Source organism: Macrosteles quadrilineatus, unplaced genomic scaffold (genome assembly GCF_028750875.1).
Source record: "Macrosteles quadrilineatus isolate MER2022 unplaced genomic scaffold, UCM_ALF_1.0 Scaffold_2__2_contigs__length_208266976, whole genome shotgun sequence".
Taxonomy (NCBI): Eukaryota; Metazoa; Arthropoda; class Insecta; order Hemiptera; family Cicadellidae; genus Macrosteles; species Macrosteles quadrilineatus.
The window spans coordinates 165942632-165993296 of NW_026542595.1; the positions used below are offsets into that span (position 1 = coordinate 165942632).

The 50665-nt window shown below is 34.3% G+C and overlaps 4 protein-coding genes across 5 annotated transcripts; 3 read left to right on the forward strand and 1 right to left on the reverse strand.

Moving 5' to 3' along the window:
• The first annotated feature begins 1170 nt into the window (after positions 1-1170).
• Positions 1171-8185, forward strand: LOC128986366 (syntaxin-5-like). The gene is made up of 7 exons (XM_054406712.1): positions 1171-1271; positions 2811-2990; positions 3274-3492; positions 4617-4873; positions 5607-5819; positions 6860-6981; positions 7857-8185. Exons 2-7 carry the CDS (start codon positions 2837-2839, stop codon positions 8014-8016), a joined length of 1125 nt encoding a protein of 374 aa, XP_054262687.1. The 5' UTR covers positions 1171-1271; positions 2811-2836; the 3' UTR covers positions 8017-8185.
• A 127-nt stretch (positions 8186-8312) lies between these two features.
• LOC128985115 (trichohyalin-like) lies at positions 8313-24775 on the reverse strand. Its single transcript, XM_054404497.1, has 19 exons — positions 24689-24775; positions 23964-24023; positions 22950-23022; positions 22244-22337; positions 20587-21152; positions 19383-19530; positions 18985-19088; positions 18556-18735; positions 17794-18074; positions 17148-17273; positions 16491-16597; positions 15963-16211; positions 13142-13245; positions 12655-12866; positions 11296-11433; positions 10003-10179; positions 9277-9414; positions 8867-8980; positions 8313-8545 (listed from the first exon to the last, which is right to left on the reverse strand). The coding sequence occupies exons 1-19, from the start codon at positions 24773-24775 to the stop codon at positions 8441-8443; spliced, it is 3063 nt and encodes a 1020-aa protein (XP_054260472.1). The 3' UTR covers positions 8313-8440.
• Positions 24776-25992: 1217 nt separating this feature from the next.
• Positions 25993-30920, forward strand: LOC128986833 (NADH dehydrogenase [ubiquinone] iron-sulfur protein 4, mitochondrial-like). Its single transcript, XM_054407388.1, has 4 exons — positions 25993-26135; positions 27294-27435; positions 28884-29059; positions 30532-30920. Exons 1-4 carry the CDS (start codon positions 26074-26076, stop codon positions 30707-30709), a joined length of 558 nt encoding a protein of 185 aa, XP_054263363.1. The 5' UTR covers positions 25993-26073; the 3' UTR covers positions 30710-30920.
• Positions 30921-31663: 743 nt separating this feature from the next.
• Positions 31664-49804, forward strand: LOC128986774 (post-GPI attachment to proteins factor 2-like). Of its 2 annotated transcripts, none has more exons than XM_054407294.1 (6): positions 31664-31888; positions 39141-39361; positions 39936-40182; positions 41575-41790; positions 42370-42547; positions 43542-49804. In XM_054407294.1, the coding sequence occupies exons 1-5, from the start codon at positions 31801-31803 to the stop codon at positions 42495-42497; spliced, it is 900 nt and encodes a 299-aa protein (XP_054263269.1). In that variant the 5' UTR covers positions 31664-31800; the 3' UTR covers positions 42498-42547; positions 43542-49804. The 2 variants fall into 2 exon arrangements, with proteins under 2 accessions (XP_054263269.1, XP_054263270.1); XM_054407295.1 differs by lacking the exon at positions 31664-31888 and adding an exon at positions 34020-34240.
• Positions 49805-50665: the final 861 nt, after the last annotated feature.

A 50665-nucleotide genomic window follows, 5' to 3' on the forward strand; every position in this document is an offset into this window, starting at 1 on the left:
CAAAATTACTCATTCGGTTGTTTGTGCCAACAGATACGGAAGTCTACCCAAAAATCGTATTATTACAATCTCTCAACAGTTTCCTCCATTGCACTTTCATTGTAACTTATGTAGCCTGCATTCATGTAAGTTAAATAGCATTGCCTATGGTGAAAGACTCAACGGCCATTTTAAATGTTTAGATCTTTGCTATGGAGTGTAAAAGAATGCTAAGGAGCAAGAATTTCACAGGCTTGGCCGGGAGGTTAACCATGATAGACATAGGCCTAATGTCTTATAAATGTAAAAATTGAGCAGGCATAGGCATACACTAAAAAAAACTTTAAAGGGGCAAAATTACAAAAGGATAACAGTAAATTTTTATAAAGTTTAGTAAACATGCTATTTATTCACAGAAATGGATTTTAATCTATGCAGTAAAAATGTATAACACTACCCAAAAGATTAATATTTTACAAAAGACTACACAATAGGATAACAAAACGTAAATATCACAACATCTACATGTCCAGCGATCATAAATAAATATCATAAGAAAAAGAACTTCTTTTTACATGGACTCTTTACATGGAAACAAAATGAATAATTAATTGCAATGAAGAATGAAATAGACAAAATCAAAATACTACACTTTTGATGTTGAAAACAAACAGCTAAACCGAAACAAACACAGCCGACAGCCAGAACGAACGATACGTCACGTCATAAAATCAAGCAGACTAAAATTGTTTCTTCTTCTTCAGTGGCTACTGGCCAGTTTTTTTTCGTTTGCAATAAGTGATCAGTCAGGCTGTAGACGCTTGTGAAATACAGTGCTTTTGTGAATAAAAAATTCTTTGACTTCGGCTTTGAACAGGCTACCTCACTTTTGACACAATTAGATACATAATTTATAAAATAGCCTATGTATAATCAGTTAAACATACAAAATTATCTTAAATCTTTTAAGATTTTTTCTCTACCCTTTTAGTTAATCACAAGTTTAGCAGTGTTATGCTCAACATAATCAAAGACCCCACGAACCAAAGCTAGCAAAAAAGTAATATTACGTATACTAACCGACATATTTTTATATATATACTTGACTCCTGATATTAATTTGTAACCCTGTTTACTGTTGGCTAACCTGAGTATAAATTATAACAGGTGACTGCAGACTGTTCTGTCATTGGTCAATTGTTTTGACTGAACAGGATTTCCAGCTAAAGCTAAAGTTGAGATTACGTGGAGTTTCTTTTTGAGTTTTATGTTGTTATGTGGTGAAAAGCTGAGTAAGTTTTAATTAATTTAGGTTTCTATAATAATAATAATAGAGTAATTAGTGTAATACGTACCTTTTCATTTATGAATGTTATATTGATCCTTATCAGCCACAATGTTTCATTTGTTGATTTAGTTAGTCTAGGTAGAACATCAGGCCACTCAGACCTTCCAAGGCTGAATCATAGGAATTTATCAATTATTATATTCCTCTCTTACCACGGATAATAGTATGGGTTCTAATTACTTTTGAAGTATAGGTTCTAAATTACTTTTTTACAATATCCGCCCTAACTCCCAGTAGGCTAACCTTTCTATACAAAACATCCTGAGGGTAGACTTCGTATCTGTTGGCATACAAGCAACTGAATGAAAATATCGATCGATATATTGATTATTCGATATATCATTTGGTCAGTTAGGTAAGGTTAACCTAACCTAACTAAACAAACGATATATCGAATGAAACAATAGAATAATTTATATTTTCATTCGGTTGTTTGTGCCAACAGATAGGCCTACTTACGGAAGTCTACACTCAGGATGTTTTGATGGCGCCCCCTTCAGACATCTGGCATAGTATATTTTGACATAGGACCAAAAATGAGGTTTTTACGGCTCGAGATCGTTTTTTTTTAAGTTCAAGGCGAAGTTCTAGAGCTGCAAAACCCTTTCGGGCCAAGATACGAACGCCATTTTTCATCACACTATACAAAATGGAGAGTCCTAAGCTGACATTTTCACGCAATAAATGCACATTAACAGATAACAAAACTTCAACTTTAAGGTTACCGTTAGGTGAAGAAATATTTAGAGGAACCAGTAAAAATACTAATAAATAGTTAAAATAGGCTTTACCTTCGTCAGTGCAGCTCAAATGTTGGTGTAACTATGTTACGACCGATTCGGCATTACAATGCCATTGTCAGACTACAAGTTCTCGGCTGAAGTAGCGCCGTTGAAGTTAAAACCCATAACAGACACAAACAATATGAATACATTTAAACAATTTACAAAAACGATCAGGCCTGTCGTACTCTTTATGAGTCGGGGTTTTGCTGGGAGCGGGAACATGTCAACCGTTGCAGTTAGTACGACAGGCCGGATCGTTTTTGAAAATTGTTTAAATGTAGGCCTATTCATATTGTTTGTGTGTGTTAGGTTTATGTGCTTTAACTTCAACGACGCTGCTTCAGCCGAGATTTTGTAGTCTAACGATGGCATTGTAATGCCGAAACGGCCGTAACATAGTTACACCAACATTTGAGCTGCATTGACGAAGTTAAAGCCTATTTTAGTTATTATAGGTACAGCTCAGGGGCCAAAATATGGATTTTAATAAATAGTTGCTAGGCAGAGGTGACATTAAAATGCATAGGCTATGGATATTGCTTGTGAAGCTATTTTATATACACAAGAGGTTGTCCAGTGGTTGTAAACTCGCACAAAAATTATAGGTACACACTTCTCTATTTTCACCCCAAGCTGTAAATAAAACATGTCATTGGAATTTCTTCCTTTGTTTTGATTTCAGTCATTTTTTTTTGTAGGTCGTAGCTGATGTGTAGATGTTCCAATGACTGCTCGCAGACGCCGTGTTGGCTCCGAGTCAGAGCAGGTGCCTTTGGTAGTGTCTACAACTAGTGAATGGACTAATCCTCCGCACCTGTCCTATGATGGCCCAGAGCATACGGACCGCCAAAATAGATTAGGATCCAGTAAACCTTCAGGTAAACTTAGTGTTTAGTTTGAATTTCCTATCATAGCAGTTATCAGCCCTAGGCCTAAGTTACAATTTTTTTAAACACAGAAACTCTACATAGTCTTTTGAGGAAGAGGGCCTTCACTATTAAAATTTGCCCTTTGCAAATAAAAGAAGGCCTAATGTGAATGAGGAGGTAAGTAAGGTAATGAATAATAATTTAAGGTAGGCCTACCAGTCAGGTTTTCAAATTTTTTAAACTTTAACTTACCTATTAAACCTTGGTTCACTTTTGTACTTAATTGTTTCAGACAAGACAGAATTCCTAAAGATGACTTCACGAGATAGAACGCTAGAGTTCAGCAATGCTATTCGCTCGCTAGCCAGCCGACAGGTTGTGCGGGCTGTGGCGGCTCGTGACCCACGGCGAGCGAAACACATCCAGAGCTATGGGGAGTTCATGGTCATCGCCCGTACCATTGGCAAAAACATCACAAGCACCTACACCAAACTGGAGAAACTAACACTGTGTGAGTTTATTGAACTTTTTGTTGAATATAGGCTAGTTAGTTGTGTCTTCTCATGATATACACTTTCTTATTCCGAACGGTTGTAAAAACAGTTCAAGAACTGAAATGGTGGCGATTATTTGTGCTTACAAACAATACTGTCACCAAAATTACCAGGCCTAAACTTATCACAGTTAACTTAACTTACGAAGTATTGGGACAAATTTCAACTGTCTTTCCATACATTTAGGCCTTTTTAATTTGAAAATGAGTGTTAATTAGCCTAATGGGTAAATAAATGGACAGCAGGTTGTCTTTAGGCTTCCAAATAATGAAGGATATTATTGTGCAAATGTTATTGGGTGATATGCTTACTGAGTTTCTTGAGACTAAGTGGTTTGATTTACTCTACAAAAGACACTTACCAGTCAAGCACCTTTGGAATATTGACTATGCTGGGTGCCATAATACTAAGCGCCGTTTAATATATATCATTAAAATAATTAGTATGAGTTAGAATCATAACAGAATCAATAGTTCTGTTTAAAAAGGCACTTTAATGTCCTATTCAGTGGAAATTAGTTGGAAAAAATACCTAAAAAATTCTGGATCAACTTATCAGATACCTACCGCAATTTTACAGAGTTTTGCTGAATTTGTACAATTTTTGTTGTTGACGAATTTTACCTTTGTATTCAGCCAGTTGTGAATTAAACAAGACTATTGACAAAGGCCTGTCGGTATCTAGCTTAAAACTATCATTCGATAACTCCTAAACATAAAACGTAGGTAGCCTATTGTTTTCTAAATTTCTTTGACCTAATTAAAATGGGTAGCCTACAAAACCATACCAAAAATACAGATAGCTGCTGTTTTTATGATTCAAACTGTCTAAGTTGATCTATGCAAATTTTACAGCATTATATTGATCATAATTAGCATATAAGGTTACGCCACTGAATAGGCCTATTGAACTCGTTAAAGTGGTAACTGATATAATTTCCAACCATACCATCTTTTCAACATAATTAAGGACGCGTTCCGCCCCGCCAAGTCCCCCAGCGGTACATAAATATTAGATAACCAAACTAACATAGCAATAATATTTAACACATAAAAAGTTTTATCTTTTCACTCGCACCTAGTGGCCAAGCGGAAGTCGCTGTTTAACGATAGACCGGCTGAGATACAAGAGCTGACGTACATCGTCAAGGAAGATCTGAACAGTTTGAACCAACAGATAGCTCGGCTACAAGAGGTGTCTAAAGCTCAGAGACAGTCGGTGACCACGGGCACGCGACAGCATCTACTGTCCCACTCATCCAGTGTGGTGTTGGCGCTGCAGTCAAAGCTGGCCAACATGTCCAATGAGTTCAAACAGGTTCTGGAGGTGCGGACAGAGGTGAGAACTAAATAATATCATTGACTATTATGTATATTATGTATAGACTAGACACCCCGTTATTGAGTTGATGCCGGATTCGGACTGAAAATTTACGTATTGTAGTTTAAAAGAGCCAACAACATGCAGTAAATTACTGGTACTGACTTATGTTCAAAAACGCCAACTTTTTTACCAAACTAAATAAAAGGATATCGTAGCAGGTTTAAATTTATTTGCCAGTAGGCCTATGTCTATAAAATGTGTTAATATAATTGCTTTGTATGTGAATGTTAGACCTTCCTTTAGACCATTGAAACAAAATTTAACTACTTGAACTTCTAAACAGCCTTTAGGAACTTCCTTTCCACAGTTTGGATGAACTTTTTGAAGAGTGCAATAGGCCTAGAGTATTTTTTAATGTTTTAAGGTTTATCTAATCGATTGCAATTTGTACATTATTTAAAATACTTTTAAAAGCTTAGGTTAGTCTTTCTTTTGAGCCATACTCTTTGCCCTTATGAAATTATTTACCTGCCTGCTAAAAATACATTTGTTATAGGCCTAGTTAACAACTAAGTGCCCTGCCAAGTAATTATCTTGAACCGTTTAATGTCATCCATCCTGCTTTAGGCCTAGTTATAGTTTCGAGGAAAATCAGCTCATGATAATGGGTTTTAAAAGTCTTTTGTAACACATGTTAGCCTGTTAACAGTTTGATGACATCAACTGAGTAGCCTGTTTGCTGTTGTAGAACCTAAAGCAGGCCAAGTCACGGAGGGAACAGTTCTCCCAGGGTGGAGTGTCTGCGTCGCTGCCGCCCTCGGCCATGAGCGGCCCACACCACGGCTCTGTGCTGCTGGCCGACGAACAGCAACAGCAGACCAGCATAGACATGGGCGGCCATGACGGCACTGTGGCCACCAGAAGTGTGCTACAGACACAGGCGTTCATGTATGACGAGACGGTCAGTATCATGCAATGCCTAATTTATTCTAATTTTGTTTAACTACAGCTGCTCATCAGCTTGTTTATCATGCTGCCCATCACCTAACTGGCCTTTGACTACTGTCCAGTGAGGTTATCTAAAGTTTTACGGTATGAGTCACTTTGTCAAGTCAGAGGTGTGATAAATTAATAGCCAGACTCCAGAAACCTCTGGCTTATAAAACGCTACCAATCCAGCGCTACCACCGTGCTCGGTAATTTCCAAAAGATGATGAATATATTTAATTATTAATGACCAATAGGATAAACTTCTCAGTTTAGACAGGGTACTCGGCCAGTTAAGAAAGGGCAATTGTTGGGACAGTTTGGCGAGTAAACCCTATAATTCCTTTCTGAACACGTAAAAGAGGGACCTAATTTTTTTTTATTATTTGCTCATTACAAAACATTAAGATCATATAGGCCTATATTCCTAGTTATTAAATCAAACAATTGTGTTTATCCCAAATTAATTTCTCCCACCCAACTTACTGTAAGTAACTTATTAGTCCAACTGCATACTTTTCCAATATAGGTAACTTAGTACATTTTTATTTTATCGGATTTAAATATTATGTTCATCTTGTAAATTTTTTTCATAATAATTTTTATTACAACAATTTTAAGTCCATACAAGTAAATTTGCTTTGTCACACATTAAATGGAAATCTAGGTAGTAGGTTTATAGTTGTAATATTTTAGTGTAATACCATTAGACAAATATAATAAATATAGACTGTCAAAGAAAGGTTCCGGCGCCCACCGCTAGGTTTGCCGAGTAGTTACGGCGCACACTGCTGCAGGCGAGGAGCGCAGGAGCCGTATGCAACCAGCAGACGCTGCAGCGGTGTGCGCCGTAACTCCACGGCAAACCTAGCGGTGGGCGCCAGAACTTATACTAACCGCAGCACAGCTGACGGTCTATATTTATTCTATTTATCTATGGTAATACCAACAAGTCGCATTGTAACATATTTCTGTTCGCAGACTAACATAAACTTCAAAAAATGTCTTTTTTAGGATCAGTATTTATCAAACAGAGCTGAGACCATGCAGAACATAGAATCTACTATTGTAGAACTCGGTGGCATTTTTCAACAGCTGGCTCACATGGTAAAGGAACAGGAGGAGATGGTTGAACGGTGAGACTTTTTTAAACGATCCTAATAAACTTGTCATAAAGGTAACACAACTAATAGATTTTGAATAATGCTAACCATCCCCTTTAAGGAGCTAGATTTTATTTGATGTAATTTAACATTTTGAAATGGGTCAACTGGTAACTCAATAACGTGGTCTTAGGGTCTAAACAAGTAACATTACGTAATATGATTTGTACAGAGAAGTAAGGTACAAAGGAAACTCGCTTTTTGAATGAGTTTGTTGTGCCGGACATACTTGTGACGAGCAAAGAGCCTGAGTGGCAAATACTGTGCGGAAATTCCTATGGTACAGGGGTTTTCCTCCTCCAGCATTGTAGTGCATGAGGTTCAGGGGTGCAGTGTTGGACTTTGACCTAGACACCAGCTACTATTGCTAGACACCACTTTAGTACGTACCATTGAGTGTTTGGCCTTGTCGCAGATAGACGACAGAACACTAAAACTCCACTAAAAGTGCACTCAGTGTTAGTGCTCCATCGGATCACTAAGTGCTATTATTGGAGTAGTAATGCTCTTAAGATTGTCATCTACAATGCTCTGAAATGTCAACAGACCATGTTGGTGATGTGACACAGTTTTTACCATGAAGATCACAATAGCGTCATGACTATTTCTAACCTTTTTGGAATTAGTTTTATCACATTGAGTTTGTTAACAATATTTTATAGATTAAAAATCCCAAGTAGTTTTTTATACACGATTGTTTCCATACCTAGGAGAAACAATAATTTGTTTTGCTTCTAAAAATCCAGTTATTAAAAATTATGTGGTTGGATTAGGTAATCCTTTTATTTTATCAATATCGTATTATTTCTTGCCGATAACTATAACTTATGTTTGTAATTTGTTTGCAGGATCGATGCCAATGTAGCAGATGCGGAATTGAATGTAGAAGCAGCTCACAGTGAAATCCTCAAATATTTCCAATCCGTAACCAACAATAGGTGGCTCATGATTAAAGTTTTTGCAGTCCTAATATTCTTCTTTGTATTTTTCGTGGTATTTTTGGCATAGCCCTTGCCTTGGCCTATCAAGGACATTCCGGTTTCGGCTAAACTAAACGGTGTACAATTTCCAAGTGTAATATAGACCAATATAAAATGTTTTATAATATTTGTTGATATTTATATACAGTTATTAAGAATTATTTTGAGTATCATAAATACATTGTAAGTAAATTTTATTTAATTGCTTTATTTTCCTTTTCACTGTAAATAATTTTGATAAACTATATTAGTTTTGTGGAATACGGAAAGTCGGTGAGATGTATTGTGTAGTTGTTTACTGAAATAAGTAATACAAAGTTAAGATAAAATAAAACTTTATGTATAAAACTTTTACAGCTACAACACAACATCTAGGATTATGAAGAACATATATTATTTTTTCATCGCTCATATTCAGATCACTTTTATTGACTAGATTGGGTTAGATGCTGCTACGGGATGGTTGTTTCTTTCTCCGAAGTTTGTGTGTTGGATCTAACCTCGAATTCTCTTTCTGCTCTTAACCGCATTATCAGCATTTTTGGATCAATCACATTCTGTAAACAAATGCAAAAACTTTACTCATTATATTATTCTAAACCAAACACTAAAGGATTAATTTAATTTGGGAAGGTAATGGTGGATAGATATGTATACGACTGTGTAAACTTTTAAGCTATTAAAACAGTCAGTCTAAACAATCAACTGAAGAATGCAATGTTGAGTCTTCAAAGCTGTTTAAATATGTGCAACTGTTTCAACACACAAAGCATGATAATGATACCCAATGGTACTGTAATTATGTCAATACCCTTAGGCAAAATGTGTCAATGATTGCCAATGCAACACATTACCACAAATAGTTTGATCAAACCTACCTTTATAGGCTGAAGTGTAGTAGCTTCCTCGTTTGACAATGAAGGCAGAATATGTTCTAACTGCTCTCTTTTCCGACTAAGTCTGATTTCTTCTTGAGCAATATCAAGTTTGATCTGAAATTTACATATTTTATTAAGATTCATGAACTTTAAAGTGATTGATTCTTATAACTAAAATTGAACAATGGAAACAACTGTTGATTCCATTGTTCCTATCAACATTGTTAACAACATTGTGTGTTAAAATTTTAACATTTAAACAAGGGTAAATATTTGAAAACCTAAATTTAGATCAAATATCGTTCCTCCCCCATACCAAACACATGTTTTCGTCTGTGTGTTTATTGAGATAAAGGTAGTACACAATCAAATCCCTTTTTTAATTTCCAATCAAATATTCGATTACCAACCTTCATCAAATTCTTCTCTTTCTCTCTTAATTCTGTCTTCCTTCTTTCTACTTCTTGAAGCTTTTCTTCAGCCCTTTTCTCCAGTAGTTTTGCTTCCTCCAATGCTTGTTGGCCTTGTTGTTGATTTGCTTCTGACAACTGAATAATGGATTTACTCTCAGTATAATCTCTCAAGGTGTACAAATCAACTCTACACACACAACTAAATTGCATTCCTACCCTCAAAAATGACATGTGCAAGAAATCTAAAATAGATAAGGCGTTAGTATCAGAGTCAAAGGTATCGGCTAAGTGTAGCCTTCATAAACAGCCCCTGGTCCCGTGACCTTGAAGACCTCAAGAATAAGTAGATTTCCAGTTGTTTTATGGAGTTTTGTTGGTTGATATTGATTTTTCCCCTCCCTCCCTTATTATGCAATAACACCAATCCACCCTCACTTCTGACCTCAACAATGAATATTAAAATACTTCCCCTTCACTCATTTTAGATACTTCCTTCTCGAATACAATCTTTCCATTTATATTAGTTCGATCGCGTAACCATAGTGTTAACTGAAGATAGTCCTAACACTATTTACGCGAGTTACGTACACTACTTTACTACTTTTTATAAACTAATAATCACTCAAAACTTCTAAGAAAGGTTATGTTTTCGTTTATAACCCCAATTCAAATTGGTAAACAGCGTATTAGCTGAAGTTCAATACAATTTAGAGGTATAAATACCTGCGTCAGACGATCCAAATGCTCTGCTCGAGCTGTCAAATCTTCCTCCATTTCCTTCACTCTCCAGCGCTCGGTGTCAAGAAGGCGTTCCTTTTCCCTCAACTTCCTTCTCTCCTCTACAACTTGTAGCTCAGCATCTCTTGCAGCTTCAAGAGCCCCATGGACTTCTGCCTTAGACTACAAAAGAGAAAATCAATTCATATATGAACACTTTTCAGCTTTAAATGTAATGAGCAAGAGAAGTGAGGAAAAGAAATTGGTCTAACCAATCAAATCATTTCAGCTGCGTGTTAAATTTTATGATTATCTTCTAAAAGAACTAGGAGTTTCTTTATATGAGAATTAGTGACGCAGAATTGTTAAGATAAGAAACCACCATTACAATACCACCAGTACAATTTCATTGATTGTTAACCCTTTGAGTGCCAACGTCCGGGGAACCGGACGTTTTTAAAACGAGCCAAAAGTGCCAACGTCCGGCTGACCGGACGTTTCGTAATGATCGAACAGTTGTCATAACAACCGAATGGATACTCGGATTCTTTTAATCCATATATTAACATTGAGTCGAAAGTTACTAGATGCGATACATCGATTTTCGTTGATCGAAATATTGAAAATTCGATAATTTTTACAAAATTTTAACCTAAAAATCGCCAGATCGCGCTCGGCATTTTTAGCGCGACCTTCGGGAAAAATCATCGGCATTTTTTGAGCGTTACTTTTATTTCTCGCCTGGCACTCTAAGGGTTAATTTCCGATTTTCACGCACAACTTGTCGTACTCGCTCAATGTTTATGTCATTGACTGCTGTTGAAGGACGTCCACTACGAGGGTCATCGTCAATGCTTTTACGGCCTTCACGAAACCGATTGTGCCACTAAGTTGCCAATAAAGGGTTTAGTTAAGTTGTGCCATAAAGTTGACTTTTCTTCTTTGCCTCTTCTCCATGACCTTGAATTAACAAATCAAGAGTCTCACTATGTGGTGTTTTAAGTAAAACATAGAACTCAATGTACGTACGCGAATGGTGAAATGCCATTTTATATTGAAGGTACACGACCGACAGTAACCGACAATGTAGACTTGAAGGTACACGAAAAGTGCTTACCAATGCTAGACTACGGCTCGTCAGCTATACTCCCACTACCGAAATGCCCTCCCTAGGAGTAGTAAAAACTACTGCAAGGTGAATTTCCCCCTGGCGATTGTGCTATATGTCTACAGATCTTTTTGACCGTTGTATGTATTTTCCTGATCATCTTATCCTACTTTACATATCTTATATCTCACTTGTAAAACATCGAATGTCGCAGAACCACTGACTCCCTGCAGTTTTGCTAAAGCATCCAGTTTGGCTTTTTCCTCCATGAGTTTTAACTTTTCAGAAGCAAGAGAAGATTGTTCGGCAAGTATTCTTTCTTGCATATCCTGCAACGATCATTCTAAAGTAGTAACACAAATATGCTAGACAATAAATATTAATTCATTTAGGATAATAAAAGGACACATGGCAGATAGCAGAAAAGAGGCATTCTAATTGGGCTCCATCTTGAGCAAAACACCAGAAACTAGGTTATTCAAATTTCTGGTTAATTGAAGTAACAACTAACTAGCGATTCATTAATGATTTTTTTCATTAGAACCAAATAATATTCAGTGAAAATATGCTAAAGAAATTCAGACAAACATACAACTGAGAATATGGTGCGCTAAAGTAAACCACTTAAAATAAAATTTATTAGAAAACTAATCAAAAAGAACCTTATAATTTTAACTTGAAAGAAGATTGTTGAAACTAAACAAGATGTATCTTTAGTCTGGTGGCAATGGAATGTTCAATGGAATTGATAGCCACTGTTTGGTTCACCAATGTCCATTTGCTGTCATAAAACGAGTAGGCATTGATCAAACGGTGGGGCACACGAGAGGGACTAAGGCTAAGCGAACATATCTTGTAGTGTCAGCGTTCGCCGCTAGAACCGCTATGTTGAAACTTTTTAATTATAAAATATTTTTTTAAATTATAAAATTAATTTTTAAAATTAAACTGTCATAACATAACCTAACCAACCAGACTTGCTAATGATATAAAAACTATATAAGATAAAAATCTTATTAATGATTACTTATAATTTTTAATTATAAAATTAATTTTAAAATTTAGTATTATAAAATTAAACTCTCATAACCTAACCTAACCAACCAAACTTGCTGATACTATAAAAAAGATATAAGATAAAAATCGAATAAAGGTTCAATATTTAAAAAAAGTTCTGTTCATAAATAAAATTATAGATGCATCAAATTCTAACAAAAGATGTACAGTTAAGAAGTATTCACATTCTAAGCAAAAATCGTTGACAAAAAGTTAATGTCCCCGGCTGGTTTCGAACCCAAGACCTCCTGAACACCAATCCGAAACGCTACCAACTATGCCACAAACGCCGCTGAAATCACATCGTCTCGTTACGGTAATCGTGTTGCCCCAAGAGAAGACATTAGCCACTAGAGATATGACGTCACTACACCTTTAGCCTTAGTCCCTCCCGTGTGTCCATTCCATTGACCAAAGACCAGCCCCAATCTGTAAATATTTAGAGGTAAGGGAAACTAATATAATGCTTTCTATAAAAGTAAAATAAATCATACCTCCAGCTGTTTTCTTAGTTCATAGTTTTGTTGTTCTGTATGGGTCTTCTCTTTATCAAACTGTTGTTGTTGATATTTCAGTTGGTTCTTTTCGCGTTTTAACTGTCTTGATAGTTCTTCATATTTCAATCTATCTTGTTCTTCTTTTTCATCCAGTTCCTCTGATTTCTTTTCAAGTGCTGACTTTTTTGCCTCCAATTTTTCTTGTAAAGCTAAGGTGAGTTAAAAAAAATTTAGCAAAAACATTATTATGGCGAATTTGAACACTTACAATTGGATTTTTTAATCAAACGTTTAAAGCTTACAATTAAATGAAAAAATTACCATCTTCAATAAATAAAAATAAAAAATGTAAATATGCACAAGCTGGTCTTTCACTTTCGAAATGAACATATTTATAGAATTTGAACCCATAATCACAGATCCTGAATGTGATTTGCTTAAACTCTTTGCTCTCAACTCCTGTCCAGTTGTTAAAAATGTTTACCTTTCAGCATATTTTCTTTTCTCAGTATTTCTTCTTCCTTTTCAGTAAGTTGTGTGGGATCCAATGGTTTCCAAACCTGAAAAGCGGTTTGTTTTTGTTCTTCTCTGTAAAATATTCACAAAATAGTGTAAAGAACTGATAATTCAAATGTCACCTTCATATAGGTACATTATATACTAATATATGGGGTTAAAATAAATGTGCTACTTTATGCAGACGATATTATTCTCCTTTCCCCAACGAGCACTGGGCTGCAGCATATGATTAAAAAATTAGAAAACTATTGTGACACTTGGAATCTAACTGTCAATCTAAATAAATCTAAGATAATGGTGTTCAGAAAGGGTGGAAGACTAAAGGCAGGTGATAAGTGAAGGTATAAAGGAAACATTATCGAGGTGGTAAATCAGTATAAGTATTTAGGGGTTACATTTACAAGCAACCTATCATGGAACAGCCATTTTAAGAAAAAAGCCAGAGTAGGAAAATTTGTTATCAATTCTGTATGGAATTCTTTATTTAAAAACAATAAAGTGCCAATGATTTCCAAAATATCGTGTTTCGAGGCTGTTGTGCGATCGACAATCTGTTATGGAGCACAGACCTGGGGTTTCATAGAAAGTGAAATAATAGAATCAGTACAAACTTTTTTTCTAAAAAGAATATTTGCACTGCCTTATAATACGCGAAAATATGTATTGTACCTTGAAACATACTTCGATAAACTTTATTTTTACACTATAAATTTAAATATTAACTATATTTTGAGATGTTTAACTTTGCCACCCAAAAGATTGCCAAACTTTTTAGCAAAACAAATAATCGAGAAAAAAAAACATCTTGGTGTAGAGAATTAGAGTATTTGGGACAAAAATGCAATATTGAGTTTAGTTTCCAAGATCTCGATCCAGAGGGGTTGGGCCTCCAGCTGAGGACGGTGGCGGAAGTGTTGCGTGGCAGGTGGAGGGAGGAGTGTGTTGGCCGAGCGCGGACCTCTGTCCACCACAGGCAATTACTGACGCTCGACCTTGAACTTGGCGATAGGAGCTCAATAATGCTCAACAATACGCATATCGCTTCTTGGGCTATTAAAGCTAGAGCAGAACTGATAAATCTAAACTACAAGCCGTGGTCTGAACAAAATTATCTTTGCACTCTCTGTAATCTTCAACAAAATGAAACTGCATATCATTTTATTGCAATTTGCCCTATTTTAAAACATATCAGACGTCTTTGGCTTGGAAAAAATACTTTAAACGAAACAGAATATGAGTGTTTTTTAAATGGGTGGAATTGGCGAGCTTTAGCCCAGTATTTAAGTAAGGCATGGAAATATAGGTGGGACATAATTAATGAGTTCAATTTATAGCTAAAATTTCTTTCTTTATTTATTTCTCTTCAACTATAATTAAAAATCATGAGACTCGCTTGGAACCACATTTTTAAACGAATTAATGTTGCTTTTATTTTATGTTTTTTACGAGCTGTATTACATAAATTTAAAAATAATTATAAATGTACTTTTTTATATAAGTATACCTAGTTAAATAGTTACTTACATGTTACAGTTTTAAAATATGTTATTTTACAGCAAGGTGCCAACCAAACAGACGGTTTAAATAAACCATTGTTTTGTGTGTTTTGTTTTTTATTGTAAAAGATGTAAATAAGTTGTGAAGAATAAAGCACTTTTTTCTTTCTTTTCTTTCTTTCTTCTTTCTTTCTTAATTAACTTACCATCACAATAATTTCAATCTAAATAAATTGATTAACTTGAAAAGGAATAGTTACAAAATATATTTTTTCATCTTCCATTACCTTTATGTTTCAAACTTAAGCTATATTTGGCATATAAGTCAAGGATCTGTCAGAAAATGGTATTCCTTTGGTGTATTTTTTTTTACTTTGAAGGCAGCCGCACACTAGACCAACCACGACCACGTCAAAACGCCCGACCCACAGAGAACATAATAAAATGTTGTTTTGTGTTCGCTGGACCCGACCACAACAAGCTGCAGTTTCAAGTTGGATGTTGACGAAGTAGCTGATGTAGGTAGCCTATGTTAAGTGGAAGACAAAACTATACTGGGTGCATCCAATGTTAACTGTACTCCCAAGCTCCCTTCTTCATTCCTCTTTTGGTATAATCTTCTGACGATAGATTCCATAAACAGGGCATTTCTTTAATAGCCATAATAAAACCCTCAGTGTCAAAATCTAACTGTGACATTATAAGAGAAGTTATTTCACACATCACTTTAAAAAACAAGTGATCACCGTTTGCTTGATCTAGGATTACCTACTGGTTGGAGTAAAGTCGAGGCAGTGCGCGTCGCGCCGTAACAATTTGTTCTAATTTTGGGGGGTCGGGCCTGACCTAATTCTTCGGAGTTTGGTCATCCGGCCAGTGGGCTGTCCCATTTACACCTATTGTAAAACTGGCCGTATCTGACAGGTCGAAGTAGTGGTCTGGCTAGTGCACGCCGGCCCTCATGTTTGGCATCACCTTGTGTTGAAAGTCTTAAAAAAGATAAAATGCTTTACTGATTGAATTAGTGGCAGATACAAGGGGGGTTAGAGGGAGGTGTCCTATTGGATATTAGTTGTAGAATAGTTTACTTTGCTTTACACTGATAAACCTTATCTTGCAAAATATTTGTGGATAGCTTTTATGTTGTGTTTTCATTACCTTATTGTTATTATTTATATTATTATAGTAGACACATACAAAGCACCCTATAATTGTTTGGTAGCTAGCAAACTAAACACACAAAACACTAAAAGCATCTCTGTTAACCTTCATTAACTTATACACTATTACCTAACAGCTGGAGCTACCAATTGACTGATAGCCATCATCTGTTCCAATGTAACCCTATGGAATTCCATCAGCTGTTTAGTATCTTCTGTCTTCTCCTCTCTCAGTCTCTGAATCCTCTGATCATGATGAGCCTGTAATTCTACCTGACTCTCCTTCAGTCTTACGATTCTCTCTTTGTAGTCTTCGCACATTTGGTTTGTCAAGTCCTTTTGGATCGCAAGTTTCTCTTCCCACGACTCGATTTCTCGCCTTTAAACATTCACAATTTAAAATTATACTATGTTGTTGTGTGCAATATAACTCCAATCTAGAAACAGAAATATCACCAAAGATATAATTTTTTTGGTTTAATTGATATGGAGCTGTAACAAACGTAGCTATAACAAATCGTGTGCCCAAAATTATTTTGATTTTAATGTGTCTTTGTAAGAAAAAACTTCCCACCCTTGTAATATGTTATTAAAATGTTTAACTAATAATAATATAAAAATAATAAAATGTTTACACTGCATCATGGGAAAAGCATACCTGTGTTGTACCTGTAGAGATTCATACTCCATTTTGTAATGTTTTTCCATTAACTCCATTCGGAGTCTTAATTCTTCATTTTCAAAATTAGCCTTGTGAATTTCTCTCTAGAAACAAAATGTAGTGATAGTCATTGGTGTTTTAATTAATGTGCTTGACTGCAATCACTCAATTGCATTATTTAGGTTTAATCTGCTTGATTTTGATTTCAGTTTTGATGAATTATTTGTTGTCCCAGTGTGTGTTTAGCCTTATAGCACTTTTTTATCTTTTATTCACTGACTAAACTTAGAGGAAACCCCTTAGGTAAGCCCCTGCAAGATGGCTTGGAATTTGTTAGCTGGAATTTTGCACATCAACCAGAAATACGGCAGAGCTAGCAAAAATAGAAACAAACAGTCATAAATTCCCTGAGGAAAATATTTTGCCCAACAATCTCTTAGCTTTAACATGTTAACATATTTTTACGCACTAGCAACTGACTAAAGAATTCCTCAATTATTAAATCTGTCAATATAGATTAGCAAATTATGGTAGATATATAAAACAAATTTGTTGTCTCAAAATGAACGATAATTAAAATTAAATTATGAACAACCTTTCAGTTAGGTTCAGTCAGTTATATCTTTTAAAACTATGGTTGTAACCTTATTTTACCTCTAAATCTTTCACAACTGTCTCTTTCTTCTGACTGTTTTCTTCAGAATCCAAATCTCTTGTAGGAATAGTTTGTTGGAGGATATCAATTTGAGGTGATGTTGCTGTTACATTTTCAGCAAGAACCTGCCAAATAATTCATCATAAAGATTTAACACTGAATCTACTAGTCCTCAGCAAATTGCTTCACTCAAAAGTAGGAATTAAATTTTATTTTAGGTGGTACCTCAGTATCCAATAGTCAATGGTGGTACTTTCAGGAATTAAGATGAGTAAAGGATAAGTTTAATGAATAAATTAGAAAGAATTATTATTATTATCTGATGATCTTGAAGATGACATATAGTAATTTTTAAAAGACCAGAGATTTAGAGTAACCTAGATCCAGTTTATCTATTTTTTCAAGCAGGTTAACCATTTCTATGCATGCTTCTCTTCTTACTACCCTGACAAACAAAAACTGTAGAATTTATGGGTTGCGATAGCATTAAGTGTTCTAAACAAAGTTGTTTTATTGTATTTATTTTATTTTTTTGCAAACAAGTAGATACATCCCTAACTGAACTCGCAACAAACCAACAAAATATAAGGTTGAACTTGATGGACTGATTATGAGCTTATTATTGTGATATATGATCGAGTTCACCTGTAGAAGTTGCTGAATTCTCAGTTGTTGCGCTGAAAGTTGTTTCTCTAGCTGTGACTGTCTGTCTGTCTGCCTCGCTACCAGCTGACTCAACTGTCTCTCCTGGTTGTCCAGCAGACTGCGTTGTCTAGCACACACAGCTGTCAGATTACCCTGTGTCGTCTGCAGCTGCAGAGCGGTCAACAGCTGTGCTTCAGTTCGCTGCAGTGCCAAGGTAGTTTGGTGAGATTGTTCTGAACTGGTGGCAAGTGCTTCTTTAAAGGAATCCACCACCTGATCAGCTGTTGTAAAACAAATACACAATTTCCTAATGTCATAAACAAGAATATCATGTTCTAGGCTTGTTCATTGAAAAATTTGACCTAAAGCCTTTTGATTATTTATTATTTATAGAACTAGACATTCCATTCCCGCGTTAAAGTTTTGACCAGGTTTTACATCAAAATTGGTGTAGTTGAGCCACCAACAGATTGCGCTGACGGATATGCAGGTTTTTTTAAACAAGACAAACTGATGGTTCATAGGTAATCTACCTGGGACATCTTCTTAAGTATCTAAAAGGTCAATGCTTCAACATAATTACAGCTTAAATAAATCAATAAAATAACGCATGTTTCAACCCAATTTTTGTGGATCCTGTACCGGTGTAGAAACTACCTCTCCTGAAAAAAATTGTAAAATCTTTGTGGTAAATGCCCTTGAAATTGAACTACTGTCCTTAAAAAAACATAGAAGGTAAATCATAAACAAAGATCACTGTACCTGGATCTATATCCTTCTCCAGAGGTTGTTCTATTTGTTTTGTTTTATCTATAGTTTGACTGTTTTCTAATTTGGCTGGTGTTATCTTTTGTTTTTCCTCGTCATGTTTTGTTGACTGTTTCGGATCTATGCTTTTGCTCGGTGTGATACTGGGACCCCCTAGCCATGTTGGTAAACCATCTGTGAATTACACAAAGGAATCAATTTTAAAATATCAAAAAATAAATACTAATGATTCACAATTCCTACGTCACTCAGCTTGTCCGCTATTAATTTTCCATCAAAACCCCATAGCAAATCAAAATAAAAAGAGTTTACAAAGCAATATAACAATATGAATACAATTTACAATGAAATACCTACCAAAGGTTTAGCTCATTTATAAACCAAATCAAAATGTTATCTATAGCTAACAAATTATACACATACCGTGGACTTCTACTGCTGATTTAGTAGACTCTATCTTTGATTTTGAAGTTTCTTTCTTTGCTTGTGGTTTTGAATCTGGTGACAAAAGCCAGTCATTCTGGAATCTTAACAGAGTAATTAGATTGAAATTGTAGAACGAATCACAAACATAGATATAAATAATATTTTCAAACACCTATAATAAAGTGTTAAAGGTCTTAGTTTTTTTTATATACAACGTAGACATGTTTCTTTAGAGTTTTAAATTTGAGTCCCACAATAAAATCACAATAGGGCGTAAATTCAAATAGAAATAATTATTTAATTGCCTGTATATTCCATACATCTAACCGGAGAGTGAAATTGAAACTATGTAACTTATTAGACAGTTTGTATGGACAGTTAGATGTTTTCCTTACGCAGTGACAGACTGTTGTTTAACAGGTGAAGTAGGCTCTCTTCTACGTCCCAGAGTTGGCCTCTTTGAAGCTGTAGCAGACGGAATGTATTGTCCCAAGGCAGATAAACTGTCATCTTTTCCATCCTTTGGCAGGTTTTCAATGTTCGCTTATCATAAAACAAGAAACATTTACAGATTCATCACAAGGTTTTGAGTTGACTTGACATACAATGACCAAACTAGATATATCAGTGTACAGGACTGTGTTTTCCACTATTTGTGGTTGATGGGTCTTGGTAAAGTGCTGCGTAAAGCGATGACAACTGAAAGACTGCTGCTGTCAGGGAAAAATAAACTACATAGCTCCTTCTGAAGGAAATTAACATTTAGATACGGTAAATTGAACAACTATAAGTTTAAAGCAAAATAATTTAACCATTTTTTTAACTTTCTTGTCACAGTTGCACTGAAAAAAAAAATATGTACGGTATATTAAATATGACTTATTGGGACCACACGTAACGAGAACTAGCGGTATCTAAAAGCTTAAAAGGATTGAGATATGTTTTAGTTAGAAATTTTGATCTCTATGACTATCGAAACCCAAGAAAACTTAATTTATAACTTTCATTTATGGTATAGCCTCTGGATCACTGATTTTACAATAAAAGGTTTAAATTACTGTATCCGTTAAGTGATCCTGGTTTGTAGTAGGCTGACTACAGCTGTTTCATGTTAATTTTAACACATCTTCAGGTCAAATTGTTGCATTGATTTATTCCATAGAATGGTCGTCAAAATAACACATACACATTCACGAAACATAAAACAATTATTGGCCAAAACACAAAACGAAAAAGCGCGTAATAAACATCGGACACGTACGGCGCCAGTAGGAGGTAGGTCATGACTGATCGGCGCCGTACGTGACCGATGTTTATTATGCGCTTTTTCGTTTTGTGTTTTGGCCAATCAGTGTTAAATGTTTCGTGTACGTGTATGTGTTATTTTGACGACCATTCTATGGAATAAATCAATGCAACAATTTGACCTGAAGATGTGTTAAAATTAACATGAAACAGCTGTAGTCAACCTACTATAAATCAGGATCACTTGACGGATACAGGTAATTTAAACCTTTTATTCCAAGAAAACTCTTATGTGTTCAGGTAATAAGTAGGTAGTATAAAATGTAAAGTCAACTCGTTTACAAGATGTATTACCTTGGGATTCAATGTTCAACATATCTGCTGGTTTCACAGCAGAATTTCTCCGACTTTTGTTCTTCTGAATGAGAGGGCTGTCACCAAATAGCTCGTCAAAAATGGCACTTTTCTTTTCTTTGATGTTTTCAACCCCTTTGAATTGCTGATTCTCTTCTAGCAATCCAAAAATACTCTCATCACCTTTAACAGATTTTGTTTTCTGATTTTCTTGCGTTTTTATTTCACCCTCTGATTTTTTTACTAATGGGATTCCTATTTCTTTGGAAACATTTTTGGATGGCCTGGGATTCACATCAAGATTAGGAGTTTTGGGTGGCTCTTGAGCAGTTAAGCTACTGGGTGTCTCAGTTTTTGAAGTTTGAATACCAAAACTCTCCCCTAAAATTGGTTTAGAAGGAGTTTTCACAGGACTCTCCTTGATTCCAAGCCAATCTGCTGCGCTTTCTTGCTTCTTCTTATTGTCCGTTACAACATCGTCTTCATCATCGAGTCCAAACAAATTGGCAATCTTCTTTGACTTTGTTAGCTTATCTTTGGAAGGAGTTTTAGGTGCTGTGATATCCCTGAAATTATCATGAAATAAGAATTAAAATTGGCGATATACCTAATTCGTGTTGAATCATTATTTTTGTAAGATACCAATATGATGCGGTGAATGTTTTTTTTTTTCAGATCAATAAAACCAATTAATTATTGGTTATCATGTGTCTATTACATGTACAAATCTATATAATTAATACGCTACATATGAAACTTTGTCGGTTGAACTCCTCCGCCATTACTTGACCGATTTTATCCATTGACGTCTCATTGGAAAGAGCGTGTCACGTAGATTTGAAAAAGTCCCTTGGGCTCTGCCCCAGTGGCTTTGAAAGTTTCCATGTTATCCTTATGAAGAACATAATTGTTTACATTTTGATCAGCTGTATAATTTAATTGCTGTTATTTATTTTTCAATTCCACGAAACGCATTGAGTACATTTATTTACTATTTGAGTTTGTGTAAACATAACCCCCAAGACGGATCGTGTTGTGTTAGTATGGTTGTATCTTAAATTTGTGCATTTATCGTTGTTTTGTGTAGCTATAATTTGTTTATGTGTTGTTTTTTCTTTTAAATTCTCTGCACCTGACCCTGGACAATCTCAACTATTAGGTTACAAATGCGCCCTAACACTACCCCAAAACAACTTTTAGTTCTCAATTGGCCCTCTATCAATGACCTGTGTTGCCTGAACAGCGAGGCATTTTGAGAAGGAGAAAACCGGCCGGAATGCTTTAGGTTTATCAATAACGAAGATAAACATGGTCTGAGTTATACACCAGTAATCTTTGAGTTGACTCTTTTAAACTCATTGTAAATAGGGTATGACTGTTATTCATTTTGAAATAACTCCTGTAATACTTTGCAATTGCTCAAACTCGAGCAACATGTACACTAGTTTTAATTATATTAATTAAAAGATCAAATCCTGATCTTTGTAATATCTACAATATAGATCAAATCACAATGTATAGGTCTAGTGTATAATTAAAAACATAGGTAGTTTTGATAGTTTACCAAATTTCTATAAAATACATTGATTAATAAAACGAAATAAATTTAACCTTGTACATGTACAAAATTTAAATAAGATAGGTCATAAATACCCACCGTTTCAATGTAGCTGATGGGCTTTTCTTTGCTAGATCAAAAAAATCATCATCCGATAAAGAAATGTCTGCTAATGGATCTTCAGGTGGAAAATCTGAAACAAAATCTTATCTTTAAAAACGTCAAGATATAGATAACACGAACAAAACCAAATGTTGCTACACTATTGTCACACATGCCGTATTGAGGAGAATCCAGATTAAGGTGTTTGAATCACCACATGACTTGGAAAATATATATTTGATCCAAACAAAACACTTCTTTAAATTTTAATTATTGTAACAATAAATACAAGAAAATGTCCCAACATTTGATTTAAAATTGATCATGACATGCATTCAGAGTGGAAAATGTCCCACAGAGAGACCAATATGGTTGCAGTACCTTACTGCTTTTTTTACCCTTTAGGAAAAGGACATACACTTCAGTACACAAACTTAAAGTGAAATCAAGAAGATCATAAATATTTATGATCATCAACCTTTTCAGAAAAGAAACCGCAAGGATTCAATCGTGTTCACTTGGTCATTGGCATTATGAGACATTTGATCATAATTAAATGACAAAATCATGATTAAACTTGTAAACTTTTACTCGTATTATGGTGCCAGAAATGTATTAAATATTTGTACTGATTCTCTAGGATAAGGTTATACACAAAATTTATTTAGTACAGCTTTGTCAAATATTTATAATTTTTCTTTACCATTTAATTGTTTCTTCACTGCTGATTTCGGCCTTTCAGGCATTATCACGTCTGACGTTGGAATAACGTTTTTCTGTAAAATACAAATAAATTAATGGATCTTTATATATTTTTAATAAATTGTGATTACACTTTATTCAATATGTACAACTATATAAAACCACAGACAAGGGAAACAAAGTCTTTTGTTTCCTTAGTCAATGATAAAACGTTACAAAGAGATTTAGTGTTGTAGGGATGATTTCATATCTTCATTATGACTCAAGCCGTGGATTGTAAACTGTAGAGGTTTTAATCAACGCTCAGAGACATTCAATATCCAGGTGCCTGATGAATGACATGCTAGCTATTGATCAGTTTCTTTAAGAAGGTGACTCCCTCTCGGCAGATTACCAGTAGTTGTCGGCTTTACCTCAAGAAGCTCCTCACAGTCAAAAAAAGGTGATCAGCTGTCTCCTCTGACCACACTTCGTGCTTACTGGGGCACCATCAACAAACCCATTCAGGATATGCTACCAAGACCCTACAGTGTTTTGTGATTGATTGGTTATTATTTGCATGTTGTATCACGACTTGACTGCTATACAGTAGCCTACATATTTTTTGACTGCTACCCTCTGTAGTGTATTCCAACTTAGGTTGGGCGTTTGTGGTTTGTTAGTTGTAATGTGTTAGTTAAGTTTTTTTACCTGAGGACGGGATCAGATTCCAGATCCCGAAAAGTTGTGTATTGTTTTATTTTTACCATCAAGATGGAAAATGTCCGCAATAAACCTTTGAACAACATTAACTCACCATCACCAACAATGAACTTCAAACAAAGAAAAGTGTTATCGTTGAAATATATACATATTTCATAAATGGAATATTAAAATACAATTGATTACAACAAGTACATTCTATGAATTTTATTTCAAGCAACAACAATACGATATTTAATGCCAAAATGCCCTTAACACATTACTGAGTGAACCTCTTTATTGTAAAAAAATGGAAAGTAGAAACAAATATTACCTGAGAGTCTTGCTGCTTCGGTTTGAAGCCAAAAAGTGCATCGTCTATGTCATCTACTCCCTGAAACATATGGAATATCACAAGTACAACATAACTTAGTAGAAACATAGGTACCTACACAAGACATAAAAACATTATTTATACAACTGTAATATTGCAGTGTATTCAAGAAAGAGCCTTCAAAAAACATTTACTTTAAGTTAGAAAAAATATGAGGGAGGTAAGATAAGTTAGTCTAATAAAATATAGGTTAGGGGAAATTGAATGACATGATTAAATGACAAAAACTGTAAAATAGCTAGCCTTCACAAACAAAATTATAAAAAGGCATTATCAAGTTAAAAATTAATGTTGGAGACAGATAAGTCATGGGAAGTAGAGAAGGGGAGGTGGAAAGCTTCCAGTTGGAGAGTGAGTCATCAGAGAACAGCGGTCTGGTCTCTCATGGGCTCAGGAGTGTTCGTAAGTCTAATCAGCTGATGATAAGCTCAGAATATCATCCCTGTCTGGACTAAGTAACCACTCAGAAACAAGGCCTTTGATATTAAGGCAGAAGTAACTCTTCAAAATGTATCACTCTTCGTATATAAGTTAGGTACTTTAATGGTCCTTCAAAAAATAAATGTGGCATTAGACCTAAGTAAATTAAAAACATTAGGCTATACCATACCAATCAATATATAATGCCAGTACTGGTAATTAACACAATGTTTAGGTTTTTGTACCTTGACAATATTTTCCAAATCTTCAGGGCCTATTTCAGATACATCAGAATTGTTTTCCATCAAATCCTTGTAGAAGCTTGATGACATTATAAATTGAAATTATAAACACAAACAAAATAAAACTTTAATACTTGAAATACTATCACACTATTAACACACACAGCAATCTAGAAGCAGAAGATAATTAAGATATTTAATACAAATTTAAATACAATAAAAATAGAAAGAAAAACTACTTCCAAACCGAATCAGAGTTAAAAATAATCTTAAATTAATGTTATTAAAGAATACAACTGACAGTGACAGATAGTTTGCACATTATGCAAATGCAATTATGCATGCATGTTGTATGTTTATATTTGTTGTTTTCGTTACTAAGCAACCATTTTTCGAACAGTCGTCAGTCTAAGTAACAGGCTGAGAGAGTAAAAGTTAAGCAAACCAAAGAATTAAATATCATGGCATAGTGTTTATAAAGGTGGCCGTAATATAACAGTTTTAAGTTTATATTTATAACATTACAAAAATACTAAAAGTAGCTATAATCTAACAGAGTCATTTTTTATGTACTGTTGTCCTCAGAGTACACTAATGTCAACCAAATATGCATATTACAAGAGGGTGGAAAGAGTATCCAAATATCTCATATATCTAACATCGGCATCTCATGACCGACACTGTTAGTTATATGGGATGCTGGTCAAATCCAAATGCACTGTCGGTAGGTTGAAATATCGGTCATCTGGGGCTGGCTGGGGCCCTACGGTTTGAACCACGGCCACCTTTAACTCCAGGCCACGGACTGGTAGAATTGGCAACGTTGCAAGTAGTGTTGTCTAGTGCCAGACGTCCCACAAGATAACATGGCAGACAGGTGTGACACCTCATTAATCCCGTAATCATTTAAATTTTAAAATATACATTTATAAAAATATTGAAAATTAAACATGTAGAATTGAAAAACCAAAACAATATTTAAATTGAAAATCTATTTTTGTACATTTAAAGTAACGTCAATATTTTCAAAGCTCAGTAACCAAGCTTTCGTATTCTTAAAAAATACACAATTGCCATAAGCTGGCTCCAAACAAAACAGCAGTTTTAGAACCTACTTCCGACGTTGACGTTGCCACTTCGAAGCCCGAGGCCTGGAGTTAAAGGTGGCCATGGTTTGAACAAAGCTAGCAGGCTTGAGAACTTCGAAGGTCCATGAGTGACAAAGCCTGCCGTTGTCTTAAAAAGAAGAAAAAAGTTAGGCAGAAGCAGACTAAAACTGTGTTTGTCAGCTGTTTAAAGGATTTTTCAACTTGGAAGAGGCATAGTTCTGTTTTCGTCGTCTTCGTCTAACCTACAAGTCAATCAGTGAGTTAATCACTATTGTGAAAATGGCACTTAGAATTTCACTTGGAATAGTTACGAATAGTCTAAAATCAGCAGCTTTAGGAAGGTAAGTTTGTGTTATGTTTTTTCTAAGACTTCGCCATTCAATTGGTGATTAGATAGTATGGTAAACTTTGACTTAGGATACCCTACATAACTTAGCCTAGGTCAAGCTTAAGCTAGCCTACTCAAGATTCCTATGTACCAAGCTTAAGATAGCCTACCTATATACCTTTAAGTTATTTTGATATGTTCTGGGCAGTCAACTGACTTACTCTCATTCAGATATGAAGGTCACTGGTTCGGTCCAAGTAAAATTGACTCAGGACCCAGATGCCATTTGTTTTAGGTTAGGCCTATCAATTAATGGTGCTAATCTATCAAAAGGTCAACGTTAGATTGTAACTAGACCAAGGTGTGGACCCATCCCTCGCCAAAAACGTTCGGGCAAAACTTTTATATGTCTGATAACAATTATGATACCGGTACATTTTATCTAAATATATAAAAGGCAAAGCCCTCACTGACTGACTGACTCACTCACTCACTCATCACTAATTCTCCCACTTCCCATTTACCTAGGAGGCTGAAATTCGGTATACCGATTCTTTGGGCATTAAATAGGAAAACTAAGTAGTTTTTATTCTGATCGGGCTTTCGGGCTCCGCCCCAGTGGCTCTGTAGTTTCCTATGTTGACCTTATGATTTTTCATATTTAAAAGGAATTAATGAATCTTAACAGCTGTTTCAATCAAGCAAGTTGGTTCTGTTCTATGATGTTAAATAGCATTAAAGCTACAAGGATTACCAACAGGGTGCAGCACTATTTTTTTTTTTTTTTAACTTATGACAAGAGCTAATTTGAAACCTAAAGGTGAGTGAGCGTAGTGAACGAACTTCAACCTGGAGGTGAGTTAGCGTAGCGAACGAGCTAACCTGAAGGCAAGTGAGCGCAGCGAACAAGCTCCAACCCAAAGGTGAGTGAGCGTAGCGAACGAACTTCAACCAGGACGTGATTGAGCCATGCGAATACTTATGAAGTTAAACGGGGCAAAGCCTGCAGGTACAGCTAGTATATAATAAGCTAATGTGTCTATTTGTTGCTGAACTTAGTTCGATCAATATGGAAGAATTAAGTTTATTTATCTGGTTGGAGTATTGTAGGCAAAGCAACTTATCATTCTTAACTTAATGGCCTATTCTAACTTAAAATTCCTTTTTGTAGGAATCGAGCAGTTGCAACAACTGCTGTTGCATGTAAGAATCTGAAAGATGCTCCGATCATTGATCCTGAGGAAGTTATCCTACCACCTGAGGCTGTAGAACATGAGAAACAGTTGGAGGGCTACATCACTGTAGACACTCCAGTAAGTACCATAAGTTATTTGCCATCTTATACAGTTTTTTACCAAAAATTAAGCAAGTTAATATTCATTGAATTCCATTTAGGCCTAACTTAAGTTAACGAACTGCAAATTTTAATAAGTTATAAGTATCCTACTGTAAATAAAATAATATCATTAATAATATACTTAAATGACAAACAACAAACATACCAATAATGACAAAAAATGACAGTACTACAAAGATAGTAGCCTAAAGATAGTACAAAGATAGTGCTACTGTTGTGGCTTAGTGTGTATGTCTAGTATGTACATAAGTATAATAGGCTATGTCTAGTAAAAGCCAAAGTATTTTTTTTGACATTAATAGGTTTTTACGTACCATTGTCAAATAGTCCAAAGATAAAGATTGCTCAGTAGCTTAAGAACATGTTTCCTTGCGAAGACAACATTCTAAAAGCTTGCAGCTCGTCAAGAACACGATAAAAACAAATACTACACGTATATAAACATAAAAACAATAGCCTAAGTATACACAAACATTTAGATAGCGCTATAATGTTACAGATTTAGTCTGGCACAGGGCGGGATTGGTTTTTTTTTTTTGTATTTGTCTACACCAGTGGCACTTTTAAGATTAGAGAGAGTGTTAGTCAAACGCTTTTTGGGAAAATGGTCCGAACCCATACGATTTGCGGGTGTGCCGGTAATTGAACCCTTCCCTCCCACACCAAAGTCTGTGACGCTAACCGCTAGCCTAGAAACATACGTCAAAGGTGTTTTATTGTTTGAAAAACAACTTGTGAATCATATGCAGGTGAAAGTCAGAATAAAACAGATACAAACAAGAGGGAGTCTACTCCAATGTTCTCTGTGGAGTATTAAGATATTGAGTATTACTTTATGTTATTTGCAGACAGAGAGATAGCAGATTTAAGTGTTAAACAAAATTAAACGTTTCTAAGTAGGCTATTACTGATATTATTTCTGGTTTTGTAGACAAAGTGTTAACATTGTCACCTTCAAATCTAAAAGTTGCTGTTTCAATTTTAAAGAAAAATTCTGGATACAGTTGCTATTTGTTGTTGGGCTATTAATTAAAGCTATCGTACAAGAGGCTGACAATAAAAACTGTAGCAACAAGACCAGGGTTGTACCGTTCCCTTAAAAAAAAACTTTAAATTGCTATTAGTGTTGATGAATACAAATAATATGTTGTTTGGTAGATAAAATCAAATTCTGGAGGAAAATAGGTATGAAATAAATAAACTATCTTCAGTTCTTTTAGATTCTTTAAATTTCTTCATTGAATGTTTCCTTAAAAGCTGGTTAACACCTGTTAATCACCTCATTTTGTTTTGCCTTTTGGCAGCTAATTTAATGTTAGGTGTTTGTATAGAGATTACTAATATACAACTGACCAATATAGGCCTACCCCTTCATAGTCGTCTCATGACATCTGTTTGTTACAGCTGGATATTTCAAAGATCACTGGAGTGCCTGAGGAGCACATCAAGAACAGGAGGGTCCACATTTACCAAACCCCCAAGAACGCCATGCAGTCAGGCACTGACAACGTAGGCCTTTGGGCGATGGAGTTTGAGACCCGCCAACGCTGGGAAAACCCGCTCATGGGCTGGAGCTCAACGTTAGTACTGAGTGATTTTAATAGATTATAGCATACAGAAAAATAATAAAATATACACCGTCAGCTGTGCTGCGGTTACCAGAGGTTCTGGCGCACACAGCTGGGAGCGCTGTGTAGTTTACGTAGCACGCACCCATAACCACATGGCCCTCCCAGTGGTGTGCGCCAGAACCTATGGTAACCGTAGCACAGCTGACGGTCTATATTTAATTATTTTTCTCTATGATTATAGGCTATGGTGAAAATAAATTAATTTAGCTTAAGTACTAGATCACTGCTTTTGAACTATGATAGTTATCTACTACTCTAGTGTTTTGACTTATCTCAGTTAGTTTTACCTTTGACTAATACAACTAGATTACATACTCATGTTAAAGTTGTCGCCAGATTTTTAATCAAAATTGTCGTAGTTGTTGTGAGTCACCAACAGATTGTGCTGATCTAAATCACACACTTCTGTCCAATACACAGATTTTTTAACAAAGTAAAAGTAATGGAATGACTTACTGTGAGCTATAGCAACTGTTATGACCAATAAATTTGGTCAGCAACCAAAAAAGGTTTAGGCTAAAATAGATTTTTAGACCCTAGCACATTCTGGGACTAGCTCACATTACTATGTTCTTTTTTGATAAAAAATTGGTGGCAGCTGTTACATGTAGATGGGATGTCTACTTCAAGTATCCAATAGTCAATGGTTTAACTAATTACTCCAAATATATCACTTATCTTATTCATGTGTTGTTAGCTATACCAAGCTAAATTTGTACCGAGAAAACGTTGTACCGATCTCGCTTTTTATTATTTTTATTATTATCAATTGAAAAGGTGATGCCACCTATGTCCATATTTTAACCCAAATTTGAGTGAAGGATGAGTGTAATGGAGTGAGATGATCTGTGTAGCTTTGTTACTGACTAATATCAGCTGTTTCATTAGTCATTAGTTTTCATCATTTATTCAAAGCCCTGCAGGAATGATCAGGAAAATCTGTGTCTCATTTTAAACCTTTAAAAAGCTACTGACTTTTCTCTGGATTGATCCGGCAACCGGATTGTTAGGCAAGCAGTATAACCACTCAGTCAAAATAAAATCTGTAAAGTACCAACGTTTTGTGGTGCAATAACGCCTATATAAAATACTAATTTTTAGTGGTTTTAAACACCTCAAAACAATCAATGAATGTAGATCGTAATTCTTAGGAGGATAATAGTATTCACCTTCAAATCTGAAGGTCACTGGCTCGATTCTTAAGTTCAACTCTGTTGTCTAGCTTTTATTATAAAATTTAAATTATATGCTTTTATAAATTAGATTAGTTAATTAAACCATAGATAAAACATACTCCCAACTTACAATTCTACTTGCGATTCTGATTCTGATTCACAATTCTGCAGCTGTATACAGTAGCTGAATTCCACAGCTAGGAAAGTGTCAAATTGATCAGAGTGTAAAATGTTTATTTTTTTCAGTGGAGATCCATTGTCAAACATGTCCCTGCAGTTCCGTAGTCAAGATGACGCCATTTCTTTCTGTGAGAAGAACGGATGGCAGTGGTTTCTAGCCCCGCCGAAGAAAGCCCAACCTAAACCAAAATCATATGCTTTGAACTTCTCTTGGGACCGGAGAACCCGAAAGTCTACAAAATAAACTAAAATTAAATATTACTATCCGTAGTATCATAACAGTAAAACTTCTGAATCAAGCCAGGTGTTTGTAAATATTAGTAATTTACTTTTTCATAAAATGCTTTCATTTACATTTGTCATGTATTATCTTGAAGTTGAATATAGTCTACCTGGAATCAATTTGGACTTGAAAATAGTGTTTCCTAAAAAATATATTATTGTTGTGGCTGAAATGTTTTATTTAATCTTACCTTTTCCTGATATATTGTTAGTTTTTGCAATATATATGAAGATTGGTTGCCTTAATTTAAAGGACAAGAAATTGCAAAGAGTACAAGCTGAAAGATTTACTTAAAACATGCAAGCTAAATAAAGACATAAGGTTGGTAAAGGCAGAAATGATATTTTTCCAAATTTTTAACTGAACAGCTTTGACATTCATTCAAAGATGATTGGAAATCTTCATACCTGCCAGGCATTCAAATTTTCTGCCAACTATGTAAGTAGATTTCCATCTTATAATAATTTGGTTTTTAAGTAAGAGGGACTGAGGACTATGATGTTTAATTTTTATACCGCCATCAGTATATACGAGAATTGTTTTCTTTAAGTGATTTTTTTTATAATTAAATAGTATGGTAGAGTAGATTGTTGTTTCAACAAATTGGAAAGGGTTCTTAAACAGACTGTTAGAAAAAACCAAATTTAAAAAAATTTAAATTAAAAAAAAATATTATTTTCTAATTCCGTCATATTAATTTTTTGAACACACAAATGTGGTTACCATTTGTCAGATGGAACTTATTTGTTCAGACTGAACACTGACAAGTGTATTGCGTTTATATCGCTAGAAACAACCAGTCTGTGAGTTTTAGTTTCATGAGTGCGGTATAAATTTTTCATTACTTTTCTTATTTGTGTTTTTTTTTATTTAAAAAAATACTCCTACCACTACGAAAATTATTAATTTGTTGGGGAACATTTAAATCATCAAATAAGAGCATTAGGTACTCAATTGAATTATGATTACACCATTTTACTTAACAGTTTTCAAGAAAACCAATACAGTTCTTTTGGTGGGTAACATTTTAGTATTTTGACTCTCAAACCTAAATGCACCTCACTCGCTGCCAGTTACATAAATGCTTCCATAAACGAAAAATGAATACGGATGGAGATAACAGTGAAATGATTGATATGGGTAAGAGTATACATTTTTTTAAATCAATCATTAAAATATTCTGAAATGCCATCTGACATTCTCAATAAGTTGAACTTAGCTCCAACACAAATAATTTGGCTTTGTAGGAAATTTGTGAGGATAAGAGTTGTTCCAAATCTCTGAAGCCAAAGAAGGTTTTGAAATTTTTTTTCTTGGTATAAGAAATTGTTATAGCTTGCAAGAAATTAGTGACTGTATAGAACACGGTATAGTGAAGCGACCTTCTCTTGAATCTTGAAATATCGCTGCCAGCCCAAAAATAAACCTCTTTCTACTACAAACCCTCTCCTGGCCTTTTTATATGTGAGCCACTTTCAAGAACTAGAAAAGTTAGTAGTTTTTTATGGTTCGAAACAGGACCCAGCTGTCCCTGATCGCTGATCGTTGGGCTTTAAATAAATTATCCTGACTGATGAAACAACTTATCTTAGTCATTTACATAGCTACACAGATCATCTCGCAACATTCTATAGATTTGTATATAGTGTGTATATAGATTCTATAGAACTGTATACACTAGCTCATCTTTCAATCATATTTTGGTTCAAATATACACCTAGGTGGCGTCCCCTTCTCAAAAGGATAACGAAAAACAATAACACAGTAGATCTAGCAAAATGTATTATAAATCTTGGTACTGTAGCAGCTATCTAACTTTTCTGTAGTCTTTCAGGTCAGATTATTGTGTTTCAAACTGATTATGGCCGAACTTAAATGCATATTGCACACGATGTAGAGCAAGAGAGGCACTGCAAGTGTTTTTCATATGATTAAAATTGTATATTAATTATGCCACATGAAGGGTTGGAAGGTCAGATTCACATAATTTAAGGAAAGGAAGGTCCCAGGTCCCTAATCTTCAGCTAAAAGTATTTCCACCATAGAGTTATTATAAAGTAGGTAGGTAGTAAGTCTATTATGGAAATATCGTTGCTATACACCTTGAAGTGAAAAAATTGATTTATTAAGGCTTTATATGTTAAGTATTGATAAACAAATAAAGTGATTTAAAAAAGTAAAATTTACCCCCGCAGCGAACCTGCAAACCAAGCGAATTTCAGTCTATAGCTGGAATTCCACTAAACTATTCCCTTAAAATTGTCAGATTTATTTTCTATTTACTCAGGTAGAGTTAGGTTTGCTGCTACAAGGAAGAAGAGGGGGGGGGGGGGGTTATTGAAATATAGATAGCTTAGTATGAAGTAACATTTCAAAATTTCATTAAAATATTATGTTCTTAGACAAGCAGGCTACAAGAGTTTTAATTCTCCATATAAGAATAACGTGGTAATTTTAAATTTCCCTTTTTTGGGATTTTTTCCGAAACCGTTAGACATACAACATAATGCTTCAATATACAAATTATTTGTTGTTTTTTTAGCTCTACAAAATGGTTCGGAAATAAAATGCACAATTTTATGTTTACAGTGTGAAAAATGGAAAACCCCATTACACCCATACCCCTCATAAACAACTGTTCTCATAGTCCGATCATGCTGGTTCGCGAACTCGTTAGAATGAAAATGTAGGTTTACACGTTTATACAAAATTTCATCAAAATCAGATAATTTTTGCTCGAGTTATCGTGCTAACACACACATATATAAATCTCTTGTGTTTGTGTATACATTGTATATATGAATTTGAACTGATGGTGTTTTTGGCCTCAAGGGACCTCAAAACGAAAAAAGTTAATCGGTCCCGGGTCCAGCCAGGTCTTACCCTTTGAGACCTAATAGCTTATTCCCTAAATGGGAAAAAAGGGTCAAAAAGGCAATTACAGTATTTAGAAATTAATGTAACATATTGGGGTTCTACACATCAACAAACCTAAACATAAATCATTATTATACATACATCAATATATGCGTTTTATGCTATATAATTATTCCACCATCTAATATACCTCAAGTCAATCAAACTAAAAAATTAAATGACTATGCTATTATATGTGGTTTTCTTAAAGTATGACATTCAGAAAAGGTAATGAAATGTTGGTGGCTTTGGGTTGTATTGATTTTAAAACAGAAACAACATTATTATGCCAGCTGTGGCCCTCAATAACGTCAGCTCGGTCAGCTGTGTGGCGTCTGTTCAGTTTTCATTAGATATTAGATTATAGTGTAGACGTCAATATTTGTTACTATCACCTACGTCCAACGAATTATAACAATATTGAAATAACTGAATATTTATGGCAAATACTGTACAAAATATAATGTAGTTGTAGAATTGCAAGAATAAATTATTTCTGATTCGGTTAATACACAACAGATTTAAGAATGATATCTTTGTTGCTCTCATAGTCCGTTGGCAGATCACCATTTTTAGGTATTTATTTATAAATATTAATGTTTAATGTAGTTTTACTTTTATGATTTTAGTTGGTACTTAACCGTGATGATTGAGTTACAGAGATAAATAAATAGATAACTCATGGTCGAAATCAATTTGAACGTATTAAAAACATTTTAGGTAATTTTATTTTATAGCGTATGTTTTGCAACTAAGAATTTTATGACCCATGTTTGCTTTGTCTAGATGAAGAATTAACATAGGAATGCTTGTTGTATTAAAACTATTTACCATTAAAGCTTTTGTTGTTTGACATTCTAAGCTAAGCTATCCGTTTCCAAACAAAACATAAAAATAAAATGTTTAGTATATTTTGTATTATTGATTTTAATTGACAATGTAAAATTGAATTGTACATCACAAATCAGGCCAAAGTAAGCTATGATATTAATTTGAAAAGAAGGCTTGATTAATTCCAATGAAATGTCCTCTGAATTCTTTCTTCTAGGTCTAGAAAGGTTATGTTAACTTAGTGAGTTTGTCTGATTGGGCTTAAGCATAGCTTTCAGACCTAGCTCTAGTGATTTTGTCTGATTAGGTTTAAGCGTAGCTTTCAGATCTAGCTTTAACTATTAAGACTAATATAGGTAAATACAGCAAGTCTGTAACAGATCTGTAAACCCATCTAACTTAGGTAAGTTAGGCCTAGGCTTTCAGCGCAATGAGGACACATAGGCTACAATAACTTAAGTTAGCAAATTTGCGAAAAATGAATTTGCCTTTGAGTATCACCTTTTAGCGAATTTCCCTATAGGGAAGTAGCTATTACCGTAGGTGGCATGGTAAGACCTAGACCCGGGACCGATTTACTTTTTCATTTTGATGTCCCCAGAGGCCAAAAACACCATTCGTTCAAATTTTTATATATGTATATATATATAGACATATATATATATATATATACGTCCGTGAACGCGATAACTTGAGTAATTTTTGTCCGATTTTGATGAAATTTGGTTTAAAGGTGTAAAGTGGGATAAACTTGAATGAGTTCGCGAACCAGCACGATCGGACCATGGGAACGGGGCTTTACAGTTTTTTGGGGTCAAAATTGGTTTTTCTCACTTTTGACCCTCAAAACACAAAATTTCCCGATTTCTCTTTAGACCTTTTTAAAGAGCTTAAAAAAACAAATAATTTAGTATATAAAAGTATTTTTGTTCGATTATTAGTAACGGAGAAAATTTAAAAAATTGTAAATTTAAAATTCCTATGTTATTCTTAAGGAGAATATTGTCAAATGTTGTAGTTTGCTTGTTTATGGATATATTTTGATCAAACTTGGCAAATTTATTTATTTTGTACTAAGCTATCAATATTTTACTCAAAAACACACTTTATTAGTTTCCTTGTAGCAGCAAACCTAGGTACTCGTTAAACCTAATGTTATTAAAATATATTTAACTGAAAATCAATTCAGACAAATGGAAATTCGCTTAGTCGGCAGGTTTGCTGCAGCGGGGGTATTTGTAACTATACTTGTTATGGGCCTAATCAAAATTCTGCCTCTAGTGTCTAAACGGTACTTACGTATTATACGGAGGCCACTTATTTTACAGCACGCTGCGGCGGTTAGGTTAGGTTGGGTTATCATAAGTTTTTATGACTCATCTCGTATAGTTCGATTCATAACGAAACTAGGAAAGTTCTACAAACATATTTATGATAACCCAACTTAACCCAACCGCCGCAGCGCGCTGTAAAATAAGTGGTTTCTGTATAATACGTAAGTACCGTCTAAACTATATGCCTAGGTGTTAAAGTAAATCTAACTATTCAATATGCATAGGCACAACTTTTGGCCTCAATATATAAAGGCCGCAGCTGGTAATTTCACACTTGACGTCCTAATTGTCATGGTAATGACAATCAGTGTACTTATCTAGAAGACCAAAACAAAAATCCCACTTAGGCCTATTCCTATTGGGTTGTAAAAATTCCATTTCATTCCGCTTTTATAAATTAATAATCATGTTTTATCCCACATATATTTCTCCGTTAGCCTATATCCAGAGTAAACTTTTATAGTGTAATATGTTTAAATATTTCTTTAAACCAATATTGCAATATAACTTAAGTTAGGCCTATTATGCTAAAATAATTTAATCAATTGAGGTTGGTTTTATCTGAAAATCAGTTTGATAAAGAAAAAAAAAACCCCAGAGCTAAAAATCCTCTTTTATCTCGCATCCCCTTTACACATGGTATAAAATCCTGTGCATAGAAATATGGCTGCACTTAAGTTTACGTCCTACACTCATTCGAATAAATATATCGGTTGATATATCGATTATTTAATTCGATATATCAAGTTTGGTTAGGTTAAGTTTAACCGAATGAAATAGTCTAATCGATATATTGAATGATCTACCTATATATTGAATAATCTATATCGATATTTTTCATTCGAATGAGTGTAGGACGTAAACTAAAGTGCAGCCAGAAATACTGATAACAATAATGACAAACGTGTTAACATTAGCATTGCACATACGCTTCATATGATCTGGTGCTACAGCTGTTTCTGTCGGCCGGGACTGCTGAGTTGCCACTTTTATCTCGCTCGCCGCCGCCTTAATTTATACTTATAAGATTAGGCCATGGATTAGCTAAAATAATTTTGTTCACACCTGTAATATTGCCTTGTCATTATTAATCTGCATGAATGTTATGGTACGAATGATGATGCTGAAAAACAATCCATAGCCCTTGACTCCTTTATGACAAAATAAGCGTTCTTATCCATCTATGATGTTGAAAAAAAAATTGTGCTGGCAAGTATTGTTGCAAGTGCAACTTTGTCAAAGCTTGTTACAAATCAAATCAACATAGTCTATGGTAATTGTAACTATTTATTTTGATATTTTGGCTTGTTGCAAGCTTTGACAATGTTGGACTTTCAATAAAACTGGCCAGCACCTTTTTTTACAAAATGTCAATGACAAAAGTCTAGACTACAAACAAAGGTAAAGAAGCCTTTGATCACTTATTTTCCTCCATTGTCTATCACCCCATCAATTTTTAAGCCAACTCAGTGTAGGCCTAAAGCTGTATAATTAATTATTTATGATCATCACAATTTTAGATATCTTACTTAAACCATATTAAAAAATATATCTTGTGGTTAAATTTGACTGATTTTCATGTTGTGGTTATATGCAATACTGTATGTTCAATTTCTTTTTATGGGTCTGAAAAATTTTTTAGTAACTAAAGCTAGTATTTTGAACCATTAGGTACCTTAATTTATTTTCATTGATAAGCTATACAATTATCCAGCAAAGGGGGTTTACTCAGAGTAAATGACGAAACCTATCATGAAACTATACTGTTGGCCAAAGATAAATAACTATCTGGATGTCAAAACAATCATAAGCTTTATACATTCATTTGAAAACATTGCAGGTCCTAAAATAATTTCGGTCCTGTAACTTATTACGTCCACAACCTAAAATCTTTGGGGTTTGTTGTCAATTTATTATAAATTTCGACATTTCAATGAGTGATGTTCTAGAATGTCCTTTTCAGCTCAATGTCATGTTTTACAAAACGTAGTTGGTTAAAAACCTTGGAAGTTATGAAATAAGCATCCTATTAATTAATCAACTGAATGCTAGTAACTAGTAACGCTAGTAGTAGGGTTGTGAATAGCTTCAAAATTAAACACCCACAGTAGGGTATTTAAATTATTTGATTTCTTTCTACTAACGTAATGAATCTCCTAAGATTAGCACATAAAATTGCTTTTGAATTAGGATTTTTAGCTTCACTATTGAAATCAGCCAGGTTTTAATAGAAAGAACCAGAAAGAGCAAAGTTAATTGGGCATAATTGGCTCCATTCAAGATGTCAGTTCTTTTATAATGGCAGTTATGTTGAAAATTTGACCTCAATTAACATAGCCTAGATTGAATTAATTATTATTTATGAGGCCTGTCCGAGATGACTACTGACTATTTTTCATTATGTTGTTTACATAAACATAGGCCTACTGATATTTAATTTCAACATGTCTGTATTTTTTGTAAAATAACATAAATCTCAATTCCCTAAGTTGAAGTGAATAGAAAAGCAACAATCAACCAAAAGTCATTAAATTGTGTTTGGATTTTAGGATTTTATTTTTATAGCCCAAGTAGAACAATTTAATTTCAAATGTATTTCAGTTAAACTGATAGGTTTTAATAGTTAAAGATAGAGGCCTCGTTATTTGTTGAAAATTTTGTTCATTCCACAATTCATCCCTTAAAAATTTTCTCAGAGTGTTCTCAAAGAATTGCTTTACTAAAAATCGATCATTTTGTTTGTATTAACAGTTTCAGTCTAGTTTGAAATACCATGGTTGATAAAAAGTTCAAATAACTGTTATTTGTTAATCCAGAATTTATGATCTACAATGGGAGCAAGGTTAATTTTTGGATTGAATGTTTTCTTATATTCTTCAATTCATAAAACTTGGAAGTAAATAGTATTTTCTGACAGAGTGAATTGGTAAATCGCTCTATCCTCTTGTATTTTTATCAGATATTGCGTATTGTTAACCATAAATACTGCAATATGAGGTTGGTGGTGTAACCAACCTGCAATGGAGGTTGTAGGTTTAAGATCAAGATTGTTTCTCTCTATCTCAAACACCAGTTGAAAATTACTATGACAGTGAAATATCCTTGTTGTGTACGGTACTAGAAAAATATTGACTTTGTTACTAACTGTTTAGCTAAAGATTTATAACTCATGTAAAGTTTTTGTGTTTCTTGCATCAGTATGATTTTTTCAATTCAGGTAAGCCTGCTTTTCCATCTTATATTATTGCATATTTTGTGTTTCTATGCCATTGACATTTTGTTATTGATACTTATGCCTGAACCGGTTCCAGGGTGGCATGAGAGGTTGGGAGGGATGCCTAGTAAACCAGTGATGGTAAACACAACTGGTTACTTACCTCTCAACTATCGCCAGTCCAAGGGCTTCGTTGTCCGAATCCCGTTTGAGAAGCTCGCTTGGAGCACCTGTCTGCTGCCCCTCAGCAGTTTTGTTTTTTGCGTCATCTGGTCCTTACTCTACAACTTCGATGACTCCACCTTCACCCATTGCAAGGTATACGATTTTGTAACTGTGTTTTTGTAATTCTTGTTGAATAGAAAGTGATTTTTGTCATTGTGAGAATTGTCATTCGCCGGGTCTGATTATGATTGGAGTGTCCAATCGAAATCAATCACCACTTACCATCTTTAAAGTAGGCTATATTTACCGTCGTGTGAGTAACAGTATAAGCGTAAATATATGTTTTAAGTTTTATAACATGTTTCTTTTATTTACTTTCCGTAAAGTGATTTTGACAGCCACTTTAGTTACATTTCAACATAATAGACATGATAGTTACTTCTTTTAGAATGAGTTGTGTAATAGAAGCCGAAAGAGTTTGATGCATTGTTGTTGGTTTATAAATTTGAAAAAAGACCACTTAAGCAGACTTACACTATTTAACATGTGTAAATTTTCAATACAAATCAAAGTAACAAAAGTGTAATGTAGGCTTACTGGGTTACATTAAATACATTTAGTTAGGCCTACCTAATTTTGAATCCGTCAGAGACTAATTATTTTAACAATGAATAGGGTTTCATAGGACTATAGAGTACTAGAGTACTGATGTTAGTTTCATTTGTAGGTGCCAAACTTCCTTCCGTCAATATCGGCGGCAATCGGCAACTACAGAACGCAGAGGTTTGTGTGGGGCACAGCTATCGCGGTCCACGCAGGACCCAGATTTCTGTTCACTTCCATGTACCGTCAATACTACAAGGACATACTCAGTAACGGGGCACAAACATTGGCTTCCGTCGCGTGCTTCCTTAACGTCGTGGAGAACGTTGCTCTCATCGGCTTAACGTTCATCCCGTCCGCATACAACTATGGTGAGTGCAAGGAAATTAACTTTATATTTACGTCCGTTAACGTTATTTACGTAAAAAAATTATACTAATCTTGGTATATCAATTATGAATTTTGAAGGCTATTAACTATGGCAGTCACTGACAATATCCACATTGGCTTTGCCTTAACAAAGTTTAACGTGTCCCCTTTCTATAAACCCATTAGCAGGTACTTACTCGGTCTACAAAACGGACTAGGCCTACTTTGGCTTGTGACTATGCCTGGGATGAGATTACCCAGCAAAGAACACATTGTAGAGGAAGGCTTCTTCACTTCCAAGACTTTTTTGAAAACTGGAAGAACACGCTCTCTTGTTTAGGAATTACAAAATACAATGGAGAGACCCTGAAAACATATCCTTTAAGAGTAGTTTTTAAACAATTGAGTAGGTAAAATGTACTATAGCCTAGCTAGTAGCTACTAAGAAATTTTACAGTAATTATTCTTGAAATCTCATGTATCAGGGCAAATCTAGTTAAAAGCATGTACAGTAGAATTCCAACCATCCAAACTCCAGCTATCCAAATCGCTTACAGAAAGAATGAAAAAACCACAGTAATAAGAATTGTTGTTTAGTTAGGCAAAAGCCAGGAGCGAGGCAAAATCTAAAAACTCTTGCGCTGTTGTGTGGACATCAAAATCATGCAGAAAAAATCTTGCACATCTGCCTCGGTCTTGTAGACATCATCATTCTTCTAAAAATCATAACCGTCCTCCGCAATCGCGGTGAAAGCATGAATTTTTTTTCACAAAATCTTTGCAGACACGTTCTGCGATCGCAATAGTAAAACTCAGTTAGCCTCTTTCTGTAAAATACTTGATTATCCAAAAATGTATTACGGTCCCAATTTATTCGGAAAGTTGGCGTTCTACTTTACTTTATCTCATTCAATTTGAATACATAAAATAGTTTTTCAGGCAATTATCACAGCTGTATTTAATCTGCACTAAGTAGGCCTATTGACACTCTGCCTAAATGGAGTCAGGGTAAATGTATGTAAGTGCATTGACAAAAGCTGTTCAATAACTTTTGGGAAAAGCGTTTGAGTATCCGGCGTGGCAAAAATTTGTATTTCTGTTTTCTTGTCTTTTTAGAACATTACACCCACTGTCCTAAATCTATACATGGAAAATTAGAATGGATTTGTCATTTTCTTAAATTAGGCCTACATCAAGTAACCGTTACCGGTACTCAATTATTTGGGGGTAGGCTATCATCTGGATGGATTGAAGTTGAAGACCTTATCTCTGAGAGTGTTACATAATGTACAGTCTTACTTTCATGCTGTGACTGTACCCAATATTTTAAAATTGAAAATAGTGCCCATATCCCCCACCTGATATGTTTAACCAGTCCAATGTTTTGTTTGCAGCTATTCACGAGAAGTGTTTCATGACGTTCATGCTGACGTCGGAGCTGTACATGGTGCTAACTTGTGTTCTACTGACGAGGTACAGAGCACAGCCTCCCAGCAATGTAGAGAGCAAGTCGCTGAGGCTCAAGTACCAGCTGTTAGCCATCAATATGGTGTCCTTCGCCCTGGCTGGATATTTCTTCATCAGACACAACTTGTATTGTGAGCCTGGGGGTAAGTTTGTAATTCCAAAGTTAAATTGACAAATACTTCAAAACAGGAAATGTTTGTTGATTGTACAATACCGTAGTCTTAGTTTATTTATTGAAATCAATCATTTAGTTTTCTGTTTAGTTCTTTATGAATTTAAAAAATGTTTTGTCACAGTAATATTTTATTTTTATAGACTTGTTTTTTCTGACCTAATATACACACACCTAATTTACAATTACGAAATGAAAACGTCTTTACTTGATTTTTCTATTTAACCTTCTTAGAAAACTTTCAAGGAAGTATAAAAATAAAATTATCAAGATTAACTTTTTATCAAGATTTAATAAAAAACCTTTTAGTAAATAAAATAGTAAACATTTTTTAATCAGAATTCATTTCCTACTACTCGAACGTCAGTTATTAATAAATAATAATAATACAGTATTACCTTCTACCGTACCAAATAAATGTAGTCTACGATGTGTAAAAGGTAATGTTATTATTATTTATCTTTTAATCCCTTTCTATCCTGTCATGAATAAGCTTGATATTTATTTTGATTTCTACGATGCAGACTTGATAACTGTGTTTCCCCTACAGTGTACTCGTTGTTTGCGCTGTGTGAATACGTAGTGGTCCTGACCAACATGGCGTTTCACATGACTGCGTCGTGGGACTTCCACGGCCGCCAGATAACCATCGACCAGTACGGACTCGACATTAGCTGACGGGTCCCCTTGCTGGGCTCGTCCGACGGATAACAGACAGCCTCCTCCGGGTATGTAACTGTTCTTGTATAATCATCATCATCATCATTACTTTCAGTCTGATGTATGTATGACACTTGGGCTTTTTGCGCCCCATTGAAAAACCTTTAGAAACTTAGAACCTGATTAGGGATGTTGCAATACTAACGATACCATTTCTCTTTCAATACCCATAGTAGCAATCTGGGTATTTGAAAGAGTATATGGATACTTTACTACATGCAGTGTCTTATCTAACAATCGCTTTTCTTTAAAATTTTATTTATATTGAAAAAAAATTCAAAATTGATTTCTTTTGAAGCTTGTTTATTACAAAAGAAGCCTATTTTATTCAAAAACATTTTAAATTACCTTTTTAAGTGGAGTTTGCAGCAGCAGTAGGCCTAGTAATCAAAGTAATTACAGTAGACTATTGGTAATGCACAAGTGGATTAACCATGCTGCAAATTAGTCACGATTGGAAAAAGTACATAGGGCCTAGTGTAATTTAAAATGTAGTAGGCCTACTTTATACAGCGACAACCAACATGTTTAGCTTCCCATAATCATGTAGGTAGCCTATAAAGTTACCGTTTTTTGCTTCACCGTTCAACGATGAGTCACTGATTACAACCGATGAGTTGATAAGTTACATTTTGTTTGTTTTTATATTTTCGTTATTGTTAGGCTTATGTATTTTATCCCTCAGTCTAGTCCACCCCTACACTCAAAAATGTTAATATTTTATTATGTATTTCTATAATATTAGTAAATCACCAAATTTGAATCTGAAAAAAATGTTGCATACTTATATTTTTACATATAGGCCTAAGTATCCTTAAAAATTGACTGGTAGTTCCACAAAAATTCCCCCAAAACCCTAGAGTTTTGTAAGGTGTTGAATTCACCATTTAACCATATGCTATATAGTTATACAATATGCATACAATAGGCCTACTCAGTTATAGAATACATTTATACAAAACATGAAACCATTACCAACTAACTGGTTTGAAAATATTGAAGGTCTGAAACTTCGTCCAATCCGGATAATTCACCGGAGGGCGTCGACCCGGAGTTTGTGCGGCTGCCAGAACATCGGCCGCGGGTGTTAGCCAACTACCCACCCTACCCGACGGCACCCAACATCTACGTAACATTCCTGGACCCTCTCAACTACCCGGACCCGCTGCCCGAGTGGTATCTGTCCATAGACCACCCCCAGCCGTGGGCCTACTACAATGTTCTCAACGGACAAAAACACTTTGTCATTTCAGTACTTAACTCTTGATATTCTCCCCTTTGCAGGGAGTATGGTGTAATGCTTTGAATGTAGGCTTGTTTTCCGTTCGGACTTAAGACTGTGCTGCTCCGTCTTGACCTACTGGCTGTTATTTTTGTTCGGTAGTTTCGTGTAGTGGAAATGTTTTTTACGATTTTTCATAAGTAGTCGTATGAAAGTATTACTTGTAGTTTTAGTTGAGGAGTGGGTTATGGTGATTACTTAATTGTCGTATTTTGGTTTTGTTTGGTAAAATACGTATTGAAGTATGGTAATCATTTAAACATTTTCCTCCGGATCACGTTTGAGCAGAATTAAAATTAAAATTTCTTGATGAGTGATTCTCCAAAAATGGTAAAGTGATTTAAGTTTATAAAACGTAGGTTCATTTTCAAGTAGATTACCTAGTTATTTAAAAAATCCTCTTTACCCTGGAGTTATGAAGAGTATCATTTCAATAACTCTTGGTATTCTCATCGAGAAAGAATCTTAACCTCTTACCTAAACCAGGACCAGGATCATTTTGACACTATTGTACTACATGTATTCAACATTTTACTTAATAATCAGTTATTATTTGAAACTTTAAAATCGGTGTTGATAACTGCCAAATGATTATAAGTTGCATTTCAGAAATAAATAATGTTAGTGAAGCAAAAAAGGATTTATTCATATTCATATAATCGTTAACAAAAGTAACTATTGAATATGAATCTTCTCATAGTTTGGAATCTCTTGACTATTTTGTGCAAATACTCGTAGTTAGATATTTTTTATACATTTAAATCTCAGGTATTTTTGTAGTAGTTTTTTTCATGTATGGGTCCACGATTTCCTTTTGTTTTTGACAATTTCACAAACTGCATTCACTATTAGGAAAACATTAAACAATGTAAGGCGATGAAACATTATAAATATGTAGTTCATAATTTATTGGTCTTCTTGATATACGTAAGTCAATGATCTGATCACTATGTTATTCTTGCAGCTTCCAAGTTTGAATTGTGTTGGTAATACCAAATGTTTGTAATAGTTTTATTTAAATACAAAGATTTTGCTTGCACCTTAAGGACAATATTCACAGCTGTATGTTAAAAGTTTATCTTAGCTGTTATTAACAGTAGATATCACTTATTTATCGTAATACTCATAGACAAAAATACGCTGTTGAAGGGTTTGCAAGAGTTAGCCTACTATTTCAGTTTTCATGGAAATAATATAGTTATAACTGCGGTAGTTGTAATATTTAAATTGTTTACAGTGACTTTTCATTTAATGACTTATTAAATAAATGCAATAAATGCAAGCAGGTCCTTTATTGCTTTTTAAATGCTCACTTTCTGTAAAGTTATTGTCTTCCATAATTTTAACTGTTCGACTAGTTTCTGTTTTGTACAGTACAGTATCTTTTCAACTAAGAACTAATCATTGTTGTGGAGATTATTAACTAGAGATTGTTCCAATTGGAAAGGTTGTGTGTTCCTCTGTGTTTAAGATAAGCGTGTTGAACTATTTGTCGTGATTAACTTAAACATTAATCAATATTTTTCCATTTATGAAAGTAAAACTAATATTAACTTAACTTTTTTGTGAGATGCAATTTGCTGAAATATTAATTATTGAGTATTTGTTTCAGAGGAAAGATAAAAAACTGTTAGTTTGGTGTTTTGTTTTATCCATTATAGATTTTTTTCTTATCCATCAAAATCGGTAGGAAGCTCTTCTCAAAACTTGATTGCAAGAAAATAGATAAACTAATAATAATGGTACTATTTTACCTCCGTCATGTAATGCAATTTGTTTGTCGAGATCAGTAGACAAACATGTTTTGCCGCTGATATGGCTTCGTCAGGGTAGCAAAAACTAATCTGTCATAACTGTCACACACGCAAAAATAACGAAATACGTAACAAACATTTAGATATAATACTGATAGGCCTATCACACAACGTGAACGTAGACTTCTTGGTAGAATTTGTTTTGTTTTGTCTATTACATGCGCTGGAACAAACATTATTTGCGAAGTGTGATAGGTCTATCAGTATTAAATCTAAATGTTTGTTTTTGTATTTATTTATTCATTTGTGTGCATGTGACAATTATGTCAGATAAGTGTTTGCTTTCTTGCCGTTGCCGTGTTTTCTTGCCGTTGCCGTGTTGGCAGTGAAACATAGAGATCCACTAGGTAAAATAGTATTTTTTTATCCTAGGACGCTAGGCACGAACCTGGAATGTTTTTTCACATTACTTCAGGCTAAACCTAGGGGTTGCAGCATTATTACTTGTATAAAATCCATTGGTGATTTGGCAGGATTTGAATCCGGGACCTCAGGAATTAAAGTCCCGCGCTGTAACCACTAGATTAGTTCGCTCCCCCCTACTATTACTTAGTACCATTAATAGTCATTAGAGTAATCCCGGCCCCCAACATGGAATTCATAATACAAATTTTATATATGACTTTAAAATCTTTTTATGATCATTGTAAATTGAACAATGGTTGAATTAAAGGATATAAACAAAACCATTTCTTTAAAATTCTGCTTAAAGCAATATTTGAAATTGTGCTACTTTTTTTATTCGAACCTGCCAAACATTGGCATGCTCATTAAATGCAACTCGAGGCTAGAAATGTAACCAAATCAAATACTCAATTAAACTACTCATTTGTATGTATTTAAAAATCTAAACCCAAATAATTCAATATCTTTTATTATGGAAGGGAAATTCCTAAGAAGATCTGTGCCACCCATATCAGTACATTTTAAATACGTTGTTTAAGTTTGCAAAATGTATCGATAAAAACCGTTTATGCTAGACAATTTATTTTGTAAGTTCCAAAATCATACCATATTTGGGTATATTGTTGGCAACCTCTGGTTAATCATTAAAACCTTAGCTTTTTGTTTTTATTAATAACATATCTGTTAAAATATAAAATAATTTTACTATTGTTGATAGTTGTTAATGATTAATTCTGTTTTCAGTAAATTCTATAATTACTGTTAGTTAAATCTCTTGTGCTATATTGCACTATTGTTTGGCCTATTGTCAAAAAAGTGTTTCAGGCAAGAACTTTTTCTGTATTTAAGTTTTTTAACCCTGAAAATCATTTGGCCATTTTTATCCCCCTTCATTACTTATGTATCAGGAAAAAATCGTGTCTGTTTTGAATTGTACATTGTTTGTAATTTTGATTGAAACCCCTAAGGTGTGATGTTGGTGGTGCTATTTGATTACAAGGAGATTGTTTAACAACCTCAGTTTGACGATTTCTGTGTTTAAATATTATTTTAGATCATAATTAGTTATTTTTCTTATGAGATTTAATATGATAAAATATATAACTATTGAAACTAAAGTGGATAGTAAACTATCAAGCAAATGTTATTAGTTAAATATAGTTAGATTTTATTTTGATTTTTAACTTTTGTATTGTAACTATCGAGATTCATTTGGTGATTACAATCAGTATTAAAATCACAAAATATGTTAATTTTAAATTATTTGTTAGAAGTTTATTTCTTATTTTAATCCAATTTATTTTAACAAAGTCTTTATTAAAGATCTGCATTCATGTTTTGTTCAAGTATTCTTGATTTTACTGATTCCAAGAATCTAGACAGACTATGTAATGCTTGTGATATTATGTACTTTATAATTTGTAAATAAAGATACTGTTTATTATATAGAAATCTGGACTGTTTACAGGTTTTATAGGTTCTCTTTGTGATGGATTTCACAAAAAAAGATTTAAAATTTAAACTGTAAATATTTTATGGCATTGTATAACTTATTTAACATTTTGTAACTATTAACAGATTACACTGCTGCACTTTTGATCGCTTTTAAAAACTTTAAATCCTGATTATTATTTTCTTATTCAAAACCTGTGTATTGATGTGTTTTTGGTAATATTGGTGCAATATGTAAAGATAGCGTATACTTTTATAAGTCCTAAAATTCATTACTCATTCAGAATATGTTATTTGAAAGTACATTAAATTTATTATTATTTTACTGACTTAAACTTATTATTATTGAATATAATATTTCCCCAAACTATTAAAGTTATTATTTTGGGTTTTAGTTAAATTTTAAAGGAAATCCAAGTAAGGATTTTTAAAGGAGTAGAGTTAATCTGAATTACCTGGGAAAATTCCTCGACTAATAGATACAAAATAAAAGTCACAATCATTTATCTTTATTGTTTGCATTTTGATTCAAATGATCGTAGATGTTTCAAAATTTGTGCTTTGAGTGAGAAAATCAATATTTTCAGACGTTTACCTAGGCGTCTTAAGCTTACATATTAATATTACTCTTTTCCTTTTGTACTGAAAATTAAATTACTCTTAATATTTTTTGCTTCCATTTACCAGGATAATGTAGTTTATTTATAAATGACTCATTTAACATCAATAGTTTTATTTGGGTTAATTAATATCATCTTACCAAATCAACTTTTACCAATCCATTGGCCTATTTGCTGTACCGTACAACTGGACCACTCATAAATTCTATATTCACGCCATTTTTAACTCTGTAGTAAAACTGCTCTACTTCCAATCTACATGTTTTTGATTGGATTGCAAATGTGATGTAGGATTGTTTATATAATTATTTACAGTGACCTCTACAATATTAGACCTAGAATTCCCTAGTACAGAGGTCAGTAATGGAATCATAACAAATTAGGGCTAGCGAGATCATACAAATCTGTAAAACTATATCGGTTTTATTTACAAAATCAGCATTGTTGTGTTTATGAAGTTAAGTGTAACTCTGTTGTATGTGCTATAATTGTCTCCATTTTCACGAATTGGAGTTCACTGCTATCAACAAAATTATGAATCTTTTCTTTTACTTATTTATTTTTATCTAACAGGGGCAGGCCGAGACCATAAAGCCATCCAAAAAGTCGAATTATGGCGCACCCCAGACAGTTGTTTTTTTGATAGACCTTACAAAATCAGTCATCCGATGTAAGCCTGTAGTATTCCTATCAATTCCTCCTCGGGAAGATATCTACCTCTTACCAAATTTCCAAGAGTTATCCTTCTAGCATCAGAAAGCTTTTCACAATTAAAAAGCAGGTGACCAGCTGTCTCCTCTGACCTACTGCAGTGCCCACAGATTGGTTCACCATCAAACAAGCCCATCCGTTGTAAATGTTTCCTGAATCACCCATGGCCAGTTATCAGTTCCACTGTTAATTTAATTCTTCGCCTGTCTAGCCTCAAAAAGTCAGAGGCAACCCGTTTAGAAGGCCTAACAGTACGCTTGCTAACCCTAAGAAGGGGAGTATCAGCCCAACGTTTTCTGTGCTTTTATTTGGCCCATGACACAATAGAGGTGTACACGCTTTTTCGTGATATACCACAGAAGGGTTGTGGATCATAAATGTCTATTGAATGCAAACATCTCAAACTGAACTCCTAATTATCTGTGTTTGTGATCATCGTGTAGGATTATAATATTTGAAAAAATAAAGCAAATTATTTCAAAAATATCAATGAATGCTGCTATTTGTAAAAAAAATACCATTAACAAAGAATGACGCATGACTTGGCCAAAGTATTCTGGCGTTCTGTAGTGTTGACAGAAGTAAGCCAATGGATTCAATATGTTTAAACAGTCCAGATATTACTAAAGAGTGTAAATAGTAAATTTAATTTTCTAAGTCATTGAAAAGGCTTTAAATACTCTTAAGATACGTCTGATTCGTCAGCAGAGGTGTAGGGGATCTCAAAACTCTGGAACACACGGTTCAGTTTACATCAAGTATGATGAAAGTTCAATGTGTTCACTCGCTATGTCTAAAGTACAGTTTACACTTTTAATATATAGTGTGCATAGTGCGAAGATTAGGTTAAGATCCAAGATATTACATGTCGGAATGGCTATGTACTACAATATTTTTATTAATTTGTAATCAATGTAAATATCATAACTATCGTTAGCTTCCGTGTAGTTGATTTTCAAATTTTTTAGTGTATATGTTATTTTGCAGATACTTGTTTCTACATGTTAATATTAAACATTTGTTCTTTGAATATTTTTGAGTTAAACTGCCTTATCCTTTTTTCCTCTTTTTTTGGTTAACCCGAGTTGTGGTAATAACATCTGACCATAATGGGTTTCAGTACGGTTAGCCCTAATTCAAACCCTGTAGCCTATTCAGCAATATGATTTTGTTTAGTGATAACCACTTTATGCTTCAGAACTTACCTTAGATTCCAAAAGGAGGGGAAGTGAAAAGGCAGCACCATCATTAGCTTTACTTCCATTTAGCCAATATCAAACTATATCCATTAATTTATGGTGTTTGGTGTTGGTTTTTTTTTAACTTGTTATCACTCAAGATTAGTGAACCTCCCTACTGGTCACCAGTTGTCACTGCTTTTTATCATCACCCTTTGCTTGAGATGAGCCATTCCCACTAAGCTCTTTCACAGAGTAACCTTTTCATAAGCTACACACCCAACACCAGATCTGATCGGGGGAGCGAGCTGGCGTAGTGGCTAGAGCGCGGGACTTCGGTCCGTGAGGTCCCGGGTCCGATCCCCGCCAAGTCACCAATGGATTTATCTAAGTGATAATGCCGCAACCCCTAGGTCTAGCCTGAAGTAATGTGAAAAACAATCCCAGGCTCGTGCCTAGCGTCCTAGGACAAAAAAAAAAAAAAAAAAAACACCAGATCTGATCGAGACAGTAACACCCGATGTATGATGGAGTTTCTTGGCCGGAGAGGCAACTGCAACACCTCATGCTTGGCCTTTCTTCAGACAATTGACATAAATAAGTCAACACTGGTTAACAAAAAGCGTAGTTTGAATCTTGATGGCTAGGTTTGCAGCAAATGTTT

Excerpts from the sequence above, each read along its gene's own strand:
- LOC128985115 (XM_054404497.1), bottom strand. The coding sequence starts at position 24,775 with ATGTCATCAAGCTTCTACAAGGATTTGATGGAAAACAATTCTGATGTA. Across the intron at positions 23,023-23,963 it reads CGAAGCAGCAAGACTCTCAG|AAAAACGTTATTCCAACGTC; the intron begins GTAATATTTGTT and ends TGTATTTTACAG. Across the intron at positions 13,246-15,962 it reads TTGGTAGCTCCAGCTGTTAG|AGAAGAACAAAAACAAACCG; the intron begins GTAATAGTGTAT and ends AATATTTTACAG.
- LOC128986366 (XM_054406712.1), top strand. The coding sequence starts at position 2,837 with ATGACTGCTCGCAGACGCCGTGTTGGCTCCGAGTCAGAGCAGGTGCCT. Across the intron at positions 2,991-3,273 it reads AGGATCCAGTAAACCTTCAG|ACAAGACAGAATTCCTAAAG; the intron begins GTAAACTTAGTG and ends TAATTGTTTCAG. Across the intron at positions 4,874-5,606 it reads TTCTGGAGGTGCGGACAGAG|AACCTAAAGCAGGCCAAGTC; the intron begins GTGAGAACTAAA and ends TTGCTGTTGTAG.
- LOC128986833 (XM_054407388.1), top strand. The coding sequence starts at position 26,074 with ATGGCACTTAGAATTTCACTTGGAATAGTTACGAATAGTCTAAAATCA. Across the intron at positions 26,136-27,293 it reads AAATCAGCAGCTTTAGGAAG|GAATCGAGCAGTTGCAACAA; the intron begins GTAAGTTTGTGT and ends TCCTTTTTGTAG. Across the intron at positions 27,436-28,883 it reads ACATCACTGTAGACACTCCA|CTGGATATTTCAAAGATCAC; the intron begins GTAAGTACCATA and ends TGTTTGTTACAG.
- LOC128986774 (XM_054407294.1), top strand. The coding sequence starts at position 31,801 with ATGCACCTCACTCGCTGCCAGTTACATAAATGCTTCCATAAACGAAAA. Across the intron at positions 31,889-39,140 it reads CAGTGAAATGATTGATATGG|GGTGGCATGAGAGGTTGGGA; the intron begins GTAAGAGTATAC and ends AACCGGTTCCAG. Across the intron at positions 39,362-39,935 it reads CCACCTTCACCCATTGCAAG|GTGCCAAACTTCCTTCCGTC; the intron begins GTATACGATTTT and ends TTTCATTTGTAG.